This window comes from Ictalurus furcatus, chromosome 19, assembly GCF_023375685.1.
Source record: "Ictalurus furcatus strain D&B chromosome 19, Billie_1.0, whole genome shotgun sequence".
NCBI classification, from domain to species: domain Eukaryota; kingdom Metazoa; phylum Chordata; class Actinopteri; order Siluriformes; family Ictaluridae; genus Ictalurus; species Ictalurus furcatus.
The window spans coordinates 138,358-210,446 of NC_071273.1; the positions used below are offsets into that span (position 1 = coordinate 138,358).

General features: G+C 39.7%; 3 protein-coding genes, 1 long non-coding RNA gene and 1 pseudogene across 13 annotated transcripts in view; 2 read left to right on the forward strand and 3 right to left on the reverse strand.

Annotated features, from left to right (window-relative positions):
* Positions 1-2,469: 2,469 nt before the first annotated feature.
* LOC128623552 (zinc finger protein 862-like) lies at positions 2,470-7,659 on the reverse strand. Of its 3 annotated transcripts, XM_053650660.1 has the most exons (5): positions 7,649-7,659; positions 7,456-7,526; positions 3,289-3,488; positions 3,045-3,183; positions 2,470-2,933 (listed from the first exon to the last, which is right to left on the reverse strand). In XM_053650660.1, exons 4-5 carry the CDS (start codon positions 3,168-3,170, stop codon positions 2,667-2,669), a joined length of 393 nt encoding a protein of 130 aa, XP_053506635.1. In that variant the 5' UTR covers positions 3,171-3,183; positions 3,289-3,488; positions 7,456-7,526; positions 7,649-7,659; the 3' UTR covers positions 2,470-2,666. The 3 variants fall into 3 exon arrangements, with proteins under 3 accessions (XP_053506635.1, XP_053506636.1, XP_053506634.1); XM_053650661.1 differs by lacking the exons at positions 7,456-7,526; positions 7,649-7,659 and having other exon boundaries at positions 3,289-3,510; XM_053650659.1 differs by lacking the exons at positions 3,289-3,488; positions 7,456-7,526; positions 7,649-7,659 and having other exon boundaries at positions 3,045-3,271.
* Positions 7,660-18,347: 10,688 nt separating this feature from the next.
* On the reverse strand, positions 18,348-32,119 carry LOC128623683 (succinate receptor 1-like; annotated as a pseudogene).
* Positions 32,120-33,628: 1,509 nt separating this feature from the next.
* On the reverse strand, positions 33,629-34,782 carry LOC128623060 (uncharacterized). The gene is made up of 3 exons (XR_008388518.1): positions 34,530-34,782; positions 34,331-34,417; positions 33,629-34,075 (listed from the first exon to the last, which is right to left on the reverse strand). It is a non-coding gene; the product is annotated as an uncharacterized LOC128623060 (long non-coding RNA).
* On the forward strand, positions 34,749-38,719 carry LOC128623040 (kelch-like protein 10). The gene is made up of 2 exons (XM_053649897.1): positions 34,749-37,098; positions 38,705-38,719. The coding sequence occupies exon 1, from the start codon at positions 34,774-34,776 to the stop codon at positions 36,619-36,621; it is 1,848 nt and encodes a 615-aa protein (XP_053505872.1). The 5' UTR covers positions 34,749-34,773; the 3' UTR covers positions 36,622-37,098; positions 38,705-38,719.
* A 26,921-nt stretch (positions 38,720-65,640) lies between these two features.
* Positions 65,641-72,089, forward strand: part of LOC128623036 (NLR family CARD domain-containing protein 3-like) — a 31,196-nt gene continuing 24,747 nt past the window's right edge. The window contains exons 1-3 of one of the 8 annotated variants that reach the window (XR_008388501.1): positions 65,641-66,019; positions 68,418-68,610; positions 68,963-69,471. The gene's annotated coding sequence lies outside the window, so the exon portion shown is untranslated. The remainder of the gene's footprint in view (positions 66,020-68,417; positions 68,611-68,962; positions 69,472-72,089) is intronic. The other 7 variants (XR_008388498.1, XR_008388497.1, XR_008388499.1 and 4 more) reach the window with 7 other exon arrangements.

Consider the following 72,089-nt stretch of genomic DNA (forward strand, 5'->3'; position numbering starts at 1 on the left):
CCAAACTTCTCACTCCTCATTGTTTTTGACAATGATCATTTGTGGAAAACAACAAAAATGAACTTAAAATCTGCCATTGATCCAAATGCGTTGAAATGTTACATATATGGGATACATTTCTCCACCATGTCAATTTTGAAATGGTCTGCAATCTTGAAGAGGAATCCGACCATTGCAGCTTGCAGCTACACACACAATTTTTAATTTTTTTTAATCCCAGTAGCAGTATGGTATTCCTACAGTGTAGAAGTACAATATATCAAGTCCTCTCTTTCTTTTCTTGTCTCTTTAGTCAACTGATGATGTGGAAGTCACAGTTAGGGAACTTAAGGTGGGCATCCTGACTGTGAGTGATGATACCAGACATGATGGTTTCGTCCCAGCTGATGTCCTGAATGTTGCTATGATACTGGAAGGGGAGATGTTCCTAATGCTCTTGCTATACTGCTTGGACTACTCTATGTTCTGAACATTAAGTATCCCAAACAACTATGATATACCTTTTGAGGTACTTCAGAGAATTTTCATGAAAATTGGCGAGCTGCACAGCAAGAGTTCACAATCTAAAAAATAAATTAATGCAGTGATGTAAAAATGGTGCAATGCAACCTTATTTTTCAGGTTTTTTTTCACATGGAGCTTGGGGGGGTCGAGCTTGAGTACATAGAATTGGAACTTTTTCACATTTGATATGGTTAAATGGCTATTTCACCCAAAAATGAAAACTTGCTGATTTACTCATCTTCAGGTCATCCATGAATACTTTGATGCAGCTTTTATCAGATGTTTGGACTGAAAGTTCTGGCACCCATTCATTTGCGTTTTATGGACCTATGTATGTGTTCCGATGAAGACAAATGCATTCAAATCATGGATAACCTGGGGTAAATTATCAGTAAATTTTCGTTTTTGGGTGACCTAACACTTTAAATGGCTTCTGATCATAATTACACATTGGTTTGTGTGCTTCAGCAATATTTTATTGGTCAACTTGTGTACAAGGCTTATACTGCGTGTTTGTAGACAATACATGTGCTGAGCCTTTGAAGTGTGATAATGCTGTGTATGTTTTTTTTTGTTGTTAATTTTATACTTTTATTCTCATTTTTGGATACAATTTTATTTATTTACTAATATTTATGGTATAAATATTAAATATATATTTATAGTACTAATATTGAGTACATCTAACTTAAATGCTAGTTGAGGCAACTTAGTTTGCAGTTGAATAAAGAAGTTGAGACGACTTAACTTTTCCTAACTACATTTTATAAGTTACAATTACCTTAAGTGAACTTTTCTATTGAAGTTCACAAAACTAAAAAAAAAAAAAACATGGAAAAAGGCCACTTTATGTTGTAAGTTGAGTCAACAATTTTTTTTACATTTTATTTATTATTATTTTTTGGGGTGTAAACTGTCCTGTGGTATGTCATTAGTGTTTTATTTTTTATTTTATTTTTATTTTTTGTATTACTCTGTGTCTTGTTTATATCCAGCACTGTATGTGTAAATGCACTATAGGATCGCTATAAATCATCAACAAATTCCTTGTATACTCAAGCATACTTGACAAGTAAATCTTATTCTGATTCTGAAAGCTGTTCATCACCCTCAGTCCTAAACTCTCGTCTCATCTCCATCTTATGATCTCAAACCCAAATATCTTTGGTGTACAGCACAAACAAATGAACTGGTCTCACCACTCCAATAGTTTCAGAAGGGACTGTAGTTAGTTCTGGCCATGTAGCTGTGACTCTACAAACCCAAAGTAGCAGTTTCATCTTTAATTTTCTCTGACACTGGGAAAACATGATGGTTTCAGACTAGGATATCATTTCAAACAGCTGAAAATTTCAAACAATAATCTGAGACTATTCTAACGAAGAAGTTTAAACATGGAGGCAAGCATACTCCAGGAGTTGGTACGAGGGTTGTAGGCTTTGACGCTCTCCAGACGGTTGGCTCCATCAAAACAAAACCCCTAATATGTAAAACCATACATCTTATCTCGAGTGATGTGCATTAATAAAAGAACACAAACCGTGCTAACAGAAACATGCCTGCTTCCCATCTCTTACAGAGCAATTACAGAAACTTCACTGACTCTCAGTGCAAATAGTTCTTACCGCAAACACTTGGTTGTTCAGAGCGATCACGCCCCCTCTTGGGTTGTGCATCCTTTCAATTCGCGTCCACTGAGTGTAACAAGGGTCGAAACACTCGGCCGTGAAAGGGGACCCGGTTCCGTTGAGTCCTCCACAGATGTAGATCTAAAGGAACCCAAAAACAAGAAGGTTCTGGGTGTTTCTAGTTCAAGCTTTCAGGTTCCCTCAGGGACTGTAACATTTTAAATAATGTTTGTTTATTTATTTCATTTATTGACGCTGTGCATTAGCCAGCCTTCAGGTGAACACTAATTCACTAATTTGGTGGAGATGTGTGTCTGGGAAAAGTATAACTCTGTGGTAAAAATCATTGAAAAGTGTGTGCATTTCACTCTTACCTTGGCCAGTAAGGTCGTAGCACTGGCAGAGCACTACACTAACTTTTTTTTGCAAGGAGTACATGCTCCTAAATGAAAAAATTTATGAGCACACTGAAAAAAGTTTATTAAACAAATGATTTATTTCATACATACTGCTCGTGCAAAATCACACATTGGCCTAGACGCAAAGGATATCGTTTGTCCAGCTTTTGTATGTTGGCCGTCTGGAAGGCTTAGAGGTCAGCGAGCAGTCCACGGCAGGTGTGGGATCAAACTCCTCAACAGAAGGCCCCTCCAGGCTGATCCTCATCAGGTCTTCGGTGGTGGAGACCCAAAGAGAGCTTCTTGTTGAATTCTTAATGCGGTTCTGCGTAGAGATCCCTCGCTCACACTGAGTGGCTGAAATGGGCAGCATCAGCGTAATCTGCACCAACCCCAGTATGTTCTAGAGAAAAGATGATACTTTTCAATTTCATTTAAACACTTACCATTAACTTATCAAAACCAACCATAGAAGGATACCATACACAACCACTCAGTACTACTGCAGGCCTACCTTGTAATCTAGCCTGTAGGGGTCCTTTGTCAACATGGTCTCCCACAGGCCACTGTAGGTCTTGTCCTTGAAATTGTGGCTGATCAGGATTTTCAGCCCCTGCCACTCATCCTGCATTGCAGCCATGTTGCACACCGATCTGCAGGATTGAACAGAGCAAGTGAGTTTACATAACATTGTCTCATATGGTATTACAGCGTCAAATAAGTTCTTGCGTCTCTAGAGGCTCCTTGAAATGCCTCACCAGGTCTGCCACATCACAAAAAGAGAGAAGGCTGGCCTGGTCCTCTGGCCATGTGTCAGTGTTTAGCACTCTGAAAGACTCCACTGGGGTTTGGGCACCTTCATCCTTCAGTAAACCACCAAACCTGGGTTTGAGCTCTTCCATGCCGATGTTGATGGCTGCGTCTGTGTGCTGCTGGGGATTGGTGAGGTCTGTGAAGCCTTTCAGATTCCCCTTCAGTGTTAATCCATTTAACAGAAACACACACACACACACACACACACACACACACACCAACCAACCAACCAACTGACAATGAAATGTCTGGCCATTTGTCAGCCAACAATAAGGTTGCATTTGTCTGGCCATTTTTTTATCGACTTCTCCAATCTCCACTGCATTTCCATCCTTATCCTTTAATTGGTTGTATTGTATTGTGCAATTAATACATTAATTCTCACACTGAGTCTTAATCATTAATTTCTCTTCCATTCTAACAAACTCTCATCCTAATGTAACCAAGTGAGAAACGGTCCGATTATTGTTTAAGTTAGGAAAGCTGTTATGGCCTAAGTTGTCCTGGAGGTGTCAGTAAGTAGCAATGTTGGGTACAAGCGAAGAGGCTAGGCATGCGCGCACACACACTACGCAATGTTCTGTGAGAAGTGCGGGCGAGAAGTTCGCTCTTGGGTTTGCTGGTAGATCTCACACCATCCAGTGTGTTCATTTAAAATGTTGGGGGTTTCAACTCCTGGAAATTGAAGATATTGTGCGGTGCAGGAGCTCATAGATTTGTGAGTATTTCATTTTTATTTGTTTCAACGATGTCAGTGGGCAAGATAAACAGTATATTCATTAGTTTTCTTTTTCTTTTATAAATTAGCCCACTGCTGTATTGTCTGATGTAAAACTTGTTAGCTACACTGTAGTCAATTCACTTATCAGATCAATTACTGAATAAATGTAAATCTAAAGAACCCTTTTAAATGTGTTCCTGGTGGTAAACCCAAATCCATGGTCACACTAACACACCTGGAATGTCCTCCCATCACCCTGCTGTTGAGCAAGCATGGTCTGTATCTTCTCCAGCATGCCCCCTGCCTTTGGCCTGAACTTTAGTGCTTCCAGTCTGGTCACTGTCTTCCTCAACTCTGATATGGCTTGGGGGAGGATCAGGTCATTCTTTTGCAGGGTGAGGCTAAGTGAGGATAGCTCCTCAAACATGTCTTGAGAGAAAATGGCAGAGTGCATTCTGCATTTCACACTTTATCTGTTAAGTAGTGAGTAAATAAATACACATTAAAAGTAAAATGGGCTTCATTTTAAACCATGTCTGCACTGTTGTACCTTTTCCCCCCCAGTGTTTACCTGACTATCATTTGACACTCGTCTCTCTCACTTAGAATCCAGCAATTCCTGCACATTCCTACATTATTTCAGTGATTGACTCATTGCTTGTGAATCATCACTCTCATTTGCATAACGCTAAGACCATCATCGTGCTATGTTCACATCGCGCAGTCATGATCCTGACAACTTCCGTCCTCTTTCTTCCTCTCTATGGTAATTAGTGGTGTACTTCGCTTCATCGCGCTTTTGTTGCATTTATTGAGAACAGCCCGTCACTTGCACACTGCTCTTAAATTATTTTTCCAGTTCGCACGCAGCTATTATTAGGCGTAAATGCGAGTGAAATACTCGCACTGTAGAGCCCTGACCGGCGCCACTTCGTTCCTCGTGCATGGAGGGGATGAGGTTCCACTGGTTGGTGCTTGGCTGATAACGTTCAGCCGTGTTAAGCCGATCTACGCCATCGAAACCTCCCATCGCGTAGGTGTATCCATCCAGTATGGCTACGTTCACAAAGCAGCGCCGAGACTTCATGGGCGCCACCTCGTTCCAGGTTCCGTTGAGAGGATTGAACTTGCACACCGTGTTCAAGGACTCCATGCCGTCGAAGCCACCGATGACGTACACAAAACCGTCGAGGAACACTGTGCCGTGATAAGCTCGAGCTTTTTCTTCTCTGCTGTAGGTGCACATCCAGCTGTCCATCCTCGAGTTGTAGGTTTCTAAAACATTTGTAGGAGACAGTTTGCTGATGCCGCCGGCGGCAAACAGGATGGAATACGGGAGCCGTGGGTGGGCAAGCAGATCCGGGTATCTGGTGTTCTCCAATCTTGTTAATGGCCATCAAGGCACGGGTGATGATGGACTGACACTCCAAGGAGCTGCTGAAAAGCAGGGGTGTCTCGATATTTTCCAGGAAGTATTCCAGATCTATCAGAGCCAGCCGCACCTGATCACACAGCACAGAAAGTGGAATAGAGAAAAAAAGTGGACTGTTGTAGGATGACATGATTTTCCCTCGGTTCTCTCTGTTTTAGATAAAAACTTCTGCTGTATCCAGTCACAATGGCTCACATTGTACGTTCTAATCTCGGCTCATGACCAAAGAAACTTTTTTTACAATGTGCATAAACCCGGCTTAACCAAACTCAGACCTATCACAGAGTAATTAGAGGAACGGTCAGGAGCAGAGAGGGTTACAACAGTTACAGTTAATTACAACAGTATGTTGAACTGATTAAGTTATTTTGAAGGTCATTGTGAAAGTTGAATAATGGTAAAGCAAGTAGCAAAGAGCGGTCTGGTGCACGCTATGGCGCGCACAGGTTGTTCATATGTTGTCCTAATATCATGTTTATGCATGTAAATTATGGAGAGGGATGCTTGTATCGATATGATGTGGGAGTAAAAGAATGTGCACTCCCAGAAAAAGGGAGGTTTTGTCTTAGGCAGTTAGAACAGTTAAAACTCAATTCGGAAGCAAAAGAGAGAGAGATTCCTAAAAGTAAAAAAAAAAAGAAGAAGAAGAAGCACAGTTTTTAGCAGACTGGAAGGCATTTGGTGAATGTCAGCGTGAGGTACATAAAAGAGAGAAAAATGTCAGGCAGGGCCCTCATCTGTTTCTCAGTGTGCTAAGTTACAGAAAGCTAATCCTGACCTGGACTCCGTCCCTCCACGGCAAACACAAGTAGCAGCAGAAGTGGGTCCCTCAGCACCATCATCAGATCCACATTTCTGTCCAGCCCTCACTGCGCTGGAAGCCCTACCTGATTCCTTTGAAAATGCAAAGCAGGACTTCTCACCACTTAGGACTCAAGTTCAGGGGGACAAAACAACTGTCTGAAGCACATGCCCACACCTCCCTAAAGGCACAGGGATCTGTACATGAGATAATAACAGTCCCTATGGTGGACATGGCAGGGCCTGATGGGGCAGTGCTCGTCCACCGGCCCTGGGCAATGGCTGACTGAACCCAGGATGGCAATGCAGCCTACACAGGAGCGATTTCAGCTCTCCAACAACGACTAATTTAAGCCCTTCCTGTGCGAATGGACATGGAAATAAATAAATAAATAGCAATGTGCAAGTAGCAAGATTCAGAGGGGAAGATCTAGAAGAGGGGACATCAGACACCCAAACTGTGAGTTAGCTCATAAAGAGCAGGCATATACACATAGATGTACACTAGGGCTGCAGCTAACGATTATTTTCATAATCGATTAGTTGGCCGATTACTTTTTTCAATTAATCGGATGGGGCGGGGCAAACTTCCAGGACCCTTTTTTTTCCATTTACTGTAAGTGTTACAAATATTAACTTAAGACTAAAACTTTACACAATTATTTGTACAATTATACAACTCTGAAAAGAACCTAATACACAGACCAGAATATATATTATTCATTTATAACTGTAGTTTAATTCCATGCTTTTTATTTTATGTATGTATGTATGCATGCATGCATGCCCTGATTGGTAGAACCGGTCATTCCCCAGGGATTGGTTCAAATACCAGATTCAATTACATTTCATTGTTAGTGTGACATTTAATTTGACTCTGAATTATCTTTTGTGTATTTTATCCATCAGTGTGACACTTGAACTTGTCTACCACTGATAGGTTTTTGCAAATTATCATTTCATTTGTAAATAAATTTTGGGAGAGTGTAGCAATCACAGGGGTCCAAGCACTGATGGTAAATAAAAATGTCATGTTGTACAAGTTCTGGTCTCTACACTACAGCAAAATTAATGGTTAGTCACTCTTTTAAAGGACAGGGAATTTACATGATAGGCACTTGAATTTTCTCACAAAAGTCATGTTTGTCTTGGTTTTACCTCTTTTGCAACTTCAATCATGGGGCACCTGACTGGAGCTCCTGTACAAGTCCAGGACGCGGTGATGAAGACTACAACAAAACCGGCAGCGGGCTAAGTCAGTCTGTTCAAGGAAATCTATAGGATAGTGGCTTGAACCTTTAATAAAAAAGATCTTGTTGTTCCACTCTGATAAACAGTTGTCTTGTCTTACCTCTCTTGCTTCCTCAGTCACTGTGTTACCTGTTTTGAGGCACAGAAGCTCCTGTACAAGTTCCGGTCTCTACCTTGGTGGTAAACACTACAGCAAAACTAAAGGTTAGTCACTCCTTTAAAAGACCGGGAATTTACAGGATAGGCACTTGAATTTACTCACAAAAGTCATGTTTTCCAGTTTACAGTTGTCTTGTCTTATCTCTCTTGCTTCCTCAGTCACGGTGTACCTGTCTTGAGGCACAGAAGCTCCAGTACAAGTTCCGGTCTCTACACTACAGCCAGACTAAAGGTTAGTCACTCCTTTAAAGGACAGGGATGTTCCAGGGGGACACGTCAGAAAATAAGAGAAAAAAAAACCTATCATCCAAAGTGCACCAAGGGCAGAGATTTAGATGCAAACCCCCGGTATAGCCTAGGCTATAGGCCCACTGGGTGATAGGTGGGACTGGGTGATAGGTGGGAAATGCGAACGTGGAACTTTAAAAATGTCCAAAGTCCCAGGTCACGAGTCATACCAGGGTCTGAGCCCTGCTATAACAGAGAGGGGCGGGCCCCCCTGGGATAACTAGAGACGTGTGACTTATATTCTAAGTCCCACAGCGCTAGTTATACCATGGGCTGTGTGTTGTACATGGGGGTGGTTTATTTATTTATTCTTTTATTTATTCATTTATTGTCTGTTTCTTCATGGTGAAGCAGCACAAATCTGATTTCGGTCGCGCTAAGCTGGCTGTCAACAAAAATGAGCTGAAGTGCCTGAAATGCTTCTAACACTGCAGGAAGCACATGCCAGGCTATGGGACTTCTGTCAGGTGGTTCTTCTTCTTGAGCACAGGCTCACAGACCAAGATGTCTTCGCGTGTCAAGAATGCCTTGCGGACACTTGTGGGGAAGGACAACAACGTCTCTGACATCAGGACAGCTCTAGCAACCTACGCAAGCTAACATATGTAAAAAAAAAAAAAAAATTTAAATGACTAAACGAACAAATTAATTTCAATATGTTAAACATTAAAGTGATAGACAAATGTCTTCTTTCTTCAGAGTGAGTGGAATCTGTCTGAACAACAGCGCGCTCTCGTCACGAAAATAATGTGCCACAGCAAGGGGACATCAGACCGCTTCTACGTCGCGGAGCTGTCGGTCGGTGAGGTGCACTCTGCCCAGTCCCCGCTTGAGGACGCTTTGGGCATCAGTGTCACGTCTATTGAACAACCCGGTGGCCCGTGAGGCAAGGAAAGGCCAATAGTTTTTGGTTAATAGCCTGGTATGTGTGTAAAAAGTGTGTAATTAAATAAAAATCCTCATATTTGAATGAAAATCTCACTGCTTGTGTTACTTGACCTTAGTGCAGCGTTTGATACTATAGATCACATTATTCTCCTTGATAGATTAGAAAATGTTGTTGGCATTAAGTGAACAGTCCTCTCCTGGCTCAGGTCTTATCTGACCGATCGTTATCAGTTCGTAGATGTAAATGGAGACTTCTCCACGCATACCGAGGTTACCTTTGGAGTTCCACAGGGTTCTGTTTTAGGCCCTCTGTTTTTTACTTTATATATGCTACCTCTAGGTCAAATTATTCGCAAACATGGAATTAGCTTCCACTGTTATGCTGATGATACGCAGTTGTATGTTTCAGCGAAGCCAGAGGACAGACAGCAGCTTAGTAAAGTTGAGGATTGTGTAAAGGACATTAGACGTTGGATGGTAACTAACTTCCTTTTACTTAATTCTGATAAAACAAATACTTTTATTAGGATCACGTGTAGCTAGAAGTAATCTTTCTGATCACATGGTTACTCTGGATGGTCTTTCTGTTTCATCATGTACAGCAGTTAAAGACCTTGGAGTGATTATTGACTCCAGTCTATCATTTGATGCTCATGTAGATAATATTACAAGGATAGCCTTCTGTCATCTCAGAAATATTTCTAAGATAAGAAATATATTGTCACTACATGATGCAGAAATATTAGTTCATGCTTTCGTCACCTCTAGACTAGATTACTGTAATGCCTTACTGTCTGGATGTTCCAGTAGGAGCATAAACAAACTCCAGTTAGTCCAGAATGCAGCTGCTAGAGTCCTAACTAGAACTAGAAGATACGACCATATCACCCCGATCTTATCCACACTGCATTGGCTCCCAGTGAAATCTCGCATTGATTATAAAATACTTTTATTAACCTATAAAGCACTAAACGGTCTCGCACCACAGTATCTAAGCACCCTTTTGGTTTTATATGATCCGCCACGCCTACTTAGATCAAAAGGTACAGGCTATTTGTTGGTACCTTGGATAGTGAAGGCTACAGCAGGGGGAAGAGCTTTCTCTTATAGAGCCCCACTGTTATGGAACAGTCTTCCTATTAGTGTTCAGGACTCAGACACAGTCTCAGTGTTTAAGTCTAGGCTTAAAACGTATTTGTTTACTCAAGCCTACCCTGACTAGACTTTCTATTATGCTAATTCCCAGTCCTAATAATCTTTTCTCTCCCTCTCTCCTTCTGCCGAGCCACACACGATTTTATGGAGATACTAGAGATCCTGATCCTTTCTGCTCTACGGACCTGCCTGATCCGTTTCAGATGTCCTGCCTCAGGATGGAGCTCTAATCTACTCCAATTCCAGACTGCTGGGACTACGGCTGCTTCTAAGGCCATACAGACTTCATATAAATCAATAATGAACTTTTTCACTATCTGTTGTTAGATGAGGATGGGTTCCCTTCTGAGTCTGGTTCTTCTCAAGGTTTCTTCCTCTTAAAACATCTTAGGGAGTTTTTCCTTGCTACTGTCGCCACTCAGTGGCTTGCTCAGTTGGGATAAATTCGCACCTTTAATATCTGTATACCATGTTGTTATTCCTGTAAAGCTGCTTTGAGACAATGTCTATCGTAAAAAACGCTATACAAATAAAATTGAACTGAATTGAATTAAATAATTTTCTTTAAAGGTGCATCTTTAAGATGTTGTTGAGTTTTTGATATATATGCCAACGGTGGTGTAATCATTGAGGTTTCACTCAATAGTTATTTGTCTGCTAGGGTGATTTCCTGTGAACTGAGACCCATAAGGGCTTTCAGTATTGAAAAAGTGGGGGCTACATATTAATGAGCTGTAATTCCTAAACCCTTCCTCCAATGTGGGTGTGAATACATTTAAATTAAAGATGAGAGACTGCACTTGAAGCCCATATTCATTATTTAACTGTAACTTGAATGTTTTCATAAACAGCCAAAATAAGACAACTTGTCTGTTTCCAAATGTATATGGACCTAACTGTGTGTGTATATACAGTGAGGGAAAAAAGTATTTGATCCCCTGCTGATTTTGTATGTTTACCCACTGACAAAGAAATGATCAGTCTATAACTTTAATGGTAGATTTATTTGAACAGTGAGAGACAGAATAACAACAAAAAAATCCAGAAAAACGCACATCAAAAATGTTATAAATTGATTTGCATTTTAATGAGGGAAATAAGTATTTGACCCCTCTGCAAAACATGACTTAGTACTTGGTTTAAAAACCCTTGTTGGCAATCACAGAGGTCAGACGTTTCTTGTAGTTGGCCACCAGGTTTGCACACATCTCAGGAGGGATTTTGTCCCACTCGTCTTTGCAGATCTTCTCCAAATCATTAAGGTTTCGAGGCTGACGTTTGGCAACTCGAACCTTCAGCTCTCTCCACAGATTTTCTATGGGATTAAGGTCTGGAGACTGCCTAGGTCACTCCAGGACCTTAATGTGGTTCTTCCCGAGCCACTCCTTTGTTGCCTTGGCCATGTGTTTTGGGTCATTGTCATGCTGGAATATCCATCCACGACCCATTTTCAATGCCCTGGCTGAGGGAAGGAGGTTTTCACCCAAGATTTGACGGTACATGGCCCCGTCCATCGTCCCTTTGATGCGGTGAAGTTGTCCTGTCCCCTTAGCAGAAAAAAAACCCCAAAGCATAATGTTTCCACCTCCATGTTTGACGGTGGGGATGGTGTTCCAGGGGTCATAGGCAGCATTCCTCCTCCTCCAAACACGGCGAGTTGAGTTGATGCCAAAGAGCTCCATTTTGGTCTCATCTGACCTCAACGCTTTCACCCAGTTGTCCTCAGAATCATTCAGATGTTCATTGGCAAACTTCAGACGGGCATGTATATATGTTTTCTTGAGCAGCGGACCTTGCGCGCGCTGCAGGATTTCAGTCCTTCACGGCGTAGTGTGTTACCAATTGTTTTCTTGGTGACTATGGTCCCAGCTGCCTTGAGATCATTGACAAGATCCTCCCGTGTAGTTCTGGGCTGATTCCTCACTGTTCTCATGATCAGTGCAACTCCACGAGGTGAGATCTTGCATGGAGCCCCAGGCCGAGGGAGATTGACAGTTCTTTTGTGCTTCTTCCATTTGCGAATAATCGCACCAACTGTTGTCCCCTTCTCACCAGTATGCTTGGCAATGGTCTTGTAGCCCATTCCAGACTTGTGTAGGTCTACAGTCTTGTCCCTGACATCCTTGGAGAGCTCTTTGGTCTTGGCCATGGTGGAGAGTTTGGAATATGACTGATTGATTGCTTCTGTGGACAGGTGTCTTTTATACAGGTAACAAACTGATATTAGGAGCACTCCCTTTAAGAGTGTGCTCCTAATCTCAGCTCGTTACCTGTATAAAAGACACCTGGGAGCCAGAAATCTTTCTGATTGAGAGGGGGTCAAATACTTTTTTCCCTCATTAAAATGCAAATTAATTTATAAAATTTTTGACATGCGTTTTTCTGGATTTTTTTGTTGTTATTCTGTCTCTCACTGTTCAAATACAACTACCATTAAAATTATAGACTGATCATTTCTTTGTCAGTGGGCAAACGTACAAAATCAGCAGGGGATCAAATACTTTTTTCCCTCACTGTATGCATGTATTTATGTATGGGTTTTTTTTTTCATTGTTTACATTAAGCCCTTGTTGTAGTAATAAGGAGGAAATATAGATAAGAATAACAATAGTTTATTTTCCTTAAGGTCCAAACCCACCACAGCCTCAACAGACTCCATTACATGGATGCCAAAGGACCATGCATCAGACCACCACCCCTAAAGTTATTGTCTGTAAGTTTATCAAGTTATGTTTCAGCTTATCAGCAGAATGTAGTTGAGCATATAATAGCTAGTTCAAACTGCCCCAAAGAATGGCAACAAATAATTGCTGGAATTTGTTTGATCAATGTAGTAATCCCATCAGTGTTTGTTGGATATTGTTTTTTTTTTTGTTTTTTTTGGCGGCAGTGTTTGTCAGGTTTGGAAAGTCTGATATAATTTTGACACCCTGATGTAATCAGACATGATCAAGAACCTTCACCATGATGATGAGTTTAGCATAAGAGTAAGGTACAACCATACCTTCTGGTTGATCAATATGAGTTTTTCAGTGGCTGATGCAGATATAATGAAGATAATAAAGAAATATAACGAATTAAAACATGGTAAACAAGACAGGCAAGGTTGCTGAAATATAACAAACATTTATTACACATTATATTTGTTATTATTATTATTATTATTATTATTATTATTGGCAGAAATTTAAACAATATCTCCTCCAAGGGCTTTCAAGCTACAACCACTATTTTATTAAAAATAAAATAAAAATAAAAAATAAAATTAAAAACTCCTGGAGGACATCCTCCTCTGGCTAATACTGGCAAAGCAAGCGAGAGATATTTTAGTTATCAAACATTGTCTGACAATGACTAATAAAACAGTGCTAAGTGCTAATAACAAGTGATAAGGTGCACTCCTAAACATGCATGCACGCGCGCACACACACACACACACACACACACACACACACACACAGACCTTATACTCTGAATGCAAGCATTAGTTTAAATTCACTGATATGGTGGAAGCCCAAAAAGATTTATTAAAAGCATAAACATGTGAATAATTATTAGTGACATTAGGCTACATTTAGCTGACCGGACACGAGCTGAAGGGTGATGCCGGGTGCCCCATTAGGAGGTAGTTTATAAAATTGCAACGCGTTAGCATTGTTAACAAATAACTGGCTATCGCAAACATTGCATGGAGCATAACATTAGCTGGTTTCACGGCTACAATGCCAGCTGTCTCAAACAAACATAATATAGGACCTGTCTTTCAGGTGCTTCGCCAAATTCCAGGTGTTTCCTCGCTTTGTTTGAAATGAACGATCGCATCGGATGCACACCGGAAACCAATGCTAGCTTTCCTCTCAACGATCTTTCCTCTCTTTGCTGCTCAACGAGTCAGGGCGGAGCTAAACTTCTGTAGTTTTTCCTGTGTGCTTGATGTTTTTCTTCTTCTTTGCCACTTGTGGACCGACTAAAACACTTGCGCGTATTTGCTGCCATCTTCAGTTCCAGAAGAATTGCAACCACAGTACCTTCATTAATAAAGGTACTTACGCTACTGCGGAAAAACAAGTACCGTCACGTTTTAAGAATGTTGGTACCGACTTGGTACCGAAGTATCGGTTCTCGTGATAGTTCTGACTCAAGTTACTATATCTTTTCGAAGTGATCAGAATGTCAGGTATGGAAGCTCAAAGTGGCCAAAATTTCCATTGACTTGCATTAAAAATGTCTGACTGTTATAACTTCATCTTATAATCAATCTACTTCAAAGAAATTAAACATAGTCCTTTAGGTTGATCAGACTGGTCAGGCTCTATTTTTCCAAACTGATCAGACTCCCAGTATTCCCATTGCGGATGATGAAATTTCCCCAAAATTCCCATTCACTCACACTGAGGGAATGTTCAGAACCTGGCTCCAACTGTCAACTCACACACACCTGAGTGCACATGGCCTGAAGCCTGAGTGCGGTCTAGCTCCAAAGTATTGGAACACTTCAGTCTTGCACCACCCATAACACCCCAGCAACTGCCTAACAGCACCCTAGCCGACTTGGTTTCTCCAGTCAACATCAAAGTTTGTCATGATGAAATTTACCTATCTAGTTATATAGTCTCAAAAACTAGAATATTCATACAAGAACTCAAGGAATAACAATGAAAAATTAAAATATATAATAATAATAATAATAATAATAATAACAACAACAATAATAATAATAATAATAATAATAATGAATACTTTTACTTTATTCCTTCTTGTTTTATTAATCTTGCAATATTCATTTATTGCTTGTTTTATCTGCAAAAAATATTTGCAAATTGGGTAAGTGAAACAGCACTTAATTTCTCACATCTCAGTGGGTTTTTTAAACCACAGTAAGGATGTGAGAACATACCGGCAACGATTTTGGCATGGGAAACAATCGGCCTTGAGGGAAAACTTATCTTAAAGTTTTATATTCCAAATATCAACCAATTTGTTGGTCAACCACTGCATACATCCCATTTCCACCTGGTATTAAGATGTGTGTTTTTGTGATTAGCAAAGTACAGTTGTAAACAGGATCCAAAACTTTTGGTTGTGGATGACTGAAACCACATACAGAGGTAGTCAAAAACTCGTGGGACCACATCACATTTTTAGTGGAAGCAATATCTGTCCTGAATGCGTCCTTAATGGTATGGAAGGCTGCCCATCCACTACACTGAAGCTACATCCAATTACATGTCTGCATTTGTTAGCATTTGTTGGGGAAGTGTGAACCAGCCCTAAAGCTTAGTCATTCACAGGGCAACAAGTTTACCCCTTGCTGTAGCCCTTCAAATGTTTTACCATTGTCCATGTTATATTCTCCTAAAATTACCCTTATTATATTTCCTAGCACTAATCCGTGAGATGCTAACAAAGCAAGAAATGATTCTTGACCAGCAACAGTCCATTCTGCGCATCCTCAATGTGAAGCAACTCCAGGACACCAATTCTGACGTTGACGATGGACTTTTGCCAATGAAAGGCCCACAGGGCCTCCAGAGACTGGAGCAGAAATTCCAAGAAATGATTTCAAGGAAAAATTGGTGAGTTTGCTGGGATGAAAACTAAGGGGAGAAAAAGTTTACAAAAAAAATTATCTTGTGAAAAATTCAAAATCAGACTGTTGCAGTGTGTATGTGGTTTCTAATGCATATTTCTCCACAATGAGAACATATCACTTGAAGATCCACCAAAAATTTACATTTTGTCATTGCTCACCCTCTTCGTTCACAACCGGTATGACTTGTGTTAATCTTCATAACACAAATGTAGATACGGTGCTGTGAAAAAGTACACGAGGGTGGGTAAATGACTGAATTTTCATTTTGGGGTGGACTATGACTTTAATGTGTGTTGATGTGTTATTGATTGATATGTTGCATGAAGATAATCGATAAAAAGCATGTGTTTCCCTTAGATTAATCACCTAGGCCTTGTTGGAGGGTATGACCTTAATTACACTGTGTGGAGAATAATGAGGTGAACACTTTCAAATGAACTTGCATGAAACATAAATTGGAAAGGAATGAATGGGAAAATATCCTTGGCATCCCTGCAATTCAAGGATGTTGTAACTGGTAAGTTGTGATGTCAAAAGTATCTGTACCAAGTTGATACTAAAATTTTAAAAAGAATGATACGATAAGTTTTTTTTTCAGTACCGGCAGTACCAAGTATTCTTCTGCTTTCTGATTGACTTTCTTTTGTAGGTATTAATTAACCGTGATTTCCACTCAGCCATCTTACTGGAATTTGTGTAGGTTAGGAATAAGACTGAGGATGGAGTTGTATAGTTTTGTAGTGTGTATCATTTGTAAATATTGTTAACTTCTTTACCATAGCCATGCTGAGGGAGGTGTTGACTAAATTAGAGATGGTGCTGGACCAAAAAACCAATGAGATTGCTTCAACTACAGGAGGTCAAGGTGTAGCCTTTGGATATTGATGAAGATTTACTGCCTCTGCAAGACCTTCCTCAACTGCATAGTCTGGAGCGAAGGAACAACAGAGCCCAGATTACAAGCAAAAACTGGTGAGAATTTTTTTTCTTTTTTTGTTAACAATTGCTTGCACAATTACACAACGACTGAGAGCGTTTCTGTTTTCTCAAGGTGACACACTCGTACTCAAAGCACAACATTCAACACCACTTTGATATGAGGGAACATCCATCCATCCATCTTCTACCGCTTACTCCTTCTTCAGGGTCGCGGGGGAACCTGGGGCCTATCCCAGGGAGCATCGGGCACAAGGCGGGGTACACCCTGGACAGGGTGCCAGTCCATCGCAGGGCACAATCACATACACACTCACACACCCATTGATACGAGGGAACAGTTATGACCTAATCTTTGGTAGAGGAGGAAAACATGGAAAACCCACAGGGCAGGGTAACTGCAGGAGTAGTGAGAAGCACTGACACAGTTGACGAGGCAATACATGCTTATTAATTATATATATTTTATATTGTTTTATATCATATCATTGTTTTAAAAATCATCGTTTTCAGGTAAACTGGTTGGCGCTTATTGATCTGATTGATTAGAATCTGATTAAAGTCATACTCGAAGTGAGCACTAATCAAATTAATACGTGAAGTACTCCTGTTTTAGTAGTATTATCGACGTGTATAACAGACATGTAAACATCTTAATCATATTATTAACGTTGTTTGAGAGTTTTCACCGCATTTTGTGACAAGACACGTACACACACGGCAGTGCTCAACATTTTTCGGTGAACAAGAGAGCGCGGCTACGTCCCAAAATGCATACTTGCCTACTATAGGCCTGTAGTGGGGAAAATACATCTATCTCAGCTACTATATAGACGGTAAGTGCGCGGTTTGGGACGCAGCCCACGGCTTCAAGCAGTTGTCTATTTGCACGCACAGCATGACAAATAATTAACTGCACTTAAAGCGTTCGTTAAAAAAAAATTAAATAAAAACACCCAAAACTGTATACTGTACCATAAAGAAGACGAACTGTATGTTGATACGTGAAATTTTGGAGGGACGTCAGATGGCGTGGCGCGGTGACGTAATGACGCAGGCTGTTAATCTAATTATGTTCTAAAACATGTAAAACGGGAACATGACAGGAGTATTCTAAAAGCGACTCATGTAAACACCTTAATCACAATATTATCTTACTCAGAGTAAGGTCAATAATTAGATTACTGCTGTCCATGTAAACATAGTCAGTGTTGCGCAGCAGTAGTGTAGTAAAACTGAGAGTTGAATTACTTCATAAACATGGATGGTTCCACCTCGTTGCTGAGAAATATAATGTAGCTTTTCACCAGCAAAGCTATTTTTATTGTTAAAGTTGCAGACAGCGCTGGCAAGAAGTGTCTGTGCGTATGAATGTGTGTTCACGAGTGTCTCTGTATGCTCGAGTGTCTGTGCGTGTGTGTGTGTTTGTGCATGCATGTGTGTGTGTGTGCATGTAGGCTGCGCATTGATTTAGAAATGATCACGGTGATCAAACTGACTGGAACTACCTGTGCAATAAACGGTTATAACGCACACTTTTTTTTTCCAAGATGGCGCCAGCGTACCTGTCGGCATGCCGTCTCTGTTATCTTTCCCATCTATTACAGTTTGTTCTATCTGTTTTGTCTGTTCGTCTGGCATCTCTGCTGTTTTTACTGTGTATCGTGTCACACTGGTATCATGTAGATACAGTATTGACCTACAATCGTCAAGCTTTGCTTAACATCAGAAGCCATATGGGAGCTCATCTGCGATGTTGTCCTACTCTGTATTCTCGTTTTCAATCCTCGTCCAGCCGACCCACGGTGGAGTGCGCTCGCCGGCTACCTTGCTGCTTTCCTCCTCTAAGGAAGTGCCGCAGGAAGAGAGGGAATCGTGCTGGTGTTCGGGTGAGAATCAGACGGACAATTGCTTCCTCCATACAATCGATTGAGTTTCTCTTAAGCTTGGAAGGGCTCCACTTGACACAGCGGTCATGGGATTACAGATATGTTTTTCATCTGCCTATTTTCCCGGACTTCCTACACTCGTCTAATTGTTCTGCTCCTCCATGATTACGGATTCGCCAGAGAAGAGTGAACTGTTTAAATCTCCGACAACTGGAATTCGTTTCACCGGATCGGACCTCGCTACCTCAGTCTCCTATGGAGATGGCCCTGGTTAACACTAGGTCCATGTGCAACAAAACTTTCATTTTAAATGACTTTTCTACCAGACATAACCTGGATATTTTATTTCTGACAGAGACCTGGGTTAGTCCTGGTGAGTCAACAGTCTTCGAGGAACTCTGTCCACCAAACTGTTGTTTTATTAGTACTCCAAGGCCTTCTGGTAAGGGCGGTGGGGTTGCTAGGGTTTTTAAACAGTCACTGAACAATCGGAGAGTTTCTGTTGGGAGTTACTCGTCGTTTGAGGTGCAGTGTGTTGCGTTAGAGTCGACCTCTTCCACGCAATGCCTTTTTAAGTGATTTTGGTGATTTTTTAACTTCTATTGTTCCGTTGTATGATCGTTTGTTATTATTGGGTGATTTTAATGTGCATGTCTGCTGCCCTGGTCGACCCTTGGTTACTGAATTTTGTAATATCTTGGATTCCTTTGGTTTTATTCAACACATAAATCAGGCAACTCATGTCCTTGGTCATACACTAGACCTTATATTGTCATATGGAACCGCTGTTGATGATGTTAATATTGAAGATGCTTCCTTCTCTGATCACAAGCTATGATCAACCTATGACTAGGCCTTCAGGATATTATTCTCGTTGTATTAATTCACTCACTGCCTCTCAGTTTAGTGAAAGTTTTCTAGCTAATGATGTTGAAACATCTATCTTGAGTGCTGCAGAGTCTTCTTTTGGCCCTGATGATTTGATTGCCTTATTTTATACATTTTGCTCCAATAATTTAGACTCCATTGCCCCTTTTAAGCTGAAGCAACCAAATCGTAAATCTTATTACTGGCTGGACGATAATTCTCGTTCTCTCAGACAGGCTTGTCGTAGAGCTGAGCGGAGATGGAAGTATGATCAGTTAACGGTGTCCTTCCAGATTTTTAAAGATTGTTTGTTTACGTTTCAGAGTGCAGCAAAGTCAGCTAGGTCTAGGTATTTCTCTGACTTAATTGCTACACACTGTCATTGACCAAAGATCTTATTCACCACGATAAATTCAATTATTAATCCGAGTTGCCAATTCCATGGGGAACCCTCGGCTGAACTTTGTGAGAAGTTTTTTAATTTTTTTGCTGATAAAGTAATTACCATTCGTTCTTCCTTCACTTGGCATTTATCAGACCTGTCCCTGAATTCACTGGCTTTACCGGTTTCAATTGATCAATTTGAACACGTTTCTCTAAAGGAACTGTGTGATCTGGTTAACCAGATGAAAATATCATCCACGCCACTTGATGTTGTTCCCGCTGTGCTTATGAAAGCAACCTTTTCTGAAATTGGCCCCAGTATCCAAGTGTTGATAAATTCTTCTCTGGATGCAGGGGTGGTCCCAAATTGTTTTAAGCATGCTATTGTTCAACCTTTGCTTAAGAAACAGGGTTTGGATGAAGGTTGCCTTAATAATTATCGGCCTGTCTCTAAGCTACAATTTCTGTCAAAGCTGCTAGAGAAAGTGGTACAATCTCAATTGCTCCTGTTTTTAAACTCAGCTATGTTATTTGAACCTTTACAATCTGGTTTCACTGCTTTTCATAGCACGGAGTCTGCTTTGTTAAAAGCGTCCAATGACATTTTACTAACAGTGGATGCTGGTGAAAATACTGTGTTGATGCTACTAGATCTTACAGCTGCCTTTGATACTGTAGACCATAACATACTTCTCTGGCGCTTAGAGCATCTGTTTGGTATCAAGGGTACCCCCCTACAATGGCTCAGCTCATATCTTAAGGACAGGTCTTTCTCGGTAGCGTTGGGTAATTTCTGCTCTTCTTCTAGTCCTATTATTAGTGGTGTTCCTCAAGGCTCCATTTTGGGCCCACTTCATTTTATTTATATATGCGGCCGTTGGGGAATATTATTAGGGCTCACAATGTCTCTTTTCATTTATATGCTCATGATACCCAGTTGTACATTCCTTTGAAAGCTGGTGACTCCATTCAGCCATTGTTGGACTGTCTGGATGACATTAAAAAATGGTTGACAAATAATTTCCTCTGACTTAATGAAGACAAAACTGAAATAATTGTTTTTGGCCCCGTGAGATTGAGAGATGGTCTCATTAATGAGCTCCATAAACACTTTCCCTCAATTTCTTCCCAGGTTCGGAAACTTGGCTTCATTCTGGACTCAGAATTATGCTTAACCAAGCAGATAAATTCGGTCGTTAAGACTAGTTTTTATCTACTACGGATTATTTCAAAACTCAAAACATTTTTGTTTTTCCAGGATTTGGAGAAGGTTATTCATGCTTTTATTACTTCTCGCTTAGATTACTGTAATCCATTATACTTGGGTCTTCCTCAGTCTTCTCTGGCTCATCTTCAGATGGTTCAGAATGCAGCTGCAGGGCAAAGAAATTTGATTGTGTCACCCCAATTTTAGCATCGCTTCACTGGCTCCCAGTCCATTTTAGGATTCAGTTTAATTCATTTTTTCGATTGATAGTTTTTAGAAATCACTTCCTAATCCTATGCTAAGATGAATACTACTAGGCTACTACTCTAATAATAATAATAATAATAATAATAATAATAAGGAGAAGAAGGAGAAGAAAGATAGATTAAAGGGTGAGGAGTAAAATCAATATAACGTGGGGCTGTTTTATCTTCAGCAAGAATACCTAGTGCTAATAAGTAATTTGTCAACAACATTGTATATATCTAGTGCCTGGTAATCAACCTCCTCACCTGGTGAGAGGACAGTCCACTCATCCTCACATTTCACACAGTATGAATAACAATGATAACAAAAGGAAGTAAAGCTAAATGAATGTTTTAACTGAGAGCAATACTTTGTACCCATATTTCCAATTGTATAGTAGATTGCACACAGTTTTTGCTTGTTACGTTTAGACCCGAGGGGATTGCAAACTTCAAAAGCACCATCGTCATTATGACATTCTTCCTCAACTTCCTCAAGCAGATGCTGAGGATCATCAGCCATAGTCTGTTGTAACACAGTGTGTTTATGCTTTTTGTAAATATGACATCTAAAGGACTCATACTTTGAAAAGGTCCTCTGACAGTCATTAAGACCACAAGTTATTGAAAAATTTGCCTCATGTGCACGAATGAGACCAATGTGCTGGATTAATTTGACAATCGCTCTCCGAGAGCATTTAGGACAACAGAATAGGCGAGGCATTTTTGGCAGATATTACTGTAAGAGGTTGATTACTCTGGTAACTGTAGTAGGTAGAGGCTTGTCACCATCCACAGTAAGTTTCAATACATATTGCTGAAGAAAAATCAGAGTGTTCTTCAAATGAGATGGATATGTTGAATTGAAGACAAAATAAGCACAAAATGAAGCAAGAGCCCTTTCATCCACACCGCTAGCCCAGCAGATCTCTATCCCATCGACTTTGATGACTGCAGTGACTCTTCTTGTAAACACAGTTTTGCAGTCAGTGACTTCTGGTACTTGCAGCGGTAACAGCAGACTTTCTATGCCAGCGACCCGCCTTCGGGCCTCAGCTTCATTAACTGATTTTTAAAGGATTGGGTTTTTTCACTGTAGAAGTTCACTACAACTGTAGAAGTTGTAGAATAAATTCCCCATGAACAACACTGACTGGAGCACATGCCCATTAGAAAGATTCAGATGATGGACTATTAGCAAGTTATTGTCATTCATTCGTATAAATCCAACAATTATTATGTTTTTCACTATTTAGCTGTCTTTTTACTTTAAGGATCTAATAAATTGCATATATGAAATGATTTTATTTACAAGTATCAGGTTTGTGATTTTAGGTTATTCGTCATTTAGTACAGCTTCTGACCATTAAATCAAAACAGACTTGTGATTTGATGACATAATGCTTATTTATTTAGAAACAGAAGTACCTAAATACAAACATGCTAAATACTTTATATTTTTATATATAAATAACCAGGTGAAAAAGAAGACAACCTTCCAATTGTGAAACTGGCTATTAAAGCGCTTAATTAAGTGTATTGTCCATGCAGTGTGCACAGATGTCCTTCTCATCTAGGGATAAAATGTTCCGCTGGCCCTTTAAGAAGCAGGAATGTGAGTTCCCGTTCTGCCCAGGAGTATCGCGAGAGTTCACCTGCGAGCAGCGCGATTTACAACGCGATGCAGGTGCTTCTTATGAAGTGTGAGAACCGGGAAGTTCTTGTGCATGAAGCAAGACTTTAAGTTTAAAATCACAGTGGAGCCACTGAGCAGTGAGATTAAGCATACTCGTCAGGCTTACATCTGAAGACCAAACATCTGTGGTGAAGTTCATCGCGGAGTGGTTATGAAGAAGCTCGTGAATATGATCTGCCATACGGTTGTATAACTCCGGTAAGCAGACGAATGTGAAATAACGCCGACTCGGTAAAGTGTAGCGAGGCTCAAGGAGTTTTACCAGTCGCTGAAATCCCATGTCCTTCACTACAGAGCATGGTTGATCATCAAGCTCTTTTCTTCCTGTCATTTTTAAAAACCATTCCCTCAGCCATATCCAATTTACTAAACACTGTATTAAAATCCCACATTATAATAACTTGATTGATCCCTTAAAAACTTAAAATACTCTCTCTTTTCCTGCTCCCCTGTTGGTGCATGTACATTGACCACCAACACTTTCCTCTCTTCATATTCTATCTCTACCGCCATACATTTCCCAAATGTGTCCTTATACACTATTTTACATTTTATGTCTCTATTTTCTTTTATTAGAATTGCTACTCCTCTGCCAAACTTATCATCGCCATTGTTATAAAATATTTCCCCATTCCATCTTTTCCTTATTTCACTTATATACCCATCTCTCCAGTTAGTTTCTTGTAATAAATCACATCTTCCCTTTTACACATTTCTTTCACTTTTTCAATTTTTTTTTACATTTAAAAGTCCTCTTGCATTAAATGTAACAATTCTTAAAATCATAAGACAGAGGAAAACGGACCCGCATAAAATAAATAAATCATAAAGTCAGGGCCAACACCATCATCAAAGCCTGAATCAGAAGAAACAGCTTGGGCCCCAACCACTTCTACACTCAACTACAGATAAAGAAGAAAGCACAAGTTCGGGTAGAACTACAGCCAAATATCATCAGGAAAAGCCTCACTCTACACCCAACTGTGAATAAAAGAAGAAAAGCCCAACTTCAGGTGGAGTTACAGCCAAATGTCAGCAGCGAAGCCTCAAACGGGACAAACATCTTAGCCCCAGACAACTAATTACCACCTCCAACTGAATACCATCTCCACAGCCCATTGAGAACTAGCTCGTGACCCACCAACTATAAAACCTAATCGGGTTAGACTCGATTAGATTTGTTAAATCACCAGACGCCAAGCCGGGGTCTGCTGCATGAACAATATCTATGCTTAACAAGCGCCGGCCCGTGCACCTTCCTTGGTCCCCTATTCCACCACGCAATGAACTGTGATAGGGGGGATCATTGTATTCTTACCAAAACCTAACCCTAACCCTTTTAAATGGTGCGAGACCAGCATGATGTCCTTCTGCACTGTCCTGGCCAGGAGATTAATATTGTTTAGATGGAAGGATCCTGCTCCACCAGTGTATGGTCACTGGGTCAGGGAAGTCATGTCTCATCTTAAGTTGGAAAAGATTAGGTACACTGTCAAGGGGGCGACTGGGAAATTTTACAGAATCTGGCAACCTTTTCTGTTCTTTGTCAGAGACGTGGATGCTGACAGTATTGTTATGTGATCATTGTCTATAATTTTGTTTCTTTTGCTCTCTTCTCTGGTGGTCTGGCTTTATAATATGTAATGTGTATGTTCTGTGTCTGGCACGGGTGGGGGTTGTTCTGTCTGTTTGGTTGGTGTTGTACGTTTAATTTGAAAAATGTTAATAAAGAAACCTTGATCAAAAAAAACTTCATACTCAACATTGACAGGAAGTCAGCAAACTCTGACATAAAAGCTGCATGTGCCTTAGCCTTAGGTGGTTTATAGACTGTAGCAATGATGGTAGATATAGGAGCAGAAATACTCAAGACCAAGCATTCAAATGATGAAAACTGGGGAACAGACATAGAGCTTGTGTTGAAGTTCAGGTTGTAAACCACAATAATGCCCCCGCCTCTGCCAGATAGCCTCAGGAGATCTAATACTCCAAAGCCCGCTGGAGTGATCTGGATAAACAGGAGTACATAATTTTCTTTATGCCAGGTTACGGTTAAAAACAACAGGTCCAGCTTTTTATCTGTAAGAAAATCTGATAAAAGCAGCGCCTTGTTATTCACGGACCGCACATTGAATAATGCGGCATAAGCTTGGCTCTGAAGTGGAGACGACGGTGGTTTAATCTCCACGCGGGGAACCGATATTAAATTACTGTGATCAACACCAGTATGGAGCAGTTTGTTGGCCTTACGTCGACAGATGGGGACATAGATGTTAGGAGAGGATGAGACAGCAAGACTGCGCCTCAAACCCCGATGGATATATCGCTTAGGATGTAGCAATCCAGCATCTCGACAGAGTTTATAAGAGTCTTTGGCTAAGCAATAAGAGATCTGTTTTAAATTCCAAAACTAGCGTGAAGTGTACCTTAGGGCCATGGTCGTTGAATGCACACTCACAAGGCCAGAGCGATTGAAACTCCGTAGTGCACAGCGAGCACAAAGTCTAACAATCCACACACGTAGCCGAAACGAGGTGTTGATTCAGAGTTACATGCTGCAGGTTATTCCAGGTGGAGCACAGAAATAAAAACTACGGTCCAAAATATAATATATGGCACCACCACATCGCAATCGTAACGGCACTAAAAACAATATAACTTAAAAAACTTGCAGTTATTTAAAAAAATATGACTTAAAATAACAAACAAAAACAAACCAAACGGTAACAGCAGCGGCAGCAAAACACGCCAGCGTACCCTGTCACCGGAACCGGATATGTATGTCGAGCCGCGGTACCTGTGAGTAATCATACCACTTCCTGTCTGGTGTTTGTTCAACCCAATGGTAAGTGCACCTCTCCCTTTTGACATTGGGACTTGGTAGATTTAGTTTGACTTTGATCTTTGTGTTAAGGTGAGAGTGGTGAATTGAGCATCTAAATCTTTTCTAAGGCCAATCTCTAGCCGAATACGCTACATGTGACTCCGCTCCTGTTTTGCTTGATCGGTTTCTTGTTTTGTTTTACTTCATTGTTTTGCTTTACGGTCATTTTCTCAATTGTGTTGCTTTACCGTTATTTTCTTTGTTTTACTTATTGTTTTGCACCAGTCTTTTCTTTTACTATTTTTTGTTGTGCTAGTGTCTGTTTTGTTGCTATTTTTGTTGACTTTAGTTTAGGATGTATGTTTAGTTTATGTTCTGTAACCACATGTAGTGTGAGACACTAATTGGTAAATCGGTGTTTTCCAGGTTCAAACCTGTTCTATCAGGTTTGTTTTCCCATATAACCACCTTACTATTGATGAGGTGTATGCTATGCCTTATTGTCTCCATGCTATAGTGGCTATATTTTCCATTTTGTATTGTTTACCATAATTCTGGTTCTGCTTGGGTGCTGTTAACTTCCTCCATTTCATGTGGTGGTGTTAGCGCCACCACACCGCAGTGTCTGTAATATTTGTCTTTCTTTGTTTATTGTTTAGTGTTTGTGTAAGTTGGGGTTAACGGGTGTTTTCTATCTCTCCAGGAGCCGGTGAGTCTTGGTGGGACAGGGGAGGCTAGCTGCATTTATTTGGTGGTGTGTGCCTCACAGCATGCTCAGTGTGCCAACACAACCACTTCCTTATGGTGTAGGTAGTGTTTGATGATTTTGGTGTGACTTGAGGTGGGTTTGGATGACCTCCTGAGCTGTAGCTGGCCTGCCTTGTTCCTGCTAAGCCTGGGCCTAGAGAAGTGCTTCGTTTTAAAATCCTTATTGTGATTCATTGGAGAGCGATTTTCTATTTATATGTTAGTTTTAACGATGCTTAAGTGTCATAATAAAATGTAGTTTTTATATTCGTACTCATGTCTCTATATATTCGTACTCTCATGTTCTTTGCCCCATTAGGTAAAACTTGTATGCCTTTATTTAGGAATATTTCCCTGGTTCTCCCCCAGGGTGGCGTAGTTGGATTTACTAAATTTAGATAAACGTTTCCCTCCTTTTGGTAATGCCACAGTAAATGCAAAAATTAAGCACATTCGATGATCTCATGCAGGCTTATTCAGTCATCTTGTACACAACAGCAGCAGCTGATGGCAGAAACATTGTGAGAGTTGTGAAGAAAAACCCCAGAACAGTCAGTGTCAAATGTCTTTGGTATAGAGCACAAACAAATGAATTAGTTCCAATAGTTTTGGAGGGGACTGTATTACATTCTTTAATCAAGTAACTGATACCTTTGGTGGAAAAATCGATGTGGTTAAGGACAACAAGCCACGGTCATCTATCTGTGCAATAAACAGTGCTTTTAGCATTGTGTGGAGTCCACATTATCATACCATTTTATTTGCAGAAGGACAATGCAGTCCCTTGTCTCTGCAGATGGTCTTAGAGCAGGTGTGTCCAATCTTAATCAGTAAGGGCTGGTGTGGGTGCAGGTTTTAAAAAGCTCTTTTAATGTCACTGGTATTTTACCTGCTGGCCCCTTTTAGGTATAAGTTCAGAAGCATTAATTGGACCTTTTTGTCCAACTCCAACCACTTTCATGTCACATACAAAAATGAAGTATTTTTTTTTATTTTTCTCTGCCATTTCAACACCACCTCACACAACGAATGGGACAACAATGAAATAAAATATGCCTGAGGTAATCTGCATCGAGCATTGAAGGATATTTGTAGTCAATAACGGGATGGGAGAAGAGGCTGATTTACCTGCGTACATTTTCAAGAAAATTGTGATTTCTGCGAATCATAAACAGCGTAAACATGTGTATGCAAGGTTTTCTATAGAAAATAGGTTTTGTGCAGAAAACCCCAGAGGTGCCAGGCAGACGTACTAACCACTAAGCCGAAATAAATATACATATATTCAGTTGTGCCCAAAAGTTTACATACCCCTTGCAATATCTGCTAAAACGTAATAATGTTAACAAAATAAGACGGATCATAAAAATCCAATGTTGTTTTATATTTAGTTCTGTCCTGAATAAGCTATTTCACAGAACATATAGTCCACAAGACAAGATAATAGCTGAATTTATCAAAATTATCCCGTTTAAAATTTTACATACCCTTGATTCTTAATACTGTGTGTGGTTACCTGGATGATCCACGACTGTTTTTCTGTTTTGTGATAGTTGTTCATGAGTCGCTTGTTTGTCCTGAGCAGTTAAACTGCCCACTGTTCTACAGGTCCTGCACATTCTTTTCTTTTCCAGCATATTGTGCATATTTGACCCCTTTCCAACAGTGGCTATATATAGCCAGTTATTCAATCTCATTAAAAAATGTATCGAGAGGAAAATATGGTTTGTCATACAAGTTGTGGAATGGGGCGGTCAAGGCTACATTGGTTCATGAGTGGCAGGGTGGGGAGGTATTCTGTGTGTAGGTTCCTGCCTATAGGCACAGGATTTTCTAATCCCCTGGGAATCATGAATGCTCAGAACAGCCTCAAATTAGCATATACAGTCTGTTTCTCCTCACAACACCATTATGTCACACTTTTGCATCCACATAAAGGTTATATATATATATATATATATATATATAATATATATTTGGTGCTCCCCCTCAGCATGCAGTGTTTTATCAGTCACAACCAAACCAAAATTCACTGTTTATATTCAATATTTGCATATGGAGCCAATACTGACAGTATTGTTGATCATTCTAGTGCAAGGTGATGTGATGTTGATTCTCAAGATTGTCTTCACTATACAGGTATGTAGCTTTTTCTCCAGAAGGCAGCTTTTAGACCTGATACATATTGTGTCAAACTATGGTGGAAGATATCCACACATTTGGGATAAACCACATACTGTTTTCTGGAGCACCAGAGTTTAAACCATTCCGACCCATTAAGATAGTTGATGTCCCTGTTTACTGTGTGCATGGCCAGTGAAAATGTAACAGATTATTACTGTGGTCTTGTTCTTGACAGACCCTCTGAGGACCTGAATGCACTGCTTTGGTACTCTGCCTGTTCAAACACCATGAATGAAGCTTCTGCTTGCACACACCAAGAATTACAAATGGTGTCTGACTGGAATGAGTTGTTTTAATGCCAATTCCATCATGAATATCACAGAAACAGAGGGCAGCAAGGATGAAGTGGTTTAGAGGTCATTGAAAAACAAGTGCTTCCATTTTGTTCCTTGTGTGTAGAGAATAAAGTTGTAGTTAGAAATGCAAACACAACAACGACAGAACAAAATGGTAAAATATTTGAAATGCCATGTAGCTTTCACAAAGCTCAACAAGGTCAATTCCTTGCAGGGTTAATTGCAAATTTTACTATACATAAGCTTTATTTCATTTCACAAAATTTGTTTTAGAAATGTACTTTTTAATGTTTGTTGTTCCAGTTTTTTATTAACTAGTAGTGCTTATTTTATTATTTTTATCGCTTTCTTGTACAGGATTCCACTGGAGGAAAAAAATATATAAATAACTATTGAAAACACTATCATATTGAAGAAACTCCATATTTTTATTCGTAGTTTAGTAGTAACTACACATGTTCTATCCATCCATCCATCTTCTACCGCTTACTCCTTTTCAGGGTCACTGGGAACCTGGAGCCTATCCCAGGAAGCATTGTGCACAAGGCGGGGTACACCCTGGACAGGGTGCCAGTACACATGTTCTAGTGGAATAATAATACTTTACTGCTGAGACAATAGCTCCACCTACAGGCAGATGTCTGCAAATAACTCTATAGTACATGTGTATTTTAATTTTGGCTATTTGTAACATTTAAATTGACAGTAATAGGAATTGTTTTATAAGTTAAAGAATATAATGAGATATAGTGAATATAATCACAAGACAGAAAACGGAACAATGTAACTTCCATGAACTTCACTAATAAATGTACAGATATCACACACTGATAAAGAACTCTTTTTCTGAAACATCCTATTTCTCTGTAAACTTTGTGCTGCATTGCAATTTTACTACCATTCTCTTTCTTTAATATATACATATATACAGAGGGGTGAAAATTTTTAAGAAAATGTTTTTAAAATCTTATCAGTTCCTTAATGTGAAATAAACTGCATTCAATACAGAGTTCTTCTGACTGATAAACATTTTCAATGATCAAACATTACTATCCTGCTGGGAGTGGTCTCTTTCAGAAAGACAGCACCCCATTCACAGGTCTCAGGGACTTACTGAATGGTTTAATGAGTATTAAAATGTAAATCATATGCTATGGTCTTCACAGTAATCAGATCTCAATGCAACTGCCAGTGTTAGACATTGCTTGCTACAATCATCAAAACAAATGAAGTAAATCTCTTTTGGAAGAATAATGCTTCAGTACAGTTCTAGAGACTTTGTAAAATCTACACCAAGGTGTACTGAAAATGTTTTTGGCAATGTTCTACTAAGACACTGTATATTGGCTTTTGCTTTAATTTGTCACCCATCTGTTAAAAAAATATTCACAACAGTAAGATTTAAAAGCAAGGCAATTGTTATCAGTGCTGTCTTTGCTTGATAGGTCATACTTGCCTGTAGTGCAGCCATTAGCATCCTTTTAGCATGCCTCCACTTGTCTTGCAGTGCTTCTTTAAAGCTGTCTGTCATGATGAAGTAAAATACTGGGTTGATGACACTGAGCCTATGCAATTGGCCGTGTCACTGCGAAAACCAAATTGATCTAGTCTACGATGCACGGTGACAATTCAGGAAGCCGAGAGGCAATACGCACAATCCTCATTATATGGATGGGTGTGTAGAGCACCAGAAACATGATTGCCACAGCCCCACGATTCTTACTGGCCTTTGGAAGGATGTCGTATGCATTTCCTCTCTTTTCATGAGAACAGAAACCATGCGTTGTGATGATAGAAACAAACCCACCAGGGGCATCACATATCCAGTTATGTTGAGCACTATGCTGTAAATCAGAATAACTCTGGCCACTCCAAGGCTTAAAAAATCACGACACACTGTCCAGCCATTGTCCTGCAAGTCCTGGATAATGGAGTCTATGAGGGGAGCAATTTGAGCATTTACCCAGATCCAGTTCAGTATGGTGATGCACAATGAGGCCTTGAGTGTCAACAGGATGTGTTCTCGCTGTGGGTGACATGGCAACAAGAACCGGTCCACACTTACCCACATCATGAAAAGGATGCTAGAGTACAAGTTCACATGGAGGATGTAGCGATTAACCATGCATAGTGAAGTATTGAGTTTCTTCTGGTTGTAAGCGTAGTTATAGGACAGCTCAGGTAAAGTGCACAGGAAGATGAGGTCAGACACAGACCGGTTAAACAGGTACACGTTTGTGGATTTCCAAGCAGGGAGGCAAAAGATATAGCCTAGGACCTGCACTAGGTTTCCGATGAAGCCAATAGTAAATTCCAGACCATACATTGGCCAGAGGTAATATCTTTCTAATAATGGAGCGATGACACTGGAACAGTTGTCCAGCAGCCATAAAAACTAGTGTATATATAATTACTGTACATAAAGAGCTCTATTTTCATGTTATTGCAGGTGTAATTTGCTGGATAGCACTAGCATGATGCTTTTTTGTTGGGCGGATTAAAAGAATTCACTCTTGAGCTCTGATGCTATTTTTGTGGGCATAAATAAATGCTCTGTGCTAATGTGTGTGGAACGGTGTAAAAGGAGTTATGTACAGAATCTACGCAATGTGATTTTCAAATCCATTTTGGTCCAAAGATGGACGTGTATTACCCAAGGGATAAGATTTTCCCTATTAAAGTTCAGATTTAGAAGTGGTTTATGCAGTTGCACACTAGGTTTAATTTTAACCAGCATTTAAATCCATGCCAGCTGAGACACACCATAAAAACGCATGCCCATCTAGTCTACTTTGTATATACGCACACATATATTCTATACACACAAGTGAAGCATAAACTTCAGTCAGTACTGTCACATATGCTTCCACATTCCACATTTCTTGAACTCCCGTAGATGCTTTGTTTTAATTTGATCTGCTCTGAAATTATGGTCTCAAAATAATAAAAAATAATTAGAGTTCGTATGAAGCAAATTATTTAGATAACCTCAGGTGTGTGGCTTTAATTCTCTTTAAGCTTTCAACCCTGTTTTGATTCATAAATTGTTTTCATTTATTAACAAAACTGCACAATTTAGAATTAATGTTGTATTTGACAGTGTTGAAAGAGTTGCTGTGAACTTACTAAGTTTACAGGCGTTAAGATTAAAAATGTGCACTTGTCTAAATGTCTTACATAAACATATACCGTGGGGTCGAAAAGTCTGACCATTTTTTTCTGAGGTTTTTTTTATTTAAAATTTGAAATCAACAGAAGGTCATGAAAATTCACAATGAGTCACAACTAGTGATTGGGATGAATAGGTTGTACAGTTTTTTTTCCCATTAGCTCAGGAATTCCAGGTATGTCAAGTTTGTTATATTGTTAATTATTGTAGCAGGTGGGGACTTGGTTTAGCGGAAGTCTGCAGAGGGACTGTGGTGGAATGGGCAATTAACATGGCACACCTGTTGCTTATTTTTGTTTTCTTATATGAACAAGCTGTTCTCTCTCTCTCTCTCTCTCTCTCTCTCTCAGGGATCTGGGCTGGTGTGTGTGTGTGTAAAATGTGTCATTTAGAGGTGAAGAGACATGACACAATTGCATGAGATCAGCATGTTTATTAGGGCATATACAAAAATCATAGTCACGAATCAAAGTGTAGCCAGTTAAAAAGATTAAACTATTGAACTGGAAAAGAATAACCCAAATTTCTAATAAACACTGGTTTAACCTCCTGGGAAACCGCTCCACCCTGGAAATAATCTAATTTTAATCCATAGCAATTGTTGGCTCAAATTTAGCCTATTACCCAAAAACATTTAAAATTCAACTTAGAAGCCAATACTCACATCTACCTCTGAGCCCAGTTGGAGATAGAAAAAAATACACCAGCCGTGAGTGAGAAGAAGCAAGGGTCCAGCTTTATTGTTCCGTTCCACCACACGAGATCCACACCGATGAGAATTCTCAGAGGTGATCCCAATACCCTGAGCTTAAGCTCCAGTATTTATACTGTATTTACACACTAAATAACCCATATGTTTCAAGAAGACTATGATCTCACTACCAATAGGGTTAAAAAAGAGCTCATTTACCTTACTCTTATGTTCCAGAAAAGGGCTATTTCACTTACACATAGAATTGAAACCAGGGGTTTTAATTTACACATAAAATCAGAACCCAGGCATTTCTAATAACCCAGAAAATAAAATTCCAGAGTTTTGAATTACACAGAGAATCAGAAACCAGAGTTTTGAATTACACAGAGAATCAGAACCCAGAGTTTTGAATTACACAGAGAATCAGAAACCAGAGTTTTGAATTACACAGAGAATCAGAAACCAGAGTTTTGAATTACACAGAGAATCGAAACCAGAGAATTTGAATAACCCGTAAAATAGAAAGTGGACAAGACTAAACAATCTAGAGTGACCTTGGTCTTATTGTTATCTCGCGGGGGGCAGCTTGACTCAGCCACCCTTATAAATGGCTCCTCATGGTTCTTTCTTAAATTTAAGGCCTTCCTTGCGAGCCTGCATTTCTAGTTTATAATTTATTTTCATATTAGCTCTATATCTCTATTTTATATATAGTTATACTGCTTGAAAACACGGTTTACTGTACTTCCTACTTCATAATATCATTATATTACCCTTCTACTGTCCCATATATCCTATTATTCTGGTTTTTATAAAGAGTATATATATTATTATTATTATAAGATATTACCCTTAAAATATCTTAATATTCCTTTTTATTATTCTTATAAAGTTATTGTAGTAAGTGTGTGAGAGGGAGAGTGTGTGTGTTATGTCTACTTGCCCACCCTTGACTGTACGAGCGTGTGTGTGTGTATTAGCACTCCTCAGCTCAGCTCGTATATCTCTTTTTGACTACTACTGCTCTTAAAGATCTTTAAAGTGTAATTCCAATTTGTCAATGTCTGCCTAATCCCGCTTCTATGTGTCTAGGTGCCCGTCGTCAGTCCTTCCTCTCCCCTTTGCTGGATGCTAGGTCTCCCTTATGTTTATTTTATGACATTTTTTATCCACAACACAATAAATAATTTCAAGACATGTGGTCATGATTCTTAGAGAACAGTGAGAAATAGTTCCTTTCTACACCTCTCTTTGAATCAAATATTTATTCATCTAACTTGTTAGAAATCTTCATCCTTAATTCTCTCTGTAGCAGGAAAAAAAAGTGTTATTTAGAGTGTGTAGTGTAATGATGTACAATATCCTATGACACTTTTTGTAATAAAATGATATCTGTAATAAAACATGTAGGCCACACTAAGTAAAGAACATTATTAGCATTTCATTTAAAATGTCATGGCATCAAAATTTATAGCAGTGTTCATCAGTGCAGAATTTATTTCTGGTGTAAAACAGCTAAATGTTTTAAAAGGTTACTTAAAGTGGACAAGTAATACTTTACCTTTCCAGCGTTTTGTTGAGGAAAGTAATTAATGTTTATCTGTATAAACATACATCTCTCTCTCTCTCTCTCTCTCTCTCTATAAAGCTATTAAACAAACAAACAAATAAATAAATATAAAGCCATTATTAACTATTTCATCATCATCATCAATATTTAATCATTTTAATGTAGAATTAATTCCATTTGGGAAATTCACCCTGGGAGGTGGGTTTTTTCCAGGAAAATAAACGGTTCTTTATGCTGGACGTGTGCATTTTGGACATGCGCAGGATTTATAGCTGTTTTTAAAGCATTTCACAGAGACTGATCCTGAACTGCAGGTTTCTGTCAGGTTCACTGCATCCTGTATATATCACTGGTTACAGAATTAGAATTGGAACCTTGGAATCAGAACATTGCGAGATGAAAAGCTGATCTGCATCAGCACAATCCACATTCAGATGAAAGTTGTACATTCAGTAGCTCTGACTTGCATAAAAACTGGACAGAAAATGAGTAAACAAGAAGAAGAGAAGGGAATGCAGAGGAAGGTGGACGGGATGTCTTGCAACATCATCAATGAGCTGCGGTTAGAGAAGAAGCTCTGTGATGTAGTCATCATGGTGGATGGCGCCGAGTTCCATGTGCACAAGAACATCCTGTGCAGCTGCAGCCCATACTTCATGGTTCTCTTTACCAAAGGCTGGTACCCTCCTGATAAGCTCAGGTACAGCATCCCTAACGTTTCCACCGAGATAATGGAGCTGGTCGTGGAGTACGCGTATATAAGACGTGTTAACATCACAGAGAAAAACGTGTGTAAGCTGCTGATCGCTGCTGATTATCTGTTGGTGAGCAGCCTGGTGAACGAGTGCTGCGCGTTCCTGAAGGCTCAGCTATGTCCCGAGAACTGCGTTAACATCTGGCGTTTTGCTCACTCCTACTTCTGCGAGAAGTTGAAGCAGCAGGCCTTCCGGTTTATCTTGCACAACTTTGAGGAGATGGTGCGCCTCTCTGAGGACTTCCTGGACCTGACGGTCGTGCAGCTGAGCGAGATCATCGAGAAGGATGAACTGAATGTGAAACAGGAGAGCGTGGTGTTTGAAGCCGTCTTACAGTGGATCAAACATGCGCCATGGAAACGGAAAGCACACATAGGAGTGTTACTGCCCAAGGTGCGTCTGGGGCTATTGACGCACGATTACCTAATGAACAATGTGAGCAACAACGTTTTAGTGATGGACGACATGACATGTAAGCCGATCGTCACCAGCATTCTGATGGGCATCGATGACCTCAACCCAAGCCTTTCTCTCAGCTCTGATCTCACGAGACTCCGCCTGCCCAGCGCTGTTCTGCTGGCCATCGGTGGCTGGTACCAAAGGAATCGCACCAATGCCATAAAAGCGTATGATACGCGAGCGGCACGCTGGGTATGCGTCACGTGCACCGATGAGAGTCCACCGTCTGCCCATCACGGGACAGTGTATCTAAACGGCTTCGTGTACTGTATCGGAGGAATCGACAGTGAGGATTTCCTCTGCAGTGTGAGAAGGTTTGACCCCATCACCAGAATCTGGGCTCAGGTGCACCCCATGCACTATTGCCGGTGTGACGTGAGCGTGTGTGTGCTGGACAGTCGTATCTATGCAATGGGAGGATTTAATGGCTTCGAACATCTGAATACGGTAGAGCGATATGAACCTGAGAATGATCGGTGGTGCATGATTGCGCCAATGCACGGACGAAGGAGCAGCTCTAGCGCTACAGTGCTGAATGGCAAAGTGTACATATGTGGAGGGTATGACATTTGCGGGTGTTTGTTCACGGGGGAGTATTACAGTCCTCAGACGGGAGCGTGGACCCTCATCACCCCCATGATGATCAGAAGGCGTGGACTGGGCGTGGTCGCGTACGGAGGATGGGTTTACGCTGTCGGGGGAAATGATGGTGTTAATCACCTAAGCGATGTAGAGGTGTATAATCCTCAGACCAACGTGTGGACACAAGGTCCAGCCATGAACAACCAGCGCAGCCACTTCAGCATTGAGGTGCTGGACGATCTCCTGTTCGTTGTTGGAGGAGAGAACAGCACTACCATCATAGATGAAGTGGAGTGTTATGATGAGCAGACTTCTGAATGGCATGCAATCGAAAACATGGGGATTTCTTGCCATGCTCTGAGCTGCTGTGTGCTGTCTGGTTTACCCAACATGGCAGAGTACGCTGCTCCCCGAGACGATCCCTACAGAGTCCCTCAGAGCTCACAGAGCACCAGAGGCTACCTCACAACTCCTGCCAATGTCTGAGACGTACAAATAAACCTCTCCCTTCATCAGAATCCTTTTGTTCTCAAGAATCAAATCAACCACTCTGAAGCAGTCAAACTACTGAATTTGCCTTTTGTTTCCCCTCTTATGCTGCAAGCCGTTGTACTGAAACTCATAAAACCACAACGTCCCTCATGGAGACATGCGATAGAACAGTCCTGAGATCTCTCACACACACACGTACACATACCTGACATCACAATGACATGGCGGCGCTCATGTGGTCAACGCTAAACAGAATTCCCTTCACGTTATTTTCTACGTGATGAAACTCGACTTTGTTGACATGTAGCTTTTGTGTCATAAGTCCAGGTTTGTGACGTAATTCCGCTGATTTTAGCCCAAATTCACTAATTTGATAAAATCACTGTAACGGATCATATTTACGAGCAAAGTTGAAGACAGGGGACGATGATTATACATCATTTCTCTCTGTGCATCACAGGAATAATTCATGTAAGTCTTATTAATATGTTTATCAAACTCAAATATGACCTTGTCAGAGTATCCACCATTATTTCTGAGCCAGAACGCCTTTAGATCGGAACGCCGGAAAACTGGTTCTGTACTTTCAGAGCTCGAGTACAACGGAGTGCAGCATTAATACCAGCAGATCCACAGCAAGAGACTCTCGGATAATACTATAAACACACCAGGTTCAATTACACTACAATAAAACAAGAGAAAAAACATGGATTAGGAAAAAAGGACATAAAATAATGACAAAGAGTAAAGGAAAAGGAGAGACAGAGAATGTGTGTGTGAGAGAGAAGATGGGAGAGAGAGAATGTGTGTGTGTGAGAGAGGATGGGAGAGAGAGACTGATAGAGAGAGAAAATGTATGTGTGAGAGGATGAGAGAGAGAGAATGTGTGTGTGAGAGAGGATGGGAGAGAGAGACTGATAGAGAAAATGTGTGTGTGAGAGGATGAGAGAGAGAGAATGGTAGAGAGAGAATGTGTGTGTGAGAGAGGATGGGAGAGAGATTCTGATAGAGAGAGAAAATGTGTGTGAGAGAGAGGATGGGAGAGAGAGAATGATAGAGAGAGAATATGTGTGTGTGCGAGAGAGAGAGATGATCGAGAGAATGAGAGAGAATGAGAGATGAATGAAAATTAAATAGAAAGAATAAAAAGCAGAAATCAAGAGGGGAAAAAAGTGAAAGACAAACACACTACATGAGGGACTGACAGAAAAAGTTCGAAACAAAAACGTGAAAAGAAAAGAAATGTAAAAAATATTGGAGAGAAAGAAAGAGCAAAAAAGGAACAATAAAAATGATAAATATGAAAGAGAAAGAAGTCATGGTAGGGGAATAAAAAGGTAGGACACAATTGCTAAAAAGCAGGAGAAACCGAGGAAAAGAAGAGGAAGAGAGACAGATAAAGAAAAAAGGAAAGAGAGGAAGGAGAAAAGCGTGAGAGAGGGATGAAAGAAATGAAGCGAGATTAACGTTTCACCTTGAAGAAGTCGGTTTTGTCAGCGATGTGCTTTAACATCCCCTGTGTGAGCAGTGGCCTGATCACCACGGCAACACGACCCTGGCTCGGGTTCATCGGCTGGGTGGAGTCGGCCACGCCCACCTGTTCTTCTGTCACCATGGTGACGGACTGCGTCAGACCCACCAGGTCCATGAGGAGGGAGACGGTGACGGCGCGGATGCTGAAGTCCAGCTCAGAGAAACAGGTGTTCATCAGAGACTCGAGCCACCGAGGAGGCGGAGTCACACCGCTGCTGTCTGACATCACCATCACCACACACACACACGTCATTAATAATCATATTAATATTCATTATTATTATTGTTGATGGTGATGTTGATATTCATCTATAAGTAATTATACACTGTGATTAGTAATAACAAACAGCAAATAATAAATAAATCAGTAATATAAATAAAAAAAACATAAAAAAGTAAATCCAGAATAATCATCAGAAAACTTTCAAATAAACAATAATATGCAAATGTGAGAGTATGTTCTGTTTAATATGCGCTGGTTAAATAAAATCATTTTGGCAGCCGTTAACGTAGACACACACTCCTTCTGTTCAAATACACACAGCCTCTCTGTTAACTCCGCCTCCCCATGGTTAGCCCCCCCCCCCCCGCTGGGTGATGTAGAGCTCCACCAGTCTGCACAGAAAGTGCTGGAAGTGCCCGAGGCAGTGCTGCATCACAGGAGAACCAGAGAACCAGGCTGGAGTTTAGGATCGGACTGGAGAGGGGCATGGTCATCAGACTCCGCCTCCTCGTACTGAACAAAATCTGTAAAGCTGCTCTCTGGAGAACGAACTGCGGAGGGACTTTCCCTGTCCTCAAACACGTCCTCACTGACCGGGACATCAAGACATGACCGGGCTGGGGGGGAGAGAGAGAGACGGGAGAGATGGAGAGAGAGAGACGAGAGAGAGACGAGAGAGAGAGAGAGAGAGAGAGAGAGAGAGAGAGAAAGAGAGGGAGGGTAAAAAATTATTTAAAAAGTATACAAGATCATGGTAAAAAATGAAAGAAAGTATTAGAAACTAGTGTAGAAAACAAACAATCTGATCAGTGTCACAGCTTATAATTCATACTGTTTACTGCTTTTCTTTCTTTCTTGTTCTTGTCTTTTTGTGTGAGTTCCAGCGAGAGTGAAATGTCCAGCGTCTCATTAGTGTGTGATAACTGCGTGATGACTTCACTCAGACTGTGTGTGTGTGATGTGTGTGAGTGTGTGAGATACGTGTGTGTGTGATGTGTGTCTGTGTAAGTGTGGTGCACTGACCTGGAGTGTGTCCTGCTCTTGGGTGGGGCCACTGGACAGGAGGACGAGGGGGGAGACGAGCGGAGGTTGGACTTTGGAGCAGAGGTACAGACAGTGTTGCAGACCGAGCTGCAGCGTAACGGCCGACACTCCTCAACAACAACTGGGGCAAGTGTTCTGTCTGGATCTCTATATACACATCTCCTACACACACTTACAGAGAGAGAGAGAGAGAGAGAGAGAGAGAGAGAATGTAAGACAGCTGATCTGCTGAAAGTCATGCTGTAACTGAAGCTGAAACTGTTACACAGTCAGTGTGTAAAATGTAAAGTCTTGATGCTGTGTTTTTGGTGTACGATGCTGTTTTTGGTGTACGGTGGTGTTTTTGGTGTGCACTGGTGTTTTTGGTGTACAGTGGTGTTTTTGGCTGACATGTAAAGAGAAACTGTGTGACAGTGAGCCTTGTGAAGTTGTCTCAGTCCTCAGGGGTTTAAGAAGATCACTAAGAACTGAATACTTACTTCAAGTTGGTTAATGACCTTGAAACGTTTAAACAGAAATGGGGTGTAAATCAATGTATTTGTGATGTTGATTATAACGGAAATATGACATTTTTATTTTAGTTTGTATTTTAGTTTAAACATGATGCTTAACTGATTCGTCTGAGGGAAAAAAAACATTTTAATCTTTGGTATTAAAGGATATTTTAAAGTCCAGTCCATCCAAGGGTTTTCTCTCTCTCTCACTCTGTCTCACCTATGATTCTCTCTCTCACTCTGTCTCACCTATGATTCTCTCTCTCACTCTGTCTCACCTATGATTCTCTCTCTCACTCTGTCTCACCTAGGATTCTCTCTCTCACTCTGTCTCACCTAGGATTCTCTCTCTCACTCTGTCTCACCTAGGATTCTCTCTCTCACTCTGTCTCACCTAGGATTCTCTCTCTCACTCTGTCTCACCTAGGATTCTCTCTCTCACTCTGTCTCACCTAGGATTCTCTCTCTCACTCTGTCTCACCTAGGATTCTCTCTCTCTCCCGCTCTCCAAGGGTTTTCTCTCTCTCACTTAGGGTTCTCTCTCCCTCACTTTCTGTCTCACCTAGGATTCTCTCTCTATCTCTCACTCTCTGTCTCACCTAGGATTCTCTCTCACTCTCCATCTCTCGTCTCGAAGGGTTTTCTCTCCCTCACCTAGGGTTCTCTCTCTCTCTCTCTCTCTCTGTGTCTCACCTAGGATTCTCTATCTCTCTTTCTCACTCTCTCCCTCACCTAGGATTCTCTCTCTCTCTCTCTCTCTGTGTGTGTGTGTGTGTGTCTCTGTCTCACCTAGGATTCTCTCTCTCTCTCCAAGGGTTCTCTCACTCTCTCTCCTTTGCGTGCCCCCTCGCACTCTTGCTCTCTCTGGATTTCTGTAAAGCTGCTTTCTAGCAATGTCTAATAATAAAACATTAATTCACATCAGTTTCATTTCTATAAATCACTTGTTAGAAGTGATTTATAGAAATGAAACTGATGTGAATTAATGTTTTATCATGAAATAGAATGTTATTGATATTCTACTGACTGTTGTAATCTCAGAGATGCATGATGCCAAATCTGAGACATTTATAAAGCAAGTTTTTTGTGAAATGAAAACATGTTGGTGCTCATAAAATATCCTGTTTCTCAAAAAGTAGTGTAATTAATTGCTTTTAAATGAGCTATCATTTAAGCAGTCTGGAACAAAGTCTAACTTAAAAACTGTGAGGTCAGCGTGAAAACTGTGATATTTAGGAACAACTTGCCTGATCTGATTGTTCAGGTAGTTAACCATCTCCTCCACCTGAGCAGACCGATCCTTTAACACCAAATGCTTCATGAGGGGCCGAAAGTGCTCGCTCTGCATCAAGCTCTGGTATATTATGATAATATATAACAATAATAATATATTAATATTATACTTGCTCAGTTATTTATTGAGAAAAATGATCCAGTATTACATATCTGTGAGGGGTAAAAGCATGTGAACCGTTGCTTTCAGTAAGCGGTGTGAGCTCCTTGTGCAGCACTAACTACAGATAAACATTTGGGGTAACTGTTGATCAGTCCTGCACATCGACTTGAAGGATTTTTATCCCGTTCCTCAGTCCAGAACAGCTTCAACTCTAGGATGTTGGTGGGTTTCCTCACATGAACTGCTTGCTTCAGGTTCTTCCACAACATTTCTACTGTATTAAGGTCAGGACTTTGACTTGGCCATTCCAGAACATGAACTTTATTCTTCTTTAATCATTCTTTGGAATGATACATGTGCTCAGGGTCATTGTCTTGCTGCATGACCCACTTTCTCTTGAGATTCAGTTCACAGACATATCCTGATATTTCCCTTTAGAAATCGCCGTCCTGGTCCAGATGCAGCAAAACAGGCCCAAACCATGATACTACCACCAGCATGTTTCACAGATGGGATGAGGTTCGTGTGCTGGAAGTCAGTGTTTTCCTTTCTTCAATCATAACGCTTCTTATTTAAACCAAAAATTCTATTTTTGTCTCATCCATCCACAAAACATTTTTTCCAACATCCTTCTGTTTTGTCCACATGATCTTTAGCAGACTGAGGAAGGTCAGCACTGTTCTTTTTGAGACCACTGGCTTTCTCCTTGCAATCCTGCCATGTACACCATTGTTGTTCAGTGTTCTCCTGATGGTAGACTCATGAATATTAGCCAATGTGAGAGGTATGTTAGCTGCTTAGAAATTACCCTGGGTTCCTTTGTGACCTCGCGGTCTATTACATATCTTCATTTTGGGGAGATCTTTATTGGACCCTACTGCAGGGGAGAGTAACAATGGTCATGAATTTCCTCCATTTGTACACAAACTAACTGTCTGTGTATTGGTGGAGTCCAGACTCTTTAGAGATGGTTTTGTAATCTTTTCCAGACTGATCAGCATTAACAACCCTTTTTCTGAGATCCTCAGAAATCTCCTTTGTTCATGCCATGATACACTTGCACAAACATGTTGTGAAGATCAGACTCTTACAGATCCCTGTTCTTCGTCATCCCATTGATTGAAGACACCTGACTCTAATTTCACTTTAAGATTAACTGCTAATCCTAGATGTTCACATACTTTTGCCACTATCAGATATGTAATATTGGATCATTTTCCTTAATAAATAAATGACCAAGTACAATCTTTTTGTCTCATTTGTTTAACTGGGTTCTCTTTATCTACTTTTAGGACTTGTGTGAAAATCTGATGATGTTTTAGGTCATATTTCTGCAGATATAAATAAAAGTCTGTTTGCTGTACACACATTACCAGTATCCAGTGTTATTCAAAATAAAATCTTATCGCTTGATAGCGTAGAACCTCGTACTCCAAACACAAATCTGCTACTAGACGCGCAGCCTACACACATACAGTAGAGACAAATATTGATTATAAACAAGGTGTCTACAAGGTGAATGAGGCAGAGCAGCGCACAGCTGCGGTGTTCAAGGGTCAGTCTGAGACCGGATCTTCCCAACAGCTGAGAAAAGAACAACAACAACAAAAAAAGACAGACTAATGTGCTCATTCTAAACATTATCGTTTTTATTGTAATAACTTCTACAGGGACTTCTACAGGAAGTCTACTGATTATTCAGACTAGTCGCTGCAGCCCCAAACATAAGTTATATGAAGTGTAACTATATACAGATAACGTTATTTAGTATTAATGTAATAAATCATTGTGTACTTTGTTTTTCTTTAAAAAAAAAAGGTTAGTGTTAGGTTTTACACACCAGTGAAATGTGTCAAGTCTGATATGTAACGCTTAGTTTTCTAGATATACTTTCCTCCTATGGGACGAGGAGTATGAATGAATGCTGACGTTCATTCATCCAGTAAATGAAAGGTTTGTTGCAAATGAACATGACGATAAACTGCTGTCCATCAGAAATTGTAGGAGGCAGGTATACATGTATATGGGCTTGGAGGGAAGGTAGGGTGAAGGAGTTATAAATAATATTTACAGTGTTACTGTACATGTAAAATTTAGATCTTTGATTTTACCTACTGGGCCTTTAAATTATACTAATACTGTATAAAATTGGAAGAAATCATATACATGCTGAAGCAACAGGTAAATAATTTACCTGTGTCTCTGCGCTCAGGATGGGACTGAGCAGACGTGCCTCATATCCATGGGGTGCATCTGCAGCAAATACACCACTTTGAAAAACAGAAGAAAAGAAATGTGCATAGAAAACACTTTTCTCTGATGGGAAAAAGAGCTGTGAAGTATAATGGAGGAGTTTTTAGTTCACCTCATGAGATCAGGATCCTCAGTAAGATCAGTCACAGAGTCCTGGTACTGGAGGTCCTGTAGTGACAAATACTGGTATTAATAATAACTCAATAATCTGTGTCTTTATGGGGGTTTTAAAGATTTAGTTGCTTTGTTTGATAAGATGCTTTGGGAATTATTCCTCAGTTTTCAGCCTACATTTAAAGTTCCTGCGTGTGTTTGAAAACCTCTTACCTTGCCATTTGTCTGCCCTGGTGTTCAAAGCCACTTCTCTTGAAGGATATTACGGATCTTAAGAAGGTCAACACCGTTAATGGGTGCGATCTCTTTAGCCACTGCGTGAATGTCTGGTCAGGCAAACAAAAGTGGCACAGAAAAGATGTGATGAGTAAATGCTGTTGTTAAAAACTGTTTAAAGCAGCCTTTTGTTATACACCCTAGGGCTAGGGGTCGACCGATAGTGGATTTTACTGATACCAGTAACCAAGTCGGGCAGAAGTTTTGTAAAACTGATACTGAATGAAAACACTCGAAGTAAAATATTCCTGAACTTTATTACAAAAATAAAGTACTGACTGAACCATGAAAATGTACTGCACATTTTAAAATGAAATATAATATATTAACTATTAATAAACGTTAATTTAATGTAGCACTCTGTTAGATTTCCAAGTATCTCAGGAATCTCATATTTATGTCTTCAGATCTCCATCAGCCCTATCAGCCTGTTCTACCATTACTTCTATTAACTTTTAGTTCTGTGCTGCTATGAGCTAGAAAGTGTGGTTTACCGCAGAGTTCAGGCCTGGAGAGTCCAAATGAACACACACACACACACACACACACACACAATGACACACGTGAATGTTCACAGAGACTTCTGGTTTATTTCATGCAAAACAAAAGTATTTATACACATTGATAAGAAGTACAGTGTATAGAAGATGCAATTGAGTAGGCGAAAGAGGATTTTAGCAGACAAGAAATAATAATAAATAATAAAATAATTTTTTTAAAAAGTATATGATATGATCAAAAAAGCAATACCCAGAGTAAGAGTGGATAAAGAGAATTGAAAACATGGAAGAGGGGGGAACAGGAAGAGAGGTCTATGTGAACGTGGGAGAAAAACTGGCTGCTTTTAAAGAATGTACAGTGAAAATGTTTTATAGCCTTTTTAGAGATGGAGTTTTTAAAAAAAATCTATTGTTAATGAGTACTGGCAACAGAAGTTCAAAAGATCTTAAAGAAGAAAGTATATGGAACAATATGAAAGGGATGACCATAGAAACAAAGTTAGGGAACCTAAATTAGAGTATTTTATCAGACAAAGTCATATTTACAGATGTCCTACTGAACAAAATAGGAATGGAGCAAAGTGCAACATGTAAAGTATGTAATGATGAAGTGTTTTTACACTGCAAAGAATTGAAAGATTTTAATGCGAAATGTAAGAGAATAATTGAACATCTGAGAGGGGAACAACATGAGAAACAAATGGAATGGAACAAGGTGATGTTAGGAGTGGATAAAAAGTGTTTTTATATTAAAAAAAAAGAAAAAAGAAAAGAAAAGAAACCCCCCACACCACCACAACTGATCAATCTGCTTGTGATGTTGATAAGTGCAATATGGGAGAGAAGAAAACAATTTTCAAAGAGAAAACAAACTGTAATGGATGTAGAGTGTTTTAAAAGAAAAGTGGAAAGATATGTAGAATGCTTTTTTTTTCCCAAACAAGAAAATAAAATGGATGATTATAATAGTGTGTTTACGCCAGACGTATGTAAGGTTTTTAATGATTTACAATGGAAAGTGCCAGGACAACAAGGGTAATTTTATCATTACAGGAATAGAAGCGTTGTAGGTTTAAATAAGTCATACCATAAAAAATAAATATTACAATGGATGTAAATAATAAATGTTTATAAGGTTAGGATTTATTGTTAAAAAAATATATATATATATATATATATATATATATATATATATATATACGTACAGTGAGGGAAAAAAGTATTTGATCCCCTGCTGATTTTGTACGTTTGCCCACTGACAAAGAAATGATCAGTCTATAATTTTAATGGTAGTTGTATTTGAACAGTGAGAGACAGAATAACAACAAAAAAATCCAGAAAAACGCATGTCAAAAATTTTATAAATTAATTTGCATTTTAATGAGGGAAAAAAGTATTTGACCCCCTCTCAATCAGAAAGATTTCTGGCTCCCAGGTGTCTTTTATACAGGTAACGAGCTGAGATTAGGAGCACACTCTTAAAGGGAGTGCTCCTAATATCAGTTTGTTACCTGTATAAAAGACACCTGTCCACAGAAGCAATCAATCAGTCATATTCCAAACTCTCCACCATGGCCAAGACCAAAGAGCTCTCCAAGGATGTCAGGGACAAGACTGTAGACCTACACAAGTCTGGAATGGGCTACAAGACCATTGCCAAGCAGCTTGGTGAGAAGGGGACAACAGTTGGTGCGATTATTCGCAAATGGAAGAAGCACAAAAGAACTGTCAATCTCCCTCGGCCTGGGGCTCCATGCAAGATCTCACCTCGTGGAGTTGCATTGATCATGAGAACAGTGAGGAATCAGCCCAGAACTACACGGGAGGATCTTGTCAGTGATCTCAAGGCAGCTGGGACCATAGTCACCAAGAAAACAATTGGTAACACACTACGCCATGAAGGACTGAAATCCTGCAGCGCGCGCAAGGTCCGCTGCTCAAGAAAACACATATACATCCCCGTCTGAAGTTTGCCAATGAACATCTGAATGATTCTGAGGACAACTGGGTGAAAGCATTGAGGTCAGATGAGACCAAAATGGAGCTCTTTGGCATCAACTCAACTCGCCGTGTTTGGAGGAGGAGGAATGCTGCCTATGACCCCTGGAACACCATCCCCACCGTCAAACATGGAGGTGGAAACATTATGCTTTGGGGTTTTTTTTCTGCTAAGGGGACAGGACAACTTCACCGCATCAAAGGGACGATGGACAGGGCCATGTGCCGTCAAATCTTGGGTGAAAACCTCCTTCCCTCAGACAGGGCATTGAAAATGGGTCGTGGATGGGTATTCCAGCATGACAATGACCCAAAACACATGGCCAAGGCAACAAAGGAGTGGCTCAAGAAGAAGCACATTAAGGTCCTGGAGTGGCCTAGCCAGTCTCCAGACCTTAATTCCATAGAAAATCTGTGGAGAGAGCTGAAGGTTCGAGTTGCCAAACGTCAGCCTCGAAACCTTAATGATTTGGAGAAGATCTGCAAAGAGGAGTGGGACAAAATCCCTCCTGAGATGTGTGCAAACCTGGTGGCCAACTACAAGAAACGTCTGACCTCTGTGATTGCCAACAAGGGTTTTTAAACCAAGTACTAAGTCATGTTTTGCAGAGGGGTCAAATACTTATTTCCCTCATTAAAATGCAAATCAATTTATAACATTTTTGATGTGCGTTTTTCTGGATTTTTTTGTTGTTATTCTGTCTCTCACTGTTCAAATAAATCTACCATTAAAGTTATAGACTGATCATTTCTTTGTCAGTGGGTAAACATACAAAATCAGCAGGGGATCAAATACTTTTTTCCCTCACTGTATATTCTGATGTATTTTAATGTGAAAGATATTTATGTTGTAATATGTTTTTAATTGAATTTTTGAATACTTTTAATAAAAAAAATTTTTTTTTTTTTTTTTTTAAATCATCTCATCTGACCTCGAAAGCAAAGTTGGGCCTGGTTAGTACTTGGTTGGGAGACTGAATGGGAATACTAGGTGCTGTAAGCTTTTCATTTGGGTAAGTGCGCCCTCATTCTTTATGCACCGTACTGGTGCTTACACTTCACACGAACATGTTTTGCGTAAAGTGATTCTCCGTATTTACAAATCAAAGAATCACTCCTGACGTGAAAGGACACATCACCTTGTCTCATGTTGATGATGCTCTGACGTCCATCTAAGGAAGCTGCTATTGGAAGCAGGCATGCAGCACGACTTCGTACTCTCCCCCGTCTAGTTTTTATTTTTTCCATCGGTCACACATGACTTAGTTTTGCACGAGGATTGATGTCTCCACAGGTCATTTTTCCTGAACATTCTAAAACAATATGGGCAAGGCAAATAGTCCTTAAGAGAAGCTTTATCAGACGGCTGCTTCCAGGTCACCATGTCCTCTGCTTTTTTTCAGAACTTTGGAATCGTGTTTAAAGTCTCCTTTATTGTGCAGCTGTTCCAGAAGACTCTTTCTTTCTTTTGATCTTAATGGAAAGCTGAAGGCATATGCCACATCTTTGACCTCGATATGCTTTCTCCCCAAATACCTCGATATCTTTAATTGTGATTTGCCACAGTAGAGGCAATAGTGTCTTTTGTCCCATGCTCATTTATGGTCTTCCCTTTTTGTACAAATTTTTAGGGTCACAGTTGATTTACCTTTACTTGTTTTGTTTATCTCGAGTTGTTTGTGTCTTTTCAGATAAATTCTAAGTTTCTTTTGTTTTTTTTTAAATGGTGAACTTCCCTCTTTGCTGATCATAATCATTCAAATTTGTGTCTGGACCTTCAAGATATTCTTTACTGGACTGTTTCTTATGCGATGAACCTTTGTCTGGGCTCAAATCTTCCACATCACTGGATGATGACGTACTGTGATCTGGATTGTAATCTGGGTCTAATACTGCGCAGCTGGATACTTCAGATTCCGAGGAATCACTCTCTGGTTCCTCATGAATATCGTCCAGCTGCAAGTTCAAAGTATAATCATGAGTTAAAGTCTAACTTTAAATAGACACTTCACCACCATTATTTTGACGATGGACTATCTGACTTCCTGATACTAACCAAAGTCAATTGTAAATGTGTATTATAACAGTACATTACAAAATTAACACAACAGTTACCGGGCTTAGCTGACCACTTTTATTAAGTAAAAGGATAGGACATTTTAATTTCCTGTGCAGGAATATTTCAGTTGCTTAAGCAGCTTCAAACTTGCTAAATTGTAAAGTCTAAAACTACAATTATGAGATTAAAATGCATGTTTTATTCTTCAGGCTCTGAGTTCCAGCACATTCAGCATGAAAAGGTCAACATTAAAAGAGTTTAAAGCTTCTATTTCTAACGTTCAGAAAACCCTTGTTTCTCTGTGTGTAGCTATTAGCCAAGCGAACTGCACATATACAGTATCTCACAAAAGTGAGTACACCCCTCACATTTTTGTAAATATTTGATAATATCTTTTCGTGTGAAAACACTGAAGAAATGACACTTTGCTACAATGTAAAGTAGTGAGTGTACAGCTTGTGTAACAGTGTAAATTTGCTGTCCCCTCAAAATAACTCAACACTCAGCCCTTAATGTCTAAACCGCTGGCAACAAAAGTGAGTACACCCCTAAGTGAAAATGTCCAAGTTGGGCCCAAAGTGTCAATATTTTGTGTTACACAAGCTGTACACTCACTCATTGTAGCAAAGTGTCATTTCTTCAGTGTTGTCACATGAAAAGATATAATTAAATATTTACAAAGATGTGAGGGGTGTACTCACTTTTGTGAGATACTGTAAGTATAATATAATGTTTTCTCTGTCTCATACACATACATTAAAAAAAAAAAAAAAAAAAAAAAAAAAAAAAATTCACTCATCAGGTTAATTTTTGATACTCCGTATGGTTCTTTTCATCACTAAATAAATGTTTTTATTCTTATTTTTAAAAACAGACTCAGAATATGATTAGCATAAAATAAAACTAATAAGCAAAGTAACTATATAAACTCAATAACTCACAGGAAATCAATGTAAAATCTCAATAAACTGAGATGAAAAAGAATGAAGGATACAAACAGAATCCTGGTGACATCTTTCAAAGTATTTAATACATTTAAATTGCTTCACATTCTTACATATAGAACCTTTAATATAATCTCCATTATTTAATGTCAAATTGAATGTGCTAAAGCACAGAGCCTATGGAATGGTCCAGATACCCGAGGTCTTATGTCTGGACTGTACCTAAAATACAATTAGTCTTCTATTTGGAGTATTAAGTATTAATTCATCATGGAGACTGAACCTAGTCTATAACTCTATTAAATGTGCAGGGACGCCATGAAACTTTACAGTTACAACCGTCTACCATGCTGACAACTTGTATCTCCACCACTTGTAAAATAGAACTTCTCCACTGTAGCCTACATACATGTAGCTGTCCTAACAGACATGAGGATCTAATCTAGCAGCATTACATCAGTTTAAGTACTTTCTACAAACAATCACACTGGATCTTACAATCAGTTATTATCTTAGCCTTAACTTATAATGATTCCAGAGCTGGGATTAATTTCTATCACCACATTATGTTGGTTCATTTGCAAAATTCCTCCTTAAGATTTTATTACAGTTACCAACAACTGCTCAAAAGATTTTGTAAAGGCACATACCTCTGTTGAACTTTCTTCCATCGTTTCCTGGACACCAAAGAGAAGATTGAAAAAATTATTACATCATTATATCAGTTTAAACAAAATAATTCTAATCACAGGCAACAATAAGGCAATACAGTAATGTTTTAGTACCTCATTCATCTTTTTACATGACAATTAAGACCTTAAATATAATGATATACCACATATTGTGATTTATACAGAATATGTATGGATATAATTTATATCATTTGGTCACTTGTTCATTTTTTCAGAGAAGCCGTTGTAAAGAAACAAATCCGTCCACTGACTTGTCTTGATTATACTCGGTCAATTTGTCCTTAAACTTTACTCTAGTCCATCTAGAAAGTTCCATGAGTCTCCGACATACCGATAGCTTCCATATGCATAACACGATCTCTAAAACAACCCCCACCCCGAAAAAATAAAAAGCTACGTGTTTACCATAAAAATACCCATAAGTGAGGATCATAAAATCTTACCTGCACTGTAAAGGTTTGTGAAAATCAGCTTGCGCATCAATTATGATGAAACCCCAGCCGCTCCAGTCTTCTCCTGAACCTCTCCAAGCCACTGATCAAGTCATCCATTTTAGGTCAAGATGCACGTGCAACGCAGTTGCAGGTGTAGGGGATGGGGAGGGGGAGGGGAAGGCGTGGCTACCAATTAAGGCCTCACTGAAGGCAGCTAAAAGTGCATCACAATATTCTCCAATTCTTAACTCTGACTCACAGGCTTAGAGTGTTTGAAATAAAGGATGGTTGACGTTTATTAATGCAATTAACTTAAAACCTAAGTAAAACCTAAATTTGACTGTATGTATATCAGTAGTGAAAAAAGTAGTCTGATATTTTAACTACAAGAGTACAACATTGAATTAATACTCTTACAAGCCATGCATTTAAATTTGAACTTAAGTAAAAATACAAAAGTATAAGCAACAAAACATGCTTAGTACCAAAAGTATAAATATGCGTTATGCACAACTGCAATGCACCACTCTCGGGCCTCCCAGCAGCTCCATCGAACCCATTCAGATGATTCAGAATGGAGCAGCATGCCTCATCTTCAACCAGCCCAAAAGAACCCATGTCACACCCCTCTTCATCTCCCTCCACTGGCTTCCTGTAGCCGCCCGCATCAAATTTAAGGGTCTGATGCTCATATACAAGACCTTGTCTGGAACAGCACCCTCCTACCTCAACACTTGTCTTTGAGGCTTACGTTCCCTCACGCAATCTTTGATCGATTAATGACCGACACTTAGTAGTGCCTACTCAGCGTGGCTCAAGGTCCCTTTCCAGAACCTTCACACTAACTGTCCCTCAGTGGTGGACTGAACTTCCAACCTCAATCCGGACCGCAGAATCTGTCACTATCTTCAAAAAACATCTAAAGACCCACCTCCTCCGTGAACACCTAACCAACCCATAAAATGCCAACCCCACATTATCCTTAACAAAAAAATTAAATTAAAACTACATACTCTGGCTCTTACACCTCTACTCTGCACACTTTGCTTTTCTAGACCTCAAAGATCTTGTATGGTAGCACTACTTGCATTGTTCTCCGCTTGATATAATATCTCTTTGCTTGTATTTCCTCATTTGTAAGTCAGTTTTGGATAAAAGCGTGTGCTAAATGAATAAATGTAAATGTAAACAATCGGTAAAACCAAGGAATATAGCTGTGCTGTGCGGCAAACAGTTGTTGATCTTCACAAAATGGGAAGTGTCTATAAGAAAATAGCAGAAGCATTGAAAATGCCCATTTCCACCATCAGGGCAATAATTAAGAAGTTCCAGTCAACTGGAGATGTTATGAATCGACCTGGAATTGGACGTGTGTCTATATCGTCTCAACACACTGAAGAGGACGGTTTGACTGGACAAAAAATCTCCAAGGTTCACGGCTGGAGAATTGCAGAAGTTAGTTGTGTCTTGGGGTCAGAAAGTCTCCAAAACTACAATCCGAAGTCACCTACATCCTTCACCAGAAGTTGTTTGGAAGGGTTTCAAGAAAAAAGCCTCTACTCTCATCCAAAAACAAACTCAAGCACAGGGGCATAAACTGGGCTGGGCATGCAGGGCTGTAGCCCCAAAGATCTTTTCTTTAGCCCTGAATAATTCTGCACTTGAAGCGATTTGTCACTACGTAACTGAACACATATGCCAAATTCCTATGACAAATGAATAAAAGAAGACAGCTTGTAATTTTATATCTTCAGTGAACGGAGGCGAGGCCAATCAGACAGGGTGTGCAGGAAAATACTGCCAAGCACAAGTTCACACAGTCAGTGTGAGGAAAAATGGATGAGTTGAAACTGAAACAGTAACATCCTCTCATGCTGAGCAGGAAAACAAGTTGTGTAAATGTCTATATGAGTTTGTGAATATATATAAGTTACATGAAAATGATATGAGCAGAGCATAAGGACAGATAATGTACTCTGCACTGCACTGTAGCAGCTAAACGCATACAGTGATAACTTAGACGAGCAAACACATGGGCTAACACACAAATACCTGACTATCCCAGATGTCAGTAAAAATTACCACATCGTCGAGGTAGGCTTCACAGTTCCCTACACCTCCCAATACCTGTGCCATTAGCCGCTGAAATGTAGCTGGAGCATTTTTCAGACCAAAAGCAATAACCGTATATTGGAGGAACCTGTCTGGTGTTGCGAATGCAGAAATCTCAGATGCACGTGGTGTGAGTGGAACCTGCCAGTAACCCTTTAGAAGGTCCAGTTTTGTGACAAAGTTTGCATTTCCGATTCGGTCAACACAATCTTTTATTCTTGAGAGGGGAAACGAATCCGCTTTAGTTAAAACATTGACTTTTCTATAATCTGTGCAGAACCTATAGCTTTTGTCAGGCTTTGGAACTAGTAGGCAGGGCGAGTACCAGGGACTACAGCTAGGCACAGCAAGACCATTCTCAAGCAAGTAGTCTGTTTCTTCTGTCATAATGGCACGTTTAGTGGGATTAACTCTGTACGCATTTTGTTTAACTGGAGTATTATTACCCACATCAATGTCATGTCTGAGGACAGTGGTATGAGAAGGGGTATCAGAAGAAAGTGATGGATATTTCTTTAAAAGACTTATTAAATCACCCTGGGCTGGCTCTGACAAGTGCGCAAGTTTAGACTGGATATTTGCCAGCCATTCAGAGTTTGGTAACTGATCACAGGGAAAACAAGCCCTACCTAAACTGAGCCCATCCACCTCAGGAGAATACTCAGATGGTGGCACGCTCATAGAGGCAGCAGCTACTGACATGACAACAGGAACTGAAGAGCCAACATCCGTGGTAGCACGAGAGATATAAGGCTTGAGCATATTCACATGGCACACACAAGACTTTCGTTTCCAGTCAGGGGTTTTCACAACATAGTCTGTATCACTCAATTTAGACTCAATAACATAAGGACCTGGGAACCTAGCCTGGAGAGCAGAGCCAGGTAATGGCAGTAAAACCAAAACCTTGTCACCCGCTTGGAATGTATGCACCACAGCCTTTTTATCAAAACGAACCTTCATACAGGCCTGAGAAGATGCCAGAGAACTTTTGGCTAACTCAAAAACAATATGTAGGTGCTCACGAAAGGAACTAACATAATCTAGGACATTCCTAGTTGGGGGTTTCACCGGACTTGGAGACAAGCTCTTCAAGTGACTCTTATCACGGATAGTAAACAATAACGGGGAATCCCTTCATCCCAATCTTTTCCCTGACCTAAACAGTAGGTCCGAAGCATAGACTTCAGTGTCTGGTGGAAGCGTTCAAATGCACCCTGGGACTCTGGGTGATAAGCACTAGAAACCTGATGACGCACGTTCGGTTGTGTCATAACCTTCCTGAACAGGGAAGACATAAAATTTGATCCCTGGTCTGACTGGATGTATTTTGGCAAACCAAAAGTGGTACAAAACTTGACAAGACATGGGACTTTATGCTACGCAGGAGTATAGCTTCAAGGCACCTAGTAGCAGCACACATCAAAGTTAGTAGGTATGAATGACCAGACTTGGTTCGAGGAAGGGCACCCACACAATCTATTAAAATTCTTTCAAAAGGTTCTCCCATAACAGGTACAGGTTGAAGTGGAGCAGGGGGAACGACCTGATTTGGCTTCCCTGCAACCTTACACACGCGGCAATACCTGGCAACCTCTGACCACATAGCAGGCCAAAAAAAATGCCTTAAAATATGGTCATATGTCTTCCTCACACCAAGGTGACCAGCGTGATAATGGTCATGGGAAATACTCAACACCTGGGTTCGGTATGGTTTTGGAAGCACAAATTGAAAAACTGACCTCGACTCATGCTCAGAGTTCGAGGGAGTCCACTTACGCATCAATACATCCCCATCAAAGAAATACACAGTACAACATTGAGGTAACTGTGCCCCATCTACAGCAGCAGTCATACAGTGAGAGAGCGAAACATTTGTTTTCTGGGCAGCCACAAGCTGTTCTCGCCCAACACCCCATTTACCACACTCTTCTTAAGATACTGAAGAAGTTTTAGATTTGGGAAGAACCCCAGGACTAGAACACAAATCTTGATTTTCAAACAAGGGATCATCACTACACATAAAAGAGTCTGAAATATCGACAGCACCTTTCATTTTGTGAGCTTGGGCACGTGTCACTACACAGGAACTGAAGTCAGAGGGAAACTCACGCAAAAGCTCATCACTCTCATGCAACACGGGAGCGTCTGTTAAAACAGATAAATGGAAAACCTTTCCACCAGCTAAATCATTACCGCAAATAAACAAAACTCCCTTAACTGGCAACTGAGGTCGAACTGCAACCTTAACGAAGCCAGACACCACCTCAGAACGAAGATAAACCATACACTGTAAAAAAAACTGATTTTGAGTTTAAGTTGTCCCCAAGTAAATATTTAAATTGACACAACAAATAGTTTTTTTTTAGTTTTCCAGTCAACTTAACATGTTAAGTTTTCCCTGTCAAAACTAGTTTGTGAGTTGAATTAACGAGTTTCTGTCACCTCAACTGAAAAGCATATGTTGAATCAATACAACAATGATGTTACATTCTGAACATTCATCACAAGATCTAACGTGAAGTGCGAAGCAGACAGAAAACGATAGATGTAGGGCAAGATTGAAATCTTCCACCATTGTCATTTTGGTAAGTAAATATTTTTTCATATTGATTTCATCACTTGTAAAAACAACATGTACTATATAATAGTATATTGTTTATAATAGTAAACAATACAAGTATTGTTTACGTCGTTTCTACATCGAATTAAACCGCAGCTAATCCACACAGTTTGGCTAATCTTATTATATTGTTGCTAGCCAGCGAACTAAAGCTAAATATCTAGCTAAGTATTATTTCTTCTAGTCACTTAATACACATTTAATATATCAACAATTTCTCTCCATGAGTTGCAAAAATCAGCGGGTAGGTTAGCCTGAGGAAGATATTCACAAGCGACATGATAAGCTATCCTCCAAGATATTGCTACATATCACAATATGTAAATATGTGTGTGTGCACCGCATTCAGTGTTAATTTATCTATTTTATTTTATTTCTTTTTTAATGTGAATGCGAGAATACAGAGCAGGAAGTGTGTGGTGTTACAAGAGCAAAAACCGTGAGAGAGAACTTAATTAAGTGCTCGCGCACTGTGTAGTGAGGTGTCGTTCATGAACGAATCGTTCATTTTGAGCGAATCTTTAATATGATTCGGGAACAACGAGTTGACTCAGAGAGTGATTCGTTCATTTCTGAACGCTTATGCGCAGCAACATCCCCATAGGTTCTGTACCGGAAACAGAATTGAGTAGTTCACCTCTGCAGTCTTTGGTTCACTTCACAGCCCCACTGCCTTCAGAATATGGGGCAGTCACATGATGAACGAATGCCTCGAACCTGAAGACTTGAGACGTGAACTAATCAAATGTGACGTGACAAAAGAAGAATGACTCGGATCGGGAGGTGAGGTGAACTAACAGACTGCGTAGCCTAATGCTATGTAATTAATTAATAATTTATGTTTCTCATAATTCGGCCTTGGTTGCATTAGCCTATAGTTTATTTTTTATTCCAAATGTGACCAACGTTTGCATAAGTCCTAGATGTGTTGGGGAATTTAACATGTAACATTTTAATTTTATTCTGCTGAAATGAACGAAATGACTCAAAAAAAAAGATTAGTTCATTTTGCTGAACGAGATTTAAAGATCCGAGTCATTAAAATGATCCGAACTTCCCATCACTAAACTGTCTGACTCGGGCACCCGCATGCTTTCTGTGTGGGCGCGTGCTCTGTGATGTGTGCTTGCGTTAACACAGGTGAGTGGTCAAGTAAACTAATTTACAGGCCAAGTCCTATCTTAAGTGGATGAAAACAGTCGTATACTACAGTGCATCGCCTATAATATCGTTAAAGTTAATAAAACAACAAAGGAAAAGATAACTCATCATTGCTCTGAGTTACTTTACTCCTGAATGGTTGTGTTAATATTTGTGACTATGCTTGCACTTAGATTTTAAGCAGCTTGTTTAAGTATGCAAGTCTTTAAACGTAATATATATATATATATATATAAACTTGTAATTTTCTGATGCTCCTGCTTCCACTGTAATGCGAATGTGGTGAGGTGTGCCGTGATTAAACGTCACCCTTATTAACTGCGTGGCCAATGAGCTCTCTTCCTACCATAGTATATAAGCTGTTGTTTAGGCCTTACAGAATGCGTCATGGTCGAAAACCCGCCCCTTCCTTTTGTTGCTACGGACTGCAGAGTGTGACGTTGGGCTACGGAGACTGTGCATGTGTGGTGTGCTGCTTGCTCTCAGTGCGGTGTGCCGTCAGGGCTCTCATCTGTGTAGCATGGCAGTTTAACGTAGCCCCGGTCGGCGCGCCAGCTGCTGCTGTCACAACTATTAAAGAATCGTTTATCATAATAAAGAAGCTATCATGTGATTTTTGTATGTGCCGTCGTGAGTATTAAATGGTCTGCACTTATATAGCCCTTTTATCCAAAGCGCTTTACACTGTGTCTCATTCATCCATTCACACACACACTCACACACCAATGGTAGCAGAGCTGCCATGCAAGGCGCTAACTTGCCATCGGGAGCAACTTGGAATTCAGTGTCTTGCGCAAGGACACTTCGGCACTTGGAGTCATGTGGTCCGGGAATCGAATCACCAACCCTATGATTAGTGGACAACCTACTCTACCACCTGATCCACAGCCAGGTCCTTGATCTTGCATGCGTTAAGGCAGACTGAGTGAGTGCAGTCGTTTTGGTATAGCTCCCCCCCTCACTCACGGAGCCACGTTGCCGCTTTTGGCTGCTTTGGGCTGCTTGATTCTGTTTGGTTTTGCTGCTTTGTTTTGTTTTGTTGTTTTGTTTTGTGTTGGTTACTGTCACTAAGATCGGTTTTCTTTAATTCAACTGTGTTGTAAGAGTCTTTATCAATTATGCTGATACTGCTATGTGGTAGTAGAGGTTTTGGTCAGCTTTGGTAAACTTGCTACCTGCAATCAGTTTGAGTGTGGGGTTATCTCTACCACCATGATTAAGTTTGTCTTTGTTTTGTTTCATTCTCTTGTTTGTCTGCTTTGAGCATATTGTAATTAATTTTTCTTGTGTTTTTGTTTTCTCCTTGTAGGAGCTGAGTGCTTCCAGAGGCTGGGGGAGGTCCTTTGCTGCACCTTGGGCTTTACTTAATTAAGGGTCATTATTATTGCTGTGTTTATTTGCAATGAATTTTGTGGGTATGATTCTGATTAGTGGGGTGATTTTTCCCTTTTGTACAGCTGGTGCTGTCGTGCTAGCCTGCCCTTCATACAGGAAGCCTCAGTCCTCCTATGATTATTGTTCATTTTCTCTTGTGACTGTTTTATTTGACCAATGCCTGACTGTGTTGGCTGCTTTTTTAAAAAATAATTCTTGGCCAGTTTTTTTAACTTCAAAATAAAATGTATTTTGGTATGGAAACCCATGCCTCTTGCCTGTTCTAAGTGGAACGTATTTGTGTGTCTATATTTGGGTTATTTTCCCCGTTTCCTCGGGGTGGCGTAGTTGTTGTAAAACGAGCCACATTGCTGCACTCCCTCATTAGCTTTGCTTACAATATCAATATGTATATGAACCACTGGCCATGAAATATATCAAGAGATTTGGTGAGAATCTATTACTTTGGTCCTGCTCTTGCTTGTGTACACTGTTTATTACATTTTTGAATGACTTTTTTTTTCTTTTCTTCATAGAATTATTTCAGGCACTGAAGTAACTTTGTCTTTTTTGTCATACCCAATATGAAAAAAATACTAAACTTGCATTTTTTGTTCTTTTACCTAAAGTAAAGTGTAACTTTATGGACTTGGCTACATTGTACAACAGTGCTGTAGTACTTTGGAATGGAACCTTATGACCTTTGACCTGCACTGTGAAAATTCAAATGACTCTTTTTGCATTGTTGTTTAACATGTTTCTGTGTTATGTTTGTTTGATGTTCTGTAATGACAATGTCAGCACAGAATTCACCAGACTTGTGTCGATGGACCTGAGCAAGTTCTTTTATGAGGGTCTTGACAAACACGTCTCAAAGCTGCTGTATTTGTACCGCTCAGGGCGCTATGCAGACATCACAGAAATGAGTGCCATACTGGAGAGCCTGGATAAAAATGTGAGTAGATTTATTTCAAGTGTACTTGTTTTGTAAATACTGTGGTCATTTCCTTTCTTGGTATTTCTCTTTTCCTGCATAATTTGAATATAAAACATTTGTACTTTTGAGGCATCAAATCAACGGAAGAGGGTTACAGTACAGTTGGGGCTGCCACTGTACATGCAGGAGAATCCATCTCAGTTCTTATAGATCTGTGAGGTAAGTGTCTGTGAGGAAAGTAAGAAGGGATGTTGGAAGATATTCAGATAACAGAAGTCCATGTATTGGTATTTCCAGATATTTTGATGGAGTTTACCTTATTTTATTTTCATGACAGATGATAAATTTCAGGAGGTTGTACTGTATTTTTTTTTTTTTACCACCTTCTAATATTAATTCATCTTGTGTGATAACTAGTAAAGTTAAGATCGCTTCACTCATGCTGTTCTTAATTCGTTGAGCTTGTGAGGTTGTATGTGTGAAAGCACATTTTAAAGTTTGTCTTTGTTTTTAATACAGCACACAGATTCTGAAGAAGAGTCAATCAAGGGCATGACTGTTGGAATCATTACAGTTGTGGATGATGTGATGGACCCTATTCCATGTGACTGCAGTGATGTAGCTCTTGTAATCGAAGAGGCTGTCTTTCTACGCAATTTTGGTGATGTACCAAATGCATTTGTCAACTTGATGGGATTGCTTTATGCACTTAACATAAACTGCCCCAAAAACTTCAAATACACGTTTGAGGTCATTCAGAGGCTGTTCATGAACATTGGAGCTGATGCCTGCAGTGCACGAGTACATTCACTTAAAAATAAACTGCTGAAGTAGAGATGGGTATTATGCATTTCTTGTAAAAGAGATTTCATGTGGTGTTGTGTTATGTGTATGTTAGTTTCTAAGACAGTTTTGTTTGATATTTTCACCTTTTAAACACTGGGCAAATGAAATGTAATTTTGCTAGGCAAAAACAGATTTCTGCTTGCGTTTTCTGTTTATTTTGAGAAATTCATGTCATTTAATGTATTTTTTTTTTTTTTTTTACAATTGTAATAGATTTTTATTTACTCAAATTGATCTTACCACAATATAAAAACCTTTTGCTTAAAGAGTTAAAAGAAACACTGGCTATTGTAGCTCTGGATATTTGAATCTGTTTGACTTGTTCTGTTTACATTTGTAAATTTATAAGTAAAACAATTGATCAAGTCTTTCATATGGAAAAATGGGTTGTTATTTATTTGGTTGAACTTGCTAATGTAAGTTAGGAAAATAAGCCACATTAAGTTAAATGAACTTGAATTTTAGTACAGATAGCTTGAAAAAAGTTCACCTTACTTTTATAACAGTATTTCAACTGTACTCGGGAAGTCTGCATTACTTGAAAGAGTAGTTGGGTCAATTATTTAATTATGTCAACAAAACTTTAAGTTGAAATTACTTATTTTACATAAATATAACTTAACTAAGTCAAAGTAAAAAGACAACTCAATAAGTTAAGTTGCGTGAACAAATTTATTTATTTATTTATTTATTTATTTATTTATTTTACAGCGTATGCAATGGGGCCTTCACTACACCAAGTTCAATACCCTGAACTAGAACATCTACACCACAGGTAGAGTGCTCAGACAAAGGAAGGACACCTTCCAACATAAAGGACTGAGCGGCTCCGGGGTCTCTCAGAATACACAGTGGTTTACGGTCAGAGAGCAAAACTACGCCATCCAGAATAAAAGGTTCAAATATCAACTGAGGAAAGTGAATGCAAAATGTCAGTGTTGTCGTTGTACCTGCACTAAAACCACACTCTTGGGACTGTTTTGTGGTTTCCGTCGATTTTTGCATATTAAAACGGGACAAGCAGCAATGAGGTGACCAGATTCGCGACAGTAAAAACATTCACGGGACTCACTAGCACTTTTAGATGCGCTCACAGGAGCGTTGGAGCTGTAGCTGCGATCAGATATATCACGACGCGGAGGGGAGAATACAGTTTTGTGCATGAGCACAAACTCATCAGCCAAAACGGCAGCATCAGCGAGTGAAGGGACTTTTTGCTCATTCAAATAAACCACAAGTTTGTCAGAAATACAGGTCTTAAATTCTTCCAGCAGGATCAATTCTTTTAACTGATCTAAAGTAACGACCTTATCTGCGGCGCACCGCTTATCAAAGAACGCAGACTTTTCACGCGCGAACTCAACATATGTTTGGCCGGCGGTTTTGGCATGCTTTCGAAATTTCTGCTGGTAAGCTTCAGGGACAAGTTCATATGCCCATAACACATCTGATTTAACTGGCTCATACTCCAAGCTTTGTTCCACCGTTAGAGCAGAACATACTTCTTGAGCTTTTCCCACAAACTTGCACTGTAGCAATAAAAACCAAATATTTCTAGGCTCAAACACAGGGAAATAGGTGTCCACCTCACTTTCCCTAAACACAGGAACTAAAGCAATGTGTTTACTAACATCAAAACCAGCAGGACTCACAGACGAGGTGCCACGAGGCGCAAGCTCTAGCACAGGCGATGGCTGATGAACAGGTAGAGGAAGCGCAGGTGCAGGACCTCCAGCACCTTAAGCTTTATCTCCTTCTTGGTTTCCAGCTCCAGTGTGTGGAACTGTAGCTGAGCTTCATACTGCTGATGACAAGGTCAAGTTTCTTCAGTTGCAGTGCGAGCATGGGTTCCTCTAATGGAGAGTCTACGACCTATGCGCGTCGGTTCCTCGGGCTTGGCCCCAGCCTCCACTGCAGCCAAATCCTCGGAACCACTGACCGGTGATGCAACACCCGCCTCGGTAGGCTCAAGCATGACTCGCTGTTTTACAAGCTCCTCATACAGCAGCTTTTTGCTGCTGTATTACGCGCGTAAACGACAACTCCGTCTAATAGACACAAAGGCTCTTTTAAGAGCCACTTCATCGTCTCAGAAAACGGCTATTTTTATTTCTTCGGTGGTTTAAATATTAGAACGTGGTACAGAGAAAAGGACATGATTATTATCATATATATGCGTGTGTAAATGATGTACAAGGCTTTCTATTAACATTAAAAAAAGGATAGTTATTAATTTTGCATTTTTATGACATAGTGCTATAGAAATAGTTCCACATGTAGTGCCTTTTTGGGAACGAGACACAAAAAATGGCCGATTTTGTAAAGATTAATCTGCATGCATTATCTATAATATCATTTCTAGTAGTCTATAGCTGAACCAGAAAAGTGTACATACTTGATATAACACACAATCCTCAAGCTACAATTATTTTACTGCTCAAAACAAGTGGTTTATGGAAGGGTTGGGAGGGTAAACTAAAATATTAGGTGCCACAAGTGTACCTCTGCCATCATTCATACATTTGTATGGCCATATGAAATTAAAAATAACCTTATATGTCCATGGGCATTGTTTCGACTCAGGACAGCAGTCATTTACTGCTATTGTCAAGCAGCTGTTTGACGCCGTACACAAAACGCTTCATATAGATGCATTCGCTGAGAGTGGACTAACGCTTGAGGGGCAGGAATTTGGCCAATAGTTGCTGCAAGTCATTTATAATCGACCAATTGGTGTGCAAGAAGGTGGGGAATACAGAGAAGGGTTAAAAGCTTGGAGTCAACACTCCGCTACACGCTAGATAGAGTGGCTCCACTCAAAAGGAAAATAATTAGAGAAAAAAAAAATTAGCACCCTGGTATAACGATCAAACGCGAACCTTAAAACAGACAACTCGACAATTAGAACGTAAACGGCGTAAAACCAGACTGGTGATATTTCAAACAGCATGGAAGGAGAGCCTACTGAAATATAGGAAATCTCTTAGCGATGCTAGAAAAATCTATCTCTCTACCTTAATAGGAGACAACAAAAACAATTCTAGATTCCTTTTCAACACAGTAGCAAAATTAACTAGGAATAAAACCACTACAGAGAGAAACACTCAATCATTACATAGCAGTGAAGATTTCATGAAATTTTTCATTGATAAGGCTGAAAATATTAGACGTGAAATACAGGCCATTAAATTAAAACCGGACAGTACTGTAACAAACCCATTACATGACAATGTAGCAATATCAGATCAATGTTTAGTGTTTTGCTCCGCTTAGAGAGACCGAACTAGCTACATTAATCTCTTCAGCCAATTCATCAACTTGCATACTAGATCCCGTACCTACATGTTTGTTTAAACAGATTTGTCCAGGAGTAATTGAACCACTTCTAAATATAATCAATTCTTCCCTAAGCACTGGCTATGTACCTAAATCACTTAAATTAGCAGTTATTAAACCCTTGATTAAAAAACCTGATCTTGACCCGTCTCAATTGTCCAGCTATAGACCAATATCAAATCTCCCCTTCATCTCTAAGATTTTAGAAAAGGTTGTAGCAAAGCAGTTATGCTCGTACTTAGATAGGAATAACATTCATGAAATGTATCAGTCAGGGTTTAGACCTCATCATAACACAGAGACAGCGTTAGTTAAAGTAGTAAACGACCTTCTACTGACCTCTGATCAGAGTTGTGTCTCTCTGCTTGTGTTACTTGACCTTAGTGCAGCTTTTGATACTATAGATCACACTATTCTCCTTGATAGATTAGAAAATGTTGTTGGTATTAAGGGAACAGTCCTCTCCTGGCTCAGGTCTTATCTGACCGATCGTTATCAGTTCGTAGATGTAAATGGTGATTTCTCCATGCGTACTGAAGTTATTTTTGGAGTTCCACAGGGTTCTGTTTTAGGCCCACTGCTCTTTACTTTATATATGCTACCCCTAGGTCAAATTATTCGTAAACATGGAATTAGCTTCCACTGTTATGCTGATGATACACAGCTGTATGTTTCAGCGAAGCCAGAGGACAGACAGAAGCTTAGTAAAGTTGAGGATTGTGTAAAGGACATTAGACGTTGGATGTTAACTAACTTCCTTCTACTTAATTCTGATAAAACAGAAATACTTTTATTAGGCCCACGTGTAGCTAGAAGTAATCTTTCTGATCACATGGTTACTCTGGATGGTCTTTCTGTTTCATCATGTGCAGCAGTTAAAGACCTTGGAGTGATTATTGACTCCAGCCTATCATTTGATGCTCATGTAGATAATATTACTAGGATAGCTTTCTTTCATCTCAGAAATATTTCTAAAATAAGAAACATATTGTCACTACATGATGCGGAAATACTAGTTCATGCATTCGTCACCTCTAGATTAGATTACTGTAATGCCTTACTGTCTGGATGTTCCAGTAGGAATATAAATAAGCTCCAGTTAGTCCAGAATGCAGCTGCTAGAGTCCTAACTAGAACTAGAAGGTACGACCATATCACACCGATATTATCAATACTGCATTGGCTCCCAGTAAAATCTCGCATTAACTATAAAATACTTTTATTAACCTATAAAGCACTAAATGGTCTCGCGCCACAATATCTAAGCGACCTTTTGGTTTTATATAATCCGCCACGCCTACTTAGATCAAAAGATGCAGGCTATTTGACGGTACCTCGAATAGTGAAGGCTACAGCAGGGGGAAGAGCTTTCGCTTATAGAGCCCCACAGTTATGGAACAGTCTTCCTATTAGTGTTCGGGACTCAGACACAGTCTCAGTGTTTAAGTCTAGGCTTAAAACGTATTTGTTTACTCAAGCCTACCCTGACTAGATTCTGTTCTACTACTTCGCAGTCATAATTATCTTTTTTCTCCCTCTCTCCTTTCGCCGAGCCCCACATGAATTTATGGAGATACTAGAGATCCAGATCCTTTCTGCCTCTGGATGGAGCTCAAATCTTCTCTAATTCCAGACTGCTGGGACTACGGCTGCTCCTAAGGCCATACAGACTTCATATAAATCCATAATGAACTTTTTCACACTATCTGTTGTTACCCAGATGAGGATGGGTTCCCTTCTGAGTCTGGTTCCTCTCAAGGTTTCTTCCTCTTAAAACATCTTAGGGAGTTTTTCCTTGCCACCGTCGCCACTCAGTGGCTTGCTCAGTTGGGATAAATTCGCACCTTTAATATCTGTATACCATGTTGATATTTCTGTAAAGCTGCTTTGAGACAATGTCTATTGTAAAAAGCGCTATACAAATAAAATTGAATTGAATTGAATGTGTGTGTGAGAGAGTGTGTGTGCGTGTGAGAGAGAGAGAGAGTGTGTGTGTGTGTGAGAGAGGGAGAGCGTGTGTGAGAGAGAGTGTATGTGTGAGAGAGAGTGTGTGTGTGTGTGTGTGTGTGAGAGAGTGTGTGTGTCTGTGTGTGTGTGTGTGTGTGTGTGTGTGTGTGAGAGAGAGAGAGAGAGAGAGAGAGAGAGAGAGAGAGAGAGAGTGAGTGAGTGAGTGAGTTTGTAATTATCACTTCATGGGGACATCATCATGTTTACACAGCAACCTCATGGGGACCAAAAACATTATGGGGACAAAAATCCACGTCCTCACAGGGGTGATGCATTGAAAAGTGTTGAGGAGGCTGTAAATAGATGCCTCATAAATTTTTATCTTTGGCATATAACGCATGATCTGGACAAACTGTGTGTGTGATCGGTTTGGTCTATGTCTCCCCCTTTAGTCTGGAACCGGTATTTATTGGGGGAGGGGCTTGGCCAACCACTTCACACACTCTGCAAGTCTAATTTATGCAAATTATGGTACCACCCACTTAGTAAAGGACTGTGGCTAATCTGCATATGCACATTAGCTCTATTACCTATTAGCGGATTAAAAAGGTTTAAAACAAAGAGGTAATATTTTTAAAGTTTTGTTCAACTAGGCATTAATATTGATATTTGATTACAAGTTAAAATTAACAGAAAATGTAAGTGTACAAAAAGTGACTGGTAAGTTAAAAGCCTAATTAGACTGTTAGAAGGTTAGAATGTTAGCATAAGATAAACATTAATAAGTTAGAACAGATAGTTATCATGTTTTCCAAATAATTATAAGTCTTAATAGTAATTAAAGTTTCAGTTTTTAAATTTTCGCACAGTGAAATTACGCTTTTTTAAAATCTCTAAACAGTAAAACGAAATCCTTAAGTTGAGTTATGGCGGAGTGTAGTTTTTTTTGACTGCACTAATAGTTCGTAAACACCACACAGGAAGTAGGAAAAGAACTACATTTCCTATCTGCCCTGGCTGTCACAGGCTAATAGCACCAGCTGCTTTCCATTGCCCTAAGGAGTGATTGCTGCGACAAGACCAAATTCAACGAAAGGTAAGTTATTATTATAATTTTTTGCAGTTTATAAGTTTGTAATTTTATTTCCCTGCTTTAAGACTTTATTTATAATTGAATCACAATATTAAAGTAATTGTTATGCTAGCGGACTTTACTAGCCAGAGTTAGCACACACTTTAACCAATCCAGCACATTAGTAAGTACAATAAGTTAATAAAATGAAGTTAATATATTAAATAGGCTTTGGTAGTTGGCATGTCATGTGAATATTTAGTGTTATACCGACTTCTTTAACTAGCTTCACCATGTAACGGATAGTTAGGTTATAAATATCAGAGTCAGGCTTCCTAAATAGTTATCGATCTGAGCGCTGGATTGAGTTTAAAGCCTCTGAAATCGAGGACAGGGTGGACAGTAGTCTGGACCGAGCCGAGCTCATTAGTTCCAGTTATTAGTTTGTTATGAATCTGTAAAGCGCTGGGCGGTGGTGTGATGTGCTTCGATGTTGTAACTACAGCGCGCTCCTTTTATTCTGCGTCTCTAAACACCGCAGCTGAGCTGTGATCTGTGTGTAGAACAGGTTTTCACTCAGCAAAGTTATTAGCAAGCACGGATATGGTTATTTTCTTACTCAGAACATCACTAGGGACTGAAAATCTCAATATATTAACGTTTTCTTTAGAGGTAAAATGGCACGAAGGTGGAAGAAGAATAATTATAACTAGACCAGTACATTTCCTGAAGAAAATGTGAGCGGTGCTTGCCATGGTGAAATCGGGACAGGGCGCCAATACATTCAAGAGCCGCCCGCGTAGGGTGCCAATACTTTCGAGAGCCCGACAGATATGGCACCAGCACTGTTAGAGCCGGCTGTGTAGTGCGCCAATACTTTTTAGAGCCGACCGTCAAGGGCGCCAGTACTTTTGAGAGCTGGCCGTGCAGAGTGTCTATACTTTTGAGAGCCGGCCAGATCGTGTGCCAATACTTCTGAGAGCCGAACAGATCGTGTGCCAATACATTTTAGAGCCGAACGTGTACTGAGGCAATACTTTTACAGCTTTCTGTTTAGAGGGCCAATACTTTCACAACTCAATGAAAGTCTATGGGAAATTTTCCGACTTTGAGCTTCCGTACTGGGAATGCCGACATTCCAATCACTTCCAAAAGTCATAGCACACCTCTCCTCAATAAGCTGATCGATTCGACACCTCACCCATCGATCTCCGACAAACAGTGCGAGACTAGTTACATGCCGAAAAAAAAGTGGAAGAAGAAGAATAATAATTATAACTAGACCAGTTCATTTCCTGAAGAAAGTGTGAGTGGTGCTTGCAGTGGCGAAACAGGGACGGGCCTCAATACTTTCGAGAGCTGGACAGATAGGGCGCCAGCATTGTTAGAGCCGACCGTGTAGTGCGCCAATATTTTTTAGAGCCGACCGTCATGGGCGCCAGTACTTTTGAGAGCTGGCCATGCGGGGTGCCAATACTTTTGAGCGCCGGCCGGATAGGGTGCCAATATTTCTGAGAGCCAAACAGATCATGTGCCAATACATTCTAGAGCCGAACGTGTACGGATGAAAAATTTTTAGAGCTTTCTCCTTAGAGGGCCAATACTTTCGAAACTCAATGCAAGTCTATGGGAAATTTTCTGATTTTGAGCTTCCGTAGCGGGAATTCCGGCATTCCGATCGCTTATAAAAGTCAGAGCACACATCTCCTCAATAAGCCGATCGATTCGACACCTCACCCATCGATCTCCGACAAACGGTGCGGGACTAGTTACGCGCCGAAAAAAACGTGGAAGAAGAAGAATAATTATTATAATAATAACTAGAACGGTACATTTTCTGAAGAAAATGTGAGTGGTGCTTGTGTGGCAAAATTCAGATCGGGCGCCAATACTTTTGAGAGCCGACAGCGTAGGGCGCCAATACTTTCGAGAGTCGGACGAATAGGTTGCTAGAGGGGTTTACCATGATGCTCGCATGTTTTAGCATCATGCTCGCATGTTTTAGCATCATGCTCGCATGTTTTAGCATCATGCTGGCATGTTGCTAGCATGTGTTAGCACTATACTGGCCGTGCGGGGTCCCAATACTTCTGAGCGCCGGCCGGAGAGTAGTAATAATTATAATAATAATAATAAGTATTGGGAACAATAACAAAGGAACAATAGTAGTGCTTTTCAAGCACCACTAATTAAATGATCCATAGAATTAACCTGCATAAAAAATGACGATGTCTGCATAGTTTTTCTTCAAAGTGTACTTTCATTGTACTTGAAAATTGCAGTTGTAAAGTATTTGTCCACTTAAACATTTACATCTGACCGTTAACAATAAAAATTCTGTGCAGAGCTATCATATTTGTAGAATTTGATGTCGAATATTCGGTCACTGAATACTTCTCTCTTTCTCTCGTTGTGTATTGAGTATTGATGCTGCAAAAGAAGACGGATCTTTTGGTAGGCTGCTTAATGATGACCACAAGCACCCAAATTGCAGAATGCAGAAGACTGAAGTGGATGGAAGCCCACATCTTGGTCTGTTTGCTTTAACAGACTTTAAAGAAGGTGATGAAATTACCTACAATTACGGAGGAGGAGACTGGCCTTGGTGTAGCAAGGTATGCAGGGTATCTCCCTCTCTGTTTTCACAATTTAAAAATTATTAAAAGATAAACATTGTCTTATCCGGCAGTGTTGCAATTCATTTTTGTTGCACAACTAATTTTGTGCTTGTGCATTAACAATAAAATTAGACATTAATGTTCATCTGATCTGCTTCAGGTATTTTACTGCCACGTTTAAGCATTAACTACAAAACATGTGTCTGAATGCATCGTAATTATCACAAAGTCTTCCAAAGTATCCTATATCTAACCCTGAAATCATAAACTTAATTCCTATAGTGAAATAATTATTGTTTTTGTCGTATTGAACAGCATATTTGCTTTCTGTTGCATATTCCTCTTTTAGATTTTCCAAATGTCTATTAAATATGCAGATTATGGAGGAGGACACTGCTGAGAGCAATGGCCAGGAGAAACAGCAGCCATCACAGTCTGCACCTTTTCTGGATCATAAATATCAGAATTGTGTAGTTTGCTGGCACTTTTAATCCTGCCTTTCAATCACACCTCTCCATAATTTCCAACAAAAGCATCCCCTGGGACTTAGTAGGTTCCCTACTGCATCTTCTCCAAGAAAACTGAGTACTCTTAGTTACTATTTGGTACATATGCACAAACTGCAGTCAGAGTTTTCATTCTTGAGACGTGAAATCTAAGTTCCAGTCTGTAAGTTGCCGGACAGTAATTTCTGTTGGGTGTAAGGGTGTGTGTTTGCTATGTAACTAATGTTTATTCTTACATTTAGGTAAAACATCTACTCTGAAAAAGAGGAAGGCTCGGGAAGGAAATGAGGTCCATGCAGTGGAGAGACAAATGAAGACCTTCATCATGTCATGTCGTGACCCAGGGAAGTTGGTCTGTGAAAACTGCATTAGATCTGAGTCTTTATATCTTAAATATAGAGACTGGCAAAGTGTCAAATTCTATGTCTATAACTGCACTGTAGCTTACAAAAGAGAGATAAACAAAGATTAAATAACACTTTGATAGTAACACTGTACATCTATATTACAGATACTGTACATCATAACATCTGTAGTAATGCTTTAATAATAAGTTACGTTACACCTCTAGCCTTTTACTTTGTAATGAACCACTCAGCATTTACTTCATCATAAACTAATCAGGAACAAATCAGGCATTTAAAATATCCATTAGAATCTTTACCTACACCGTTATATTGAATTAGATCAAATTGGTTTGGGCCGCCTTCTTCCAGTGGGTCCTTATGCAGTTGGCTGACAAGTTCATGAGTAAGCCTATTGGGCAATAAAAGCTTCAGTGTGCTACCCATTTACATGTTTAGACTGCCTGGAATCAAAATTAGCTACCTCAACATATATTATTAAGTTGTTACTGTCACTTTTTAGCTTAGTCAGTTAAGTGGATATAGAATAAAGAAAAAAATTGTGTTTATGGCATTTGGTTGTGTGTCTGTGTTTGGCTAGTATCTTTATTTTTCTCAATATGTTTAACTTTGAGCTGGCTATATGTAGTAAGCAGAAGTGTTATGTCAAACTTAAATGAGTCCAAGTTCATTCATGGCACATGTGAGCTTAGTAGTTCTGCACTTTAATGGGCAAATATTTGTTGTCTTTTACAGTAAAGAAGCTCAAGACTCAAGTTGTCTTTATAATGTTGAATAGACAGGGTTTTTTCATCTGACTGACAATTTTTCACTTGATTAGAGATCTAGACCAATAAACAAATCCTTCATGTAGCTAAAATATCAAAAGGATGAGTTTCTTTGTCATTTTGACTTGCCAAAATGACTGGGGATAATGTTAATTTGTGATGCATGCCTGTGATAAATAAGTGAGGTTCAGTACAGCTAGCACCTCTACTTTCTATTCCACAAAAAAATTGTATACTTTGGAGCAGGAAATGAAAAGCTTCTTAGAATTATAGCCTCAAAACTAATAATAGCACTGGTACCACCTTCCTTAACAAGTTCCTAGGTTTCTCAAAGGGTTCCTCTGTTGGAAATTGAAAGCTCCCAAAAAATGTAGTCTGTTATCTATTACGTGCAGATATTGAAATTTCTGTAAGAGAGCTTTTTGATAACCAAACTTTCACTGATTGCATATTTCACAAATAAGGCTAAGAGTCCTTAGTATAAACAATTAAGAACAACTGTTCAATTTAATTTCATGAGAAGCTTAAACCTTCAAATAGAGAAAATACACATCATATCTGCTTTACAGACAGCCCTCTAAATTAGACATACTTAGTTTGTAATTTTGTATAAATAATTATAGAGTTAAATTGACAACTTTGTTTTTTAAAACCATGTCCCATTGTTGTCATATAAACTACCTGATCTGTGTGTATGCAGATCTGTCTATCTAGTGATGTCTATCTAGTGATGTCCCCCCTACAACATGAAAACCAGTTAATTTTCTGTGTATGCAAATTAGCTGTAAGGTGATGTCCCCACTACAACATGAAAACCAGCTAATTTGCTGTGTATGCAAATTAGGTCCCCATTAATGATGAGTTCTTGTTATGTCCACATTAGGTGTGAAAAAACCAAGCACAGAAATTTTGTGATGTAAATCCAGAATTTGAGATGATATGTGTTCTCAGGCTTAAATTATACATGCCTGATTTTTTTCACATCTGTAGGACCTCAGGAAAGTGGTGTCCCCACAATACATGGGTGGGACTACTGACCCCAGAATGTTCTAATTACAAGAATGTGTGTGTGTGTGTGTGAGTGTGTGTGTGAGTGTGTGTGTTAAAGGTACAGGAGCAGTCTGGCTGTGCAGCTACAGTAAATGTTAATAATAATAATAATAATAGGACGTTATTTAAAAGCTCATACAGCTGATGTGATTTTTATTTAGTAGTTAATTTAACATGCTATGCTAACATGTAAACAATAAGATAATATTACCTGACGTACATTTTACACTCAATATTGTCTGTTTCTGTTCTATTTCACCAACAAAAATATTTCCAAACAAAGCCACAGCAGGTCCTGCTCCTTTTTCCTCCTAATTCCCTCATTTCTCCATGCTGGGATTAATAAAGTGTTATCTTATCTCATCTTTTGTTCAAATGGGAGATTTCTTATTTATTTTATTTATTTTATTTATTTTGTTTATTTTTAAATAGGAGACTTTTTAATACTTTTATTAAAAAATGGCTTCATGTTTCAATTATAATGAAGCATTTGTTCAAACAAAAATGTTTTCAGTCCTTTAAGGATCATTGTAACTGATGATATTATTATTATTATTATTATTATTATTATTATTATTATTATTAATAATAATAATGCTGATGTGGTGTCATGTCCTCTGATTTCTGTGTGAGACAAACGCACTCATATTTCTGTTACATGGGAAACTTTAGGGTTAGGGTGCATACATACCCTGCTTTAAATAAACAGCAGGAGATTGAGCACCAGTGACTTGACACCTACAGCTGACAAAGCTGCAAGCAGGGTTCATACCTGCACAAGAAAACCC

Excerpts from the sequence above, each read along its gene's own strand:
- LOC128623040 (XM_053649897.1), top strand. The coding sequence starts at position 34,774 with ATGAAAGTTGTACATTCAGTAGCTCTGACTTGCATAAAAACTGGACAG.
- LOC128623552 (XM_053650659.1), bottom strand. The coding sequence starts at position 3,221 with ATGTTATGTAAACTCACTTGCTCTGTTCAATCCTGCAGATCGGTGTGC. Across the intron at positions 2,934-3,044 it reads CCTACAGGCTAGATTACAAG|AACATACTGGGGTTGGTGCA; the intron begins GTAGGCCTGCAG and ends TCTTTTCTCTAG.